This window comes from Cajanus cajan, chromosome 1, assembly GCF_000230855.2.
Source record: "Cajanus cajan strain Asha chromosome 1, NIPB_CcT2T_4, whole genome shotgun sequence".
Classification (NCBI taxonomy): Eukaryota; Viridiplantae; Streptophyta; class Magnoliopsida; order Fabales; family Fabaceae; genus Cajanus; species Cajanus cajan.
The window spans coordinates 48,995,836-49,067,924 of record NC_138517.1 but is presented as its reverse complement, the minus strand read 5'-3'; the positions used below and the strand labels follow the sequence as shown (position 1 = coordinate 49,067,924).

At 37.5% G+C, this 72,089-nt stretch overlaps 2 protein-coding genes across 5 annotated transcripts; both read right to left on the bottom strand.

Moving 5' to 3' along the window:
* Positions 1–12,506: 12,506 nt before the first annotated feature.
* Positions 12,507–44,777, bottom strand: CSTF77 (Tetratricopeptide repeat (TPR)-like superfamily protein). Of its 4 annotated transcripts, none has more exons than XM_083061039.1 (23): positions 44,582–44,777; positions 44,427–44,492; positions 44,289–44,351; positions 44,055–44,164; positions 43,149–43,249; positions 35,321–35,391; positions 35,092–35,232; positions 34,836–34,964; positions 33,618–33,664; positions 22,338–22,401; positions 21,885–22,005; positions 21,437–21,495; positions 21,038–21,106; positions 20,469–20,609; positions 19,985–20,049; positions 19,332–19,428; positions 17,375–17,434; positions 16,650–16,799; positions 15,459–15,525; positions 15,253–15,348; positions 14,651–14,743; positions 13,796–14,047; positions 12,507–13,135 (listed from the first exon to the last, which is right to left on the bottom strand). In XM_083061039.1, exons 1-23 carry the CDS (start codon positions 44,582–44,584, stop codon positions 12,972–12,974), a joined length of 2,229 nt encoding a protein of 742 aa, XP_082917165.1. In that variant the 5' UTR covers positions 44,585–44,777; the 3' UTR covers positions 12,507–12,971. The 4 variants fall into 4 exon arrangements, with proteins under 4 accessions (XP_082917165.1, XP_082917169.1, XP_082917175.1 ...); XM_083061043.1 differs by having other exon boundaries at positions 14,651–14,737; XM_083061049.1 differs by having other exon boundaries at positions 35,330–35,391; positions 44,582–44,776.
* Positions 22,408–33,610, bottom strand: LOC114915218 (uncharacterized). Its single transcript, XM_083061057.1, has 3 exons — positions 26,762–33,610; positions 26,552–26,670; positions 22,408–26,461 (listed from the first exon to the last, which is right to left on the bottom strand). Exons 1-3 carry the CDS (start codon positions 26,859–26,861, stop codon positions 26,150–26,152), a joined length of 531 nt encoding a protein of 176 aa, XP_082917183.1. The 5' UTR covers positions 26,862–33,610; the 3' UTR covers positions 22,408–26,149.
* Positions 44,778–72,089: the final 27,312 nt, after the last annotated feature.

Below are 72,089 nucleotides of genomic sequence, written 5' to 3'. Positions count from 1 at the left end.
ACCTCCGCACTTCCCAACTTTATATTTAGGTCAATTGGTGTACTTGTTCATTTGTAGGCTATCTTACCTATTTCCTTAAGCAAGTTAGTAATGTATTTTTGTTGAGATATGAAGACCCCTTTCTTGGAATGGGTCACTTCAATCCCTAAAAAATATTTTAGCTTCCCTAAGGTCTTGATTTTGAATTCCTTGGCAAGGAATTAACTCAACCTTTGTTGTTCCTTTTTATCATTCCTAGTGACAATGATATCATCCACATAGACAAATAAAATTGTTACTCCCCTTAAATTAGAATGCTTGATAAATAAAGTGTGGTCCCCTTGACTCTATTTGTATCTAAGGCTTGTCATGACTTTGGTGAATCTCCCAAACCATGCTCTAGGTGATTGTTTCAACCCATATAATGCCTTTTTTAGCTTGCAAACTATGTTGGCCTCACTCTACCCTGTATACCCGAGTGGTACATCCATGTATATTTCTTCTTCAAGATCTCCATGTAGGGATGTATTTTCTTTACATCAAATTGTTGCAAGTCCCAATCGTGGTTTGCTGCCAATTACAAAATTATCCTAACCATTCTCATTTTCGCAACTGGTGCAAAAGTCTCCAAGTAATCCACTCCATATGTTTGAGTGAACCTGTTGGCCACCAACCTCGCTTTATACCTCTCGATAGTCTCATTAGTCTGGTACTTCACCATATAAACCCATTTGCACCTAATAAGTTATTTTCCAAGTGGTAGGGTGACTAGCCCCAAGTATTTTTTTTCCAATGCCTCCATATCCAAGTCCATGGCTTGTTTCCATTTTTTTCCAATTAATGCATCAAATACAAAGAAGGGTGTAGTTGTGGTGTTTAGGCTTATGAGAAAGGTTTTTATGGGTAGGTGAGAATTTTTCAAAGGATAGATAATTTGTCAAGGGGTGAGGTTGTTGTTTGGTGTAGGTTCTAGTTCCTTTTCTAAGGGAAATTGGGAGGTCTAAGTTATGGTCCACTTGTGCAGTTGGTTTTTCAAAAGGAAATTTATCACAATCAGCAGAATTAGAATTTATACGATCAAAAGGATTTACCTCATGTAATGATGTAGGGTTGGATTCTTGGACATGAGCAGATCTTGGAATGACCTTTCCTCTTCATGTGTACACCAGATTTTTTCAAAATTTTTTATCATCGTGTGGCCTAATTGTTGGTCCTACACCAACTATTAGTCCTACTAGTGCAGGGATTTGATTCTCCTCTACTTGTTCCTCTTCAACCTTAGCTTCACAAATAATGGTAATATTTTTTTTCCAGTTTTTGGTTCAATAGTAGCTTTTTCAATTTTTGGTCTAAAGGATAGATTTGGTAGTATGAAGGACTCATCATCCTATCTTAAATTCTCCCTCTAAAGATGAGGCTAATTAAAGTAGCTCACTCATTCATTGAAAGTAACATCCCTTGTCACAGAATTTTTGGGAAGGAAGATGAAAACACTTATATTCTTTTGTGTGGTTGAGTATCCCAAGAAAACACACTTTACTACCCTTGTGAGCATGTACAAAGGAGACACACCCAAAAATTCTAGGTTTAAGGATGTTTGTAGGGGCTATATGTGGGTAGAATGAGTTTAAGACTTCCATGGGGGCTTTTTGAGGATAAAACTATAGAGGGTAATCTATTAATTAAGTAAGTGGCAGTTAGTATGGTTTCCCCCAAAAAAAAATTTGGAACATTATTTTGAAAAAAGGAGTGTTCTAGTTTGGTCTAATAAGTGCCCATTTTTCCTTTCCACAATTCCATTTTGATAGTGTGTGTGTGTACATGAGAATTCATGGATTATCCTTTGCTTTTGGCAAAAAGAATTTAGAGTATGATTGAAGTAATATTATATTTAGCATTATTAGACCTAAGTTTCTTGATATTAACCCCATATTGATTTTTGATCATTGAAACAAACTATAAGAAAATAAAGCTAACCTCAAATTTCTGTTTAAGAAGGATAAGTCACATTACCCTTGTACAATAATCTATAAAGGTTATGTTAAGTCAGACGAAGCAATTTCCAGCAATATTTTGAATGAGACAAATATAATACATGTTGTTATTTCTAACAAGTGTGTTAGTGTTTCAAAAAAACATAAGTACAGGAAAGATGAAGAATGGAGCATGTGCCACTTCCTACACCAGAACCAAGATAAAGGGTAAAAGCTTCAAGCATCAAACGGAAAGATCAAATAAAGCCAAGCCTAGCATAAGAAGAAAATTGATCAAACATCAAGACTAAGCATGATCCAAGTAAGACGAAAGTACAGAAATTAGATGAAGCCTAATGGTCTAGTATAAGAAGGAGAATGATCAAGCTTCATACGATACATCCCAAGTCAGACGAAAAGCCAACACAAGTATTAAACAAGGCCAAATCAGGAACAAGACAAAAGTGGGTTAAGCACCAGATAAAGTTCGTACAAACATCAGAGGGAAAATTCAACTGAGCCAAGCCTAGCACAAAAGGAAAAGTGATCAAGCGTCAGACAATACAGACCATAGACGAAAGCTTCAAGGATCAGACAAAACAAATCCAAATGATAGTCAAAACAAATGATAGAGGAAATTGAGAGTCAAATGATAAATGAAATAAGACATGAGCCCCAGACAATAATGAATCAAATATTAGACGAAGGTGTGTCAAGTACAACCTAGAGCACAACATAAGAAATCAGATGAAGGCTGGTCAAGAATTAGAAGAAAGTCAACAACATATCAAACGAAGGACAACATAAACTGAAAAGTATTGTAGACGAAAACAAAGTCTGTCCATCTACAATGTTGACCAGATCATAGAAAGTCAAAGCATTAAGGACTAATGTTCAGACGAAGATCAAATCTTGAGATGCACATGGAGTATTAGACGTAGATGAAGATTGCCATACAAGCATTTGAAGAATCAAGTCTCAAGGGATAAATCAGGCATAATATTTGATCATACGAAAGCTCTCAACATGATCGCGTGATTAAAGGAAAAGACAAAGAAGAAGAAAAGAAAGTAAAAAGAAAAAGCATGCATCTTTTAGTATGGTGAGGCCTCAGTGTGACTAGATTGCTAAGGCCATGGAGATGATGGCCATGGAAATGCAGCAGCAAAGTGCTCACTTTGCTCAGGTGGAGGCGGGTAGAGCTACAGTTGAGGCAGCTAGACCGGTGGTCTCTCAGGATGGGAGAGATTTAGTAGAGTTTAGGAGATGTCAACCTCCTCAGTTCAAGGGAGATTCAGATCCTGATGTGGCAGATTAGTGGTTGAGCGAGATGGAGAAGATCTTCAGTGTTCTGGGGTCTTCTGAGGTGAGGAAATTAGCCTATGCAGTTTACATGCTGGCAGACGAGCCTGATTACTGGTGGAGAGGCACCAGGCAGATGATGGAGAGTAGAGGTGTGGTTGTAGATTGGGATTGCTTCAAGAGAGTTTTCTTGGAGTAGTATTTCCTGGACAGTGTTAGATACGCTAATGAGATTGAGTTTTTGAGACTACAACAAGGGAGCCTGTCTATTTCTGAGTATGCTATGAGGTTTGAACATCTGGCTCGTTTCTACTCTCAAGCCATATCTGAGACTTGGAGATGTAAGAAGCTTGTAGAGGGTTTGAGGCATGAGCTAAAGAGGGTCATAGTACCTATGTCCATTGTGGAGTTTCTTGCCTTGGTTGAGAAGGAAAATAATGTTGAGAGACTGAAGGGTGGTAGTAGTAACAGCAAGGCTGCTAGAGTCCAAGATGGATCATCAGGATCCAGGAGGGGAGGTCAGCAAAGGGGACCCTATGATAGGCCTGTTCAATCCTAGAGAGGTGCTGTTAGTAGGGGACCTCGTCCTGCTACTCCCCAGGGTGGAGCACAGCCAGTGTAGTGTTACAGATGTAGAGGATCCCACATGGTTAGAGATTTTTCCCATCCAGGGAATGTTTGTTTCAGATGTGGCAGGCCAGGCTACCTTTCCAAAGATTGTCAGATGTCATCGACTCCATCTGGGAGTGCCCCGAGGCTATCCAGTCTTACAACTGCGGGGAGAGTGTTTGCTTTATTAGGTGCAAAGACTTCCACTTCATCAGATTTGGTGAAGGGGAAGGGGAAGGCAGTAGGTGAGGATGTCTTGTTCCTGTTTGATTATGGTGTCACACATTCATTTATATCTATTGATTGTGTGAGGAGATTGGATTTGTCGGTATCTGCATTGCATGTTGATTTATCTATCTCTACTCTGGCTTTAGTTTCTGTGGTGACGTTGAAGATGAGTGTGAGATGCCCGATAAAGGTGTTTGGTAGGAGGTTCCGAGAGAACCTGATTGTGTTGCCCATGGTGGATATCGACATGATCTTAGGGATGAATTGGTTATCTACCCATCACATCCTTATAGATTATGCTCGGAGAGAGTTGGTATTTCATCAGTTAGAGGATGAGGTGTTGGTGTCAGCGGGTCAGGCTGAGTAGTTGATGAGGGATGGAGCTGAGTGCTTCATTTTGTTTGTTGCTTTGAGTATTGAGACAGAGAGGGCCATCGCTGGGATTGAGATTGTCAATGAGTTTCCCGAGGTGTTCCCAGATGATGTGCCAGGATTGCCACCTATGCGTGATGTTGAGTTTAGCATTGATATGGTACTAGGTGCAGGATCGATATCAGTGGCTCCTTATAGGATGGCTCCAGCTGAGTTGGTAGAGCTGAAGAAATAGATTGAGGATTTGTTGGAGAAACGGATGGTGAGGCCTAGTGTTTCTCCATTGGGTGCCCCGGTACTGTTAGTAAAGAAGAAAGATGGTGGGGCCCATTTGTGTGTTGATTATTGGCAACTGAATAAGTTGACGATAAAGAATAAGTATCCACTTCCGAGGATTGATGATTTGATGGATCAGTTGAGGGGAGCTTTTGTGTTTTCAAAGATTGACTTGAGATCCGGATATCATTAGATCAGGGTAAAGGAGAGTGACATACTATTCAGGACTAGGTATGGTCACTATGAGTATGTAGTGATGCCTTTCGGTGTCGCTAATGCTCCGGAAGTGTTCATGGATTACATGAATATGATTTTCAGGTCATTCTTGGACAAGTTTGTGGTGGTCTTCATTGATGATATATTGGTATATTCTAGATATTTGGAGGATCACCGGGAGCATTTGAGGTTGGTTTTGGAGGTACTGAGGGAGAGGCAGTTGTATGCCAAGCTGTCCAAGTGTGAGTTTTGGTTGTCCGAGGTGAGGTTTTTGGGGCATGTGATATCGGCAGAGGGGATTGCAGTGGATCTAGCCAAGGTGGAGGTTGTGATTCAATGGGAGCGTTTGAGGACTGCTAAGGAGATTAGGAGTTTTGTTGGGTTAGCGGGTTACTATTGGAGATTCATAGAGGGTTTCTCTCGAATAGTAATGCCTTTGACTCAACTGACTCAAAAGGATCAACCTTTTGTTTGGACGGATGCTTGTGAGCAGAGTTTTCAAGAATTGAAGGGGCAGTTGACTACTTCTCCAGTTTTGGTGTTACTTGACATTGGTGAGTATTTTGATGTGTTCTGTGATGCTTCTCACTAGGGGTTGGGTTGTGTGTTGATGCAAGGAGGGAGAATAGTGACATATGCTTCGAGGCAACTTAAGACCCATGAGAGGAATTATCCTACTCATGATTTGGAGCTTGCAACTGTGGTGTTTGCCTTGAAGTCGTGGAAGCACTATCTGTATGGTGCGAGATTTAGTGTATTTAGTGATCATAAGAGTTTGAAGTACCTGTTTTGATCAGAACGAGTTGAATATGAGGCAGAGAAGGTGGATGGAATTCCTAAAGGACTTCGATTTCCAGTTGATGTATCATCCTGGGAAGGCAAATATGGTAGCAGATGCATTGAGTAGGAAGTCCATCCACATGTCAGCTATGATGGTTAGAGAGATAGATTTGATTGAGCAGTTAAGAGATTTAAGACTAGAGGTGGAGGTTGTTCAAGATCACATTAGTTGTGGTATGATCACCATAACTAATGAGTTCTTGAGACAGGTGGGAACTAAGTAGTTACAGGATCCAAAGTTGTTGAGGATTTTGGGATTGCTTGGTACCGAGAGGGCAGCTGGTTTTGAGCTTGGTGTTGATGGGATTCTGAGATTCAGAGGTCGGATTTGTTTACCTCAGGATTCAGAGTTGAGGAGAACTGTACTAGAGGAGGGACACATGAGCCATCTTAGCATACATCCCAGTATGACTAAGATGTATCAGGACATCAAGAAAAGTTTCTGGTGGCCTGGTATGAAGAGGGAGATAGCAGAATTTGTGGCAGCTTGTCTGACTTGTCAGAAAGAAAAGATTGAGCATCAGAGGCCCAGAGGGGTTCTACAGTTGATGGAGATTCCTGAGTGGAAGTGGGATAGTGTCACTATGGACTTTGTGGTGGGGTTGCCTAGATCATCTCAGAACACTGACTCTATCTGGGTGATTGTTGATAGGTTGACAAAGTGTGAGCACTTTCTTCCTATCAACAAGAGGTGGTCCTTAGAGAGAACTTGACCTATGAGAAGAGACTGGTAGTTGTGGTTGATCACAAGTTGAAAGAGCTTAGGGGCAAATCCATTAGCTTGGTGAAAGTTTTTTGGGATACAACTACTGGTGAGGCGACCTGTGAGGTGGAGAGCCAGTTCAAGGAACGGTATCCATTTCTCTTTTCATGTAAGCCTATTTTTGGGGATGAAAATTCTTGTTTGTTGGGAGGTATTGTAACATAGTTAGTAGACTGGAACGAGGCATTCCCAAATTGGAACGGGTCGTTCCAAACTACTAAAACAAGGGTGATTTAGTAGCCCAGAAAGGGTTGTTCCTAAACTGGAACGGGTCGTTCCAAACTACTAAATAGGCCTATAAACCCTAGTTGGGAACAAGCCGTTCTGGTTTGAGAACGGGCCGATCCAAACATGGCCATTATGGGTTAAAATTGTTAGAAAAGAATGGCTCAATCCAAGAGGGGGGTGAATTGGATTCTATGACACTTAAAAGTTTTTCAGAGTTCTAAGGATCTTTATTTCAACTTAAACTTTTCTAATTTGAATTCTCAAAGAAGTTCCTTGAAAGTCTTGCTAATGAGAATGAATCTTATATGCTTTCTTAATTAATTTTGATAAAGTTCAATGTTAAGAACACTTAATATGCAATACTTTGATTCAGATTAACACAATGTTGTGCATACAAAAATATTAATCAAGATTATCCACTTTAACACTTCAACCAAGATTTTGCTCAATGTAAAAGATAAGAGTGAGAGAGAAGAATGTATAAGTCTTTTATCCTGGTTCAGCCACTCAACATGTGACCAACATCCAGTCTTCAATCATAACCTGATCAAGATTTCTTCCATTATCTTAATGAAGAAGTTTTACAAGCATACAACACATGCATACACTCCTACATTCAAGATAACCACTTTCTTGACCCCAAGAAAGCACTTCTTGTAGAAACCCACTACAAGAATTCCTTACCACTTGAGACACCTACTCAAGATTTCCCTTACACAGTACAAAGAATTAAGGAACGAATTCACCTAGAAGCTGAACAAATCAGACTGCAAATTCCAAAAGCAAATCTTAATATTTCTCTCTCAAGAATGTAATGATGATGATGATCTCTTTCAAAGCATTCTAAAAATGTTTTACTTCTTGATTTCACAAAGAAAACACTCCAAGAAGGTCACAAAGACTTCACAATAACGTTTTTCTCTTTTTGATTCTCAATTCATTCTCTGTTCTGAAGTTTCAAAGTGTGAAAACTATTTATAAAAATTTCAGAACCAGATAATCAATTATTTTAAAAGATAATCGATTATTTTGTTCTTCATGATTTCTGGAAATCACTCAAAAATAGAATAATCGATTATTTTGCAGGATAATCGATTATTCCAGAGAGTGCTTCCTGGAATAATCGATTATTTCACAAATAATCGATTATTACAGCAAGGTTTCTTTTCACCTGTTACTGGAATAATCGATTACATTTAATGATAATCGATTATTTTGAGTCGGTTTTCAGAAACTCAATTTTATACTTCAAAAAATCTTTCCAAGTATTTAAATCATCATCATACTCACTCTCATTCAATTTAGATTAAGATTAACTCATGCACAAAGCACAAACATGCAAAATAAGCTAATCAAACCAATACAACTTATAAGAACTTATAAACTATCCCTATTACACATCATGATAGTTATATCTTCTTCTTGACTTGTTTTTGTCTTGTTGATGTCCTTGGTCAGCTATGATTCTCAAAATCCACCTTTTGTTATCATCAAAACTTTCATACTCCAAATCTGAGTTGATTCACTACTCCATGAATCTCAACAAAAAAGCAACCCCAAAACGGATCGTTCTGGATGTGAATTTTACACATGAAGAGTGAGTGCAGAATGGGCCATTCCGGATCCGAAATGGTCGTTCTAGTCACTCTAGGCTTCTATAAATAGGCCACATGCATGCAGTTGAGGAGAAAAGAAAAAGGGAACTTAGAGAGAGGTTTTAGAGAGAAAATTTAGAGAGAAGGACTCTAGGTCTGTGAGCTCCTTTCTCTCCCGAATTTCTCTGTATGATTCTTCTTTTCCTCTAGATCGCTAATCTCTTCTGTCTTCTCTTGGAATTCAGGATAGGAAGCTTGCTTTTGGAAGATTGAAGTTCCGGGTTGAGCTTTGGAAGGAAATTCTACTTCTTCTCTGTTCTTGGCTATTTTGAGCCAATTTTCAGGTGACGGAAGCTAGAATGTTTGTTGTTTAGTTGCATGTGAGTTTAGTGACTCAATTGATGCATGAAAGTTAAGGATCCATGACTGGATCGGAGAATTCGCTCATTTTTTTGGGGTTTTGGGAAAAATGGGATTTTTGGTGATTTTGATGCATCAGATGGGTGTATGTTGATTTTGAGTTTGTTTTTGTGTTGTATGGAGCCTATGCGTTGTGTTTTTGTGTTTGCATGTGGCTGGATTTGCTGATTTTCAGGTGCTGGAGGAAATTTTCAAAGTTTTGGAGACTCTTATGAGTCTCTGTCTCAAGGACGCCAGGCGCAGGTTGAGCGTGCCGGGCGTGGATGAGTTTTAGGACTCTCGGATTGGGTTTAGGCCAGGTGCAGGTTAAGCACATCGGGCGTGAAAGAGCTTAGGGCTCTCTGGTTGGATGTTAGGTTGGGCGTGAGTTGGCTGCGCCGAGCGTGAATGTGTTTATAAATGATTAATTTAAATTGATGCTTAAGCATGTTTAAAGTTGAAGTCTTATCATGTATGTATGATATATGATGCATGGTGAGGTGTGATTCATATGTATGATTGGTAATGATATATATGAATGTTTAAATATGATATGGCATGAGTATATGTTCATATGAGTATGATTATTGATCATGATGGTGGGTAGACCATGTATGATGTATGATGCATTATTGCATGTTATGCCTTATGGCATGAGTATGATTATTGATCATGATGGTGGGTAGACCATGTATGATGTGTGATGCATAATTGCATGTGATGCCTTATGGCATGAGTCTAGCCTAGGACTTGAGGAGAGGGAAAATGTTTTCGAACTGGAAGAGCTCACATAGAGTCTTTTGAGAGTGGTGCTTGGATAGGCTACTGATATATGAGAGTGGTGCTCAGGTAGGCCACTGGATTTGGGTGACAATGGTGCTCAGGTAGGCCACTGGGTTGGGTGAGTCTCATCTAAGTCCTTAGCTAGTGTTGAAGCGGAGTATGAGGTCGAGGCTTATTCCCTTAACCAAGTACTGGAGAAGGTACGTGGATCCTTGCGGGTAGTCGGTGGGCAAACTCCACAAGTGATTTGGTAATACATGTCAAGGTCGTGGTAAATCTGTACCTAGCTGTGAGTATCGCCTTTATGAGGTGTGTAAATCAAATGAGTATCACATGCTTTTATATAAGCAAAAGGCAATTGACCCTTCATAAAATGTAATTATCCCATCAATTTGTCACTTCCATTAATATTTAATAATGCAAAAATTAAAACTTAGTAACGACTTCATCAAATTTTGATTTTGAGCCACTTAATATTTATTTTTTAACAAAATTTACATATAAATACAATAATTATCTTTTATTTCTCCTCTACATTTTTGACACAATTTTCTCTTGCATTTATGACTCTCTCACTTCTATGTATAATAATTTTTACTCTCACTCACTACTAGTGGTTATATATTCTTGGCTTAATTGTGTTATTCTTTAGTATTACAATTGTGGGATTTTGGTCTCGAAATTTCTAATTGGACAATTTTAGTTCCTCTAATATTACAATTATGCATTTTAATCTCTAAAATTTTAATTAAGTAATTTTAGTCTCTTAAGTATCACAATTATTCAACATTTGACCTATTTAAATAACACATATTATAATTTTTATTTATGTATTGAATTATATATATATATATATATATATATATATATATATTATTACTAAAATTGCTAATATATGTAACTTAAATAAGTAAAAAAAAATTAATTGGAGCACTTGATAAACTAAAATCAGAAAATTGTAGTGCATAAGAAATTAACATTATTCAATTAAAAATTGAGAGATCAAAATTACACAACTATAATATTTGAAAAGTAAAATTATTTAATTAAAATTTGAGAAATTAAAATCGTACGACAAAACGAATTCTTTACATTCTCACACAATAACCACTTGTTTTTATTTATTTATATTTAAAAAATTAAGTGTCACATGGCTCTCTTTTCTCCCAGTGCTAATAAAGGGCGTAGGATGCAGTTATTTGAAGTGGAGTTTTCCACAAATTGTGCCCGCACAGACAACTATAATCTGGGGCATGTTTCATTAATAAAAAACTCCCCCATTATTTTATGGTCCCTTTTAGGTGTAAAGAAAAAGAAAGGAGATATGACTCAAATTACATTTGCATCCATCTTCTAAGGTCCATTTGATGTTTCATGTCTCAACTAAAAGAGGCTAGTAAGGCCAATCTACCAGCTGAATTAGAGGCTGGACCTAATTTCTCTATGTACTTTTTATATATCCTAATTTTTTACATCTTCTTCATTATTTCCTTAATAGAATATAATGAATTAATGGGTTAAATTACATTTTTTATATTTATAATCTTTTGTAGTTATTTAATGACTTCTATAGAACAGTAATTAGTCACAAAAAAAAAAAAAACGGTGCTTGGTGAATATATTTTCCTGACGTATGCTTTTTCATATAGTTGAAAGGGGGGTTTGTGGGGTCCAAAAATTAGAGAATAGAGATAAAATTAAAGGACATTTTGGAGAAAAAAAGTAATGGAGGTATATTACTAATGGAGTAAGGTGTATTTAGCAAAAGTCATCTGTGTTTCATAGGTAGGCCCAAATGTTACGAGGCCCAAGGTTTGGAAAGTGCATGTCCATGAAAAGAAGAGAGCAGTAGGAGAATGTTGAGTTGGCAATTCTATTTGGAGAGTGTTGAATGGAAAAGAAAGATAGGGAAATATGAGAATAGAAGTCAATTATGCATTTTGTGGTTTGCTGTTGAGAAAGAAGCTTCTTAGGAGAAAAATCTTTATTTTAATTAAATAAATATCTCATTCTCAATATTATTTTCTTAAGAGCTCTACCACCAGGTCTCACAATTTGTCTTGAAACTATTTTGTTCATGCAATGACTGGATTTTCTTATGGTTGTTTTTCAATTGTAAGGCTACCCAGTGAAGTTGGAATCATTTTAAGGCAAAAGATTAAGTGTTTGTGTTACTTCTATGATGAGTAATTTATTTTACAACTTTGATCTTTTCTGATTATCATCAATATTTATTGTGCAACAATGTTAAGAACCTTATAGTAAGATCTATTCCTTAAAAATTAGCTACTACTGCTCCTAATTCCAGTTAACATGAACCATGAAAGGCCTATCTTTGTAAATGTGTTTATACATACTCAGGTAGAACATAAAGAACAAGTATTTTTACTCGATGTTCTGAGGCCTGCTTGTGATATAAAAGGTCGACCTAGTGCTCACATGTTCATTTTTCATCTGTATTAAAAATAGTGGTGACAAAATGATAACAATAATAATTACAGTTGTGGAAAGAAAAGAAAAAGAAAACATAATTATTTAATGAGAAATAAATATAAATATTTTTATCTTTTGTTTATTTTGTACTTTAGACAAAATTATCTTATGATTTATATAAAAAGTTAAGTTTTTGTCTTGTTCATCTTCTCTTGATTTGTTTTGATTGTTTTGTACTTAAATCTAACGTCAAGCAATTGCGTTGTAAAATACTATTTTTTTTCTCACAAATCTAAAAGTCCTCTTGGTTACAAGAATTTGAAGCATTTTACTGTGCATGGAAAAGTCATTCAATTTCATCCTTTTTGGAATTGAAATATACACACTATGTTAGGTTAGACACTACAACTGGACCACAGGAACTTCAGTTTCAATTTTCAGCATCACTTCATGCTCTAAGCAAAGAAAGCAATTCAATTAAATCTCAAGATGCAAGACCGCGTGCTAATATGTTCACAAAATAAATGTTAAATTGCCAATGTTGTACAATCATTATATTGAAAACTTGATCCTTCATTAGGAAACCGGGTTTCTTGCACCTCCAATAATATAGCAAAATAAAAATACACAACATTTTTGTAAAAGATGTTACATTCCTGCATGGGAAGAATAGTTTTACAAGATCAGTCTCTACTCTAGCACTTCAGAGACAAGTATGGTTCTTCCATGAAAGTTCAAGCTCCTTTTGATGCATTAATGCTTCCAAGAGCTGATGTTACACTAGTGCAAAGATTGTAGTCCTTTTGCCTTGTCATATAATTTTAAGAAACAAGAAAATGAAGAAGGCAGGAACCTGGATATACATCATGTTCATAATTTATCTATAAGCCTACAGGCAAATGGATAATGTTATGTGTTCATGGAAAGTCTTTCAAATTTACATTGGCCTCCAAAAAGTGGTTTAACAATACTTTATCAACCAGTGCTTCCAGATAAATCGCCGGAAAATGCGCTTCCATATGAAACTGATCCTGTTTGTGAAGCACTGCTGGCTCGAGCCTTCTGATACTGACGTATCCGGAAAGCATCTCGGGGAAGTGGTTGACTTTGGACAGTTGTAGTATCATCATCCTCTTGCCCTAAACATTGTTACAATAATAGATATCAGATGGTGGGGAATTTAATTTTGAAGTCAAAACATGAAAAAGAAAGCAAATCAGTACTAGTTGGAAAACTGGTGTCTAATCTTAGAGATGTGCAATTTATAACCACCAAAACAATACTTATTTAGTTAATTCATTTGTTGTTGCTACAAGTTTACTTGTGTTGAACTAAAACTAGGCACAAAAGAAAACAATACTGCAAATATGAGCACCAATTCATGCAGAAATTATACAGATACGTTAATTTTAGACTTCTGTACAAACTTCGTTTCATAGCAATTTAGCCTTACCAGCCCAGCTTTAACAGAGAATCAATAATGCCTACTTACTATTACTAGTTTTAAAAGGTGTGGCATAAAATGAATTCTTAAAGTGGCATAGTGATAACTAAGTCATGCATGACAAACTATGGATATTATAGTTCTTACGAAAGTAAAATATGAAACTAATTCATTCAATCTTACAAAACCGACAACACGAAAATCCCTTTTAGATAATGCAGAGAATGTACCAGAAATTCCACAGCTCGGTTCAAATACTTGAGTAGAATTGCACACATATAAATTGAATTATTGGAAAGAAAAGACCAAAGAAAATATAATTATAAAATCTAGTATAAATGAACGGTGCACATACTATCTAAATCCCTCCTTTTCCCATATTGTCTATTACTGGTTGGTTTCATAGATACGCCACTTTGAACAGGGTGAGACTTGCTTGAACCAGAAAGTTCACTTGTAGCAGGAGCAGGACCTGCTGGCAACTGTGCCGGAATCCCTGCTTTACCACTTTGTACTTGTGTTGGAATCCCTGTTTTCCCACTTTGTCCTGTTGGTAAATCACTCTGCAAACAAATTGATAGCACGATATCCACGTTTGGCATTGGACCTAGAGGAATTTTGAAAACATTTTATTTTCTCAACAGCTTTCAGAGAGAAATAATTGGCAAGAAAAAATAATAGTGAAGGTAGTAACTCTGGGAAAATAGTTAAGTCATGACTTTTTCCTTAACTGTGCTATGGCACTTTGCTTCCAACATTCTATAATCCATCAAAACAGCAATATATCATTTTAAAAACCATGTTTGGCAAACCCAGAGAATGTATACAAGACTCATCTAACTTATTCAATAAAACCATACAAGTAAAAATTCAGAGCCAACTTGCAGTAGATAGCACTAGCATTGACAAACTAAGAATGAAAAGCTTCATGGTTGCAGAAATTCCAGAAACGCATTGCTTAAACTTGGAAATAACAAAATCTTTAGGGAAGCATACTGAAGAAGAAGAAGAAGAAACAAAAGAACCAACGTAGGAACAAAGAAGAAAAAAGGAGAATTACCATAAAATACCTCCCAATATTGGCTAGTCAATAAGTAGAACTCATTCTAATTGGCATTTCAATACATTTTTACATTTACATATAAAATTTCAGAAAAGAAGTACAGTATAATGGATAAGAAATAATAGTCAACAGAATTTTCGAAATTACCTTCAACTGCAGGTAGATTTGCCAAAAATGCGACCAAACCAGGTGGTGTAGCTTTAAGAATTTCATCAAATGCATTTGTTCCAGAACCTGCAACTGCCAATTAGATTAGACAAGGTCTTCACTCCAAGTGTAGTTGCACGTAAGAAAATAAACATGTTATCTTTTGTCATATTGTTCAGTGAGGAAAATGAAATAATTTGAACTATAAAACAGGAAATAATAACTCCTTCCTTAAACTTCTTATATTAAACTATCTTGGCAATAATTCGATGCTGAAAAAATGTTCTTCATTGCATTTTTGTCATGCAGTCTTTTGTGCTAAATATCAATAATTAAATATGCAACATACACATAAATAGTTAAATGGTAGAAGTTTAAAATTATGAATATTAAAAAATCCAGGTCATACTTGCTAAATTGAATTTATTTTGAACACAGAAGATCAAACCATAGTGGCCAGATTCTCTCAATATATGATATAAAAGATTGGGAGACCAAGCTCTTCCAGAGTTACAGTAGAAGAAATTATCCCACAGGAAAAGAAACACAGTAACTAACTGGAACAAAACATAATTCAATTTTGGGCAGTATGGGTTGTTTACCAGGAGTATGTTTTGGATCATATATCACCATCTTTGAAGTATCAGGATAAACAATTTTTGTTGTCGTAGTTGAAATGCTTGCCATAGATGTCTTATCTGCACTAATAAGAAACATTGAGAAATTAAGTGTTAGAATTATTGTATCATTCACCACATGATAAGAAACATTGAGAAACTAAGTGAGAGAATGAATATAATATCAGTACCTAAAAGAGTCACCCCATTAAGCGAAATAGCCTTCTCCACTTTCTTATTGAAATTTTTGGCAAGCCACTAAAGAGGCAGAAATGAAAATTGAATTACTGTATACGTCACTAATATAAGCACAAGAATTCACGAGAAAAATAGGTTAATTCTAGTCAATCTAAATTCTAAACATAATAATTGCATGGAGGCACTTTCAATAAATTATGGTTTGCCAAAAACATTGCCTTACTAAAAAGATAATAAGAATTTATGTTAAAGGAAAAGTTAAAAAATTAATATGATTGTTTGGATATGCAATTTTAGAAAAGTGAGTTATGAGCCTAACTCATCTATAGAAAGTCGGCTTGAAAGGTAAGGATTGTTCTCCATTTATATACTCTATTTTGGTCATATGACTAGTGAGATCTCTAACACACCCTCTCGTCTAGAAATGGACATATCCTGCGTGTGAAGCTTATACGATTGAACATCTATGAGTAGTTCGATAATGAGTGGAGTGGCACGATAAGTCCAATAACAATCATTAGAATAGGCTTTGAAACTATCTTAAGGATGTGAAATTTGAGTCTAACTCAACCCTACAAAATGACTTATAAAATGATTACTCCCTCCTTATATAATCTATATTGACAATATCACTTGTCGACGTGAGATCTTCAACAAATTCAAATTTCTTAAATTATAAATTCTTAGTTTGGATAGAGCAATTTAATATCCACCATATGCAAAATTGAGATATATGTGTCTGTGTGTGGGGGCAGAGGATCAAGTTACTGCAAGAGTATCAACTATCAAGTAGTTTTCAAACTTTGCACAAATTCGTAAGCTTTATCTATTCAATAAAAGTTTTAATTTGACAGTTGGATCCATAAAATTCAATATACACAATGAATTATTGAGTGAAATAATTCTATCAAGAATTATTTTTAGAATATAGATCCCCAATGATTATATATATATATATATATGTATGGTCAAGATCTGTTGATACCATATGTCAAAGTTTGTTAAATTACACCTTCAATATCATTTTGTAGAATATAATTTTAACTAATCCAACCATTGAATTATACACATTATCATGTATCCCAAATTTCACATAATATTTCTAATGTTTGCAACAACTATGACATGGACTAAGATGGAAATAAATCACCTATGAGATGTTTCTAATATTTAACGACTTGTACCTCTTGTCGAGATAAATGATCAAGATCATTAGAGGAGCACGGCCACAGATCCATAAAACTGTACCGTGATACAATGTCTTGCAGAGAACTCTCTAATACTGCCGTACCATCTTCCCCTCCAGAAAGTGCTTCTTTCCTTCGTTGCTCAACCTATATAATTTTACAAGGATAAGTGACAAGTGGATTACTGCCTTTCCATGTTCGGTCCATTCTACAATCATAAGCAACTAAAAGATTACACTTCACAAAAATATTTTTAAAAAATACATATTATGAATTGACATTATTTTAATAGAACTCTCTTGCAACCCTCAAGATCTAATTTCTACATATTATTGCTGAAAAACAAAGTCTGTCTGATTACACAATGGCAAAGAATTTAGGTTAGTTCCAGTTATTGAGTATTGATATGGAAAAATTAGAAAGAGAACAGTGAGTTGTACTCTTTCAAATAATTTCCGTCCATTTAAAAAAGCAGTCATAATGCAACAGCGCAAAAGTGGGATGTTTGACTAAAATCCTATTCAATCAATGTCAATTGTCAACTATTTGCTAATCCATGCAATCTACAAATCATCTTATCCCAATATTTTCCTTCAAGGCTTTTCTTTCAAAAGATCAGGGATCACAAAGAATATTTTGATAAGCCTAATCATCAAAATGACATTAAAGAAACAACCAGCTATTGCAAGGATGCTGTATAGAAACAAATTTGAAGCTACTACCTTGAGCATGCTAGCAAGATCCCCATAAGTTTGCTCAAACTGGGTGAACTTTTTCCAGACCTACAGATGAGAATAGTTACATGTAAATTGAATATCAGCAAACAACATCCTCTGATTGAATATGTTCAGAACTACAAGTACAATTAATGCATAATCAAACATGCTGAATACTACAGGGAAATCATTACACATATCAATCTAAGAATGTAAAATATTCACTGTTTTGTTTTTTCATCCTCTCTTTGGGTTTCAGCTTAGGGATTTCTTGAGGGAGGCTTCCTCTCCAAAACGGAAAGGGAAAAATTACTCTTTTGAACTGACTTCTTCCCTCAAAAAAGTCATGAAAAGTCAGTAACTGTGAAGCACCGACTCCAACACAGACACAACATCAACACAAACACCTAGATATAGCTAAAGTCTAAAAACATAGGACATGGGGACACGACATATATATGTATGTGTATGTATATCATAAAAAATTACTAAATTGATCAACATTTGGTAATTAAGAGGTATCAATACTATAACTTTGTCACTTTACATAAAATAATTAACTAACACTTAAAGAAAATAGGAAATTTATTTATTATAATTCTATTTTTAATTTTAAAAAGATTGGTAAGAAAAAGGTAATCATGTCTATAACCGTGTCCAAGCCATTTAAGGTTTGTTTCAACCATATCAAAGCCAAAGAAAAAAAAAAAAAAAAAAAAAAAGACACTGTAGATATGTGTCCAACACATGTCCACTGTGTGTCGGTTTGGGAGGAGTGTTGGACACCCTGACACCTCTGTTGCTAGCCATGTCGGTGCTTCCTAGGTTAGTAGTATTCAAATTGGAAAAATACACGATCTTAAGCTTTTGGAAGGCCACCCACGCTGGATTGAAACTGGGACCAGGATTTGGAGGGATCAGCGAATAAGATTGCAGTATCATGGGATCTGTGTGCAATCCTGCTCTGTTTGTTTTATCTGGGTTTGTAGATCAGGTTTTGCAACCTGATTCTCAAAAGAATTTCAAAGAAAAAAACACACTAATTCTAACCCAATTTACCTAATCTCTCTCACCCTCTGTCACATGCTTGCACAGACTTCTATGCCTCTTCACATTCCCTCTTCACACTCTCCCACTCCTTCATTCCCTGTTCTCCCTCTCGTTTCCGTTTCTGAGTCAGCCAGTCAATGAATGCTCTCTACTCTCTGTTCTGGACTTTTGGACTTTGGTATTTGGTGAGTTAGTAGTGACTGGTGGTCTTGTCTATACTCTCTGTTCCTGTGCCCCGTGTTGTGGCCTATTGTCTTTCGTCCATCAAGTTGTGTTCTGGATGGGTGTTCTCTGGCCTCTCTCAATTTCTCTGTTTTGGTTTTCATGCTCTGGGGTCTCTGGCCTATATTTCATGATTTTGTCTTGAAAGATTTGCTAGACTAGATATATTGATTCTACATTTTGGACAATTTATTGTGTTTTAGTAGTAATTATGACTTGCAGGTGGATATGATCTTATGGTTATGAATTTCAATTTAAGTTTACTAGCTTTGTTAAATGTTGTAATTGAGATGTTACTTTTTTTTATCTATTATTTTTAATGCATGTGTATATGCAAAGTATAATTGTGTTTCTGGTATGATCTTACAATCTTTATTACAATTCTATGATTTATGATCTTCCACCCACTCCCAATCCCACGTAGGATCTCCATTTCGACAACATTGATTGAAATGATTATTAAATGTAAGCAGCACAAACATGAGTTTTGTATCTAGTCTCATATAAAAGCATATATTTGTGTGCACATATTTAGCGTAATATAGATTTTTGATAAAGAGCTAAAATCTTTCATCGTGTACCTGATCTAAAAAGGAAAAAGAAAATCTTAACCTTGATGTTATTAACTAACTTCTTCTAAGGTTCCAGAAAATTCTTTTAAAAGAAAAAGAAAATAGGAAGTGAGGCCTACCTCAACTGATTCGTCAGGTGGAAGTGAACTTAATGCCCTCTCAAATAATGCACGTATATTTTGGTCATCATTCAAACGAGTCAAGAAATCAGCATATCTGAAAAATCATGAAAATATTTTTAATAGTCAATCAGTATTCTTTTTGGACGGAAAAGAATTTATCATTAAGATAATGAGGAAAATTACAATTAATGATTTGACAATATGTCCTCCAAAATTAAAAGTAAATAAATAAATCAGTATATAAACAAACTATGATGCAAAATGACAACATAAAGCACATTGCACTAAGAGGCACATGAATCTCAGTCTTCTTAATTTTGGAGTAAATAAAGCAACCAATATTAGGGTCCGTACATCAGCCAGATCAATTGCAATATAGAACAAACATAAAAATTGCTTTCGTGTGGTGAATTACAATAGTAGGTTTAATGTAATGTCAACTATGTCAATCTCTTTATGATGTAAAACTCCACACCTGGTTCTGGCCGTTCAATTTATGGGGTTTTGGGTTGCCAAGAAAGAAAGAAAGAAAATCCAGATTATTGTATTTCTGTACTAAAAAGAGGATAAAATATCAAGTAAATATAGGTGTGCATCAAGAGAACAAGGCGGCACAAAGTTATCAGAGTTAAGAGGAAGGTAGAACTCACTCGAGAATATAAACAGACTCATGCATAAAGCGTTTTAGCCCTGCTTCAAAAACATTATGAGCCATCTGCATGAATAATCCAATAAAGCAATCATATTTATTGTTATTCAAAAAGTATTGAGTCAAATTATTAGCTAAAAGTTAAAACTTTAAAGTATAGAACTCCAAGGATATCAACGTTATTAGCTAGAATGGGCAAGATTGAAATCCTTTGCATTGTTTCTATATTGTTAGATATTACTTCATTCTGAGACCCAGTTGTATCAAGAGCAAAAGGCTCTGAAATACCTAAATTTTTACACACCTACAAACACTTACACTTTTATATATGTAGAACAACATATTCTACCATTCCAAGCACCAAAAAAATTTCCAGGTTATACATCCAGCAGAATAATTATTATCAAACATGATTTTATAGGAATACATAATCCCACTACCTGACTAAAATACACACGCACACAAAAAGAGAAAATAGTAGGAACCTTGGGATCCTTGTCGAGACAAAATGCCATCATAGCATAAGCAACATAAACATGATATGTACAGCTTGGAGATTTGCGAGCATCTAAAAAGTACTTCCTAGCAGCTTCAACACCTTCAGTTCTTCTTAAAAAACGCATGAACTGAAACATGAAATAGATGTCAAATTCTTTGCAATAAAATCTATTAAACAAGCATTAAAATGAACTGCACAAATCCTTTAAGAATATTGATAAAGGAGGTTAAGGCAGAGTGAAAAAAAAATAAAAAATTAATCTATTACACCCATAACTTCTGTAATGAACAACGGTGAGGATACAAGGTATCTGTGTGGAATCCACCACAAAATGCAATAGATAAAATACATGGACAACTACAAACTTCCAGAGAATCAAAACAAGAATTTGAACAAGCAAAATATTTAAATTTCTGACAATCTCATGTCTAAAGACTTGTTCAGTGATTTTCAAAACTCAATATCAGAAGACAAATCGATGAACATATATATCCATGTACACGCATCCAACACCACTATTTAGCACTAAAAACATTAGCAAACTAATTTATGTACTTGAATATGAGAAAGTGCTGTTGCACTGACACCATCTCCCAGAAGGCTTTCATATATTTTCTTTGCAGCCTGACATAAAACAAAAAAAGAAGGATATAAATATAGTTAAAGATTTAAAAAAAAAAACAAGAATAACAAGAATCTTTGAAGCATATACTTGAGAACCAGAAAATATTTTGGAAAGGTTCTGTGAATTGCTTGAGTGAGAGTACTCAGCATCCTTGATATCTAAATACATAATAAAAAATACATTTTTCATTTACAAGGACAGAAATAAAGAATTAACTATGCCCAATGACTCTTAAATCTTAATCTTTCTAATGATGCATAAACTCCCATAATACTCGGTGACAATAATCACTGTCACTTTTTGCAACACATTTGTCCAACCTGTCATACCTGAATTGCTCCACGGGACTCCTCTAGCTCTGCATATGCATATCGTAGCATTTCTGAATCTGTTCACAAATGAAATGACAAAGACCAAAGAGGTGAGAGACAAAAATAAGCATAACAGAGAGACAAAACATGTAGATGCAGAATTAAGATAAGCCTTCAATGAGATGAAGTCTAAACCAAAGATCAAGAATTGTTAACACGAGAAGTATTCAGAATCAAAGGATATATATATATCAGAAAAAGAGCTCTGAATGTCATACATTATGTGTCTATGTAACCATATAATTTCGTACTATAGATGACAAATTTCTTTATCATATATGTGTATCACAACTTAGAAAGCAATTGTCCTACGGGCAAGAATCAAAATGTTGAGTAAAATATATGCAGGCACTAAAAACAATATCTGAAAATTCAACAGAATTAGATATGGAAAAATGCTACGAACCAGGGAGAGCCTTCAGAGCCCTTTGAAATACTTTGATTGCAGCATCTATCGAACCACCTTTTGCATGCCATGTAGCATAGTCATACCATATATCAGGATAATGGTACATATACATCAGACACTGAATACCAGTACAATGCAGTAAGATATTCCATAAACAATAGAACAAATAAATATTATCAAACATAAACACATGTTTGATGATGTTTATTATTTCCACATCTAAACAGAGAAAATATTTTTCTTAAGATGAACTGTTTGCATATCAATTCAATGAAAATGATGTCTCAGGACATAGTAATCCCTAATAGTTCTCTTCACTAATCTAATACATCTTTTAGTAAGACAAGCCAATGTAATTAAAAACAAAACTAGGTTTTCTCCATATTAATGAGAAATTGACAATATTAGATGATCAAAAATTAAAAATCAATAAAATATATTTCCTAGTACCTGCTCATAAGTAAATATAATTCGCTTGTTGGAGGAGGCAGTATCTATTCTCTGTGGATTTCCTCTGAATTGCAAAATGATTAAATTAAATAGAAAATATTAAGTAAATGTCATAACATAAATCAGGGAGAGGATATAAAGCTATGACAATCAGAGACTCTACATCCATCTAACAGACATTTCAAAATGATAAGTTTTGTCAAAGACAAACCCTTCCAAGTTCCAAAAGCTTAAGCAGTTACATGGAGTCTCAACAATGGTTTTACATCTTTATTTTATAATAAGTTCATTTAGAACCTTTGATTAAGAGAATAGAAATGATACATGTAGTTAAGGTACAAAACAATTCATAAAGCCCTGCATAATAATTTAAGCTTTTTTAAATCATTGATCTATGACATGGCATGATATTAGAGATTTGATATCCGTTGAGATTTGATCCAGATTTCCATTTGAAATTTGTTCATGATTTCCATTTGATCTCTATCATTATCATTTCATATTTCTATTTTTATTATTCTTGTTAAGTTATCATTTTATTTTAATTTAATGTCTGATATCCCTATAATCAAGGGATGTCATCATTATTGTAATTTATTTCTAATCATTACAAATAAAAGGGTCAAGGAATCATTCGAGAATTCAGATCATTCTAAGTCTGATATTCAAGTTGGTACTAGAGCTCACATCCTGTGGGCTTGATAAAACTCTTTCCCCTGTCCAAGAAGGTTGTCATTGATTTGGTTGTGCTAACAACTGCCTCCATTTGAGGTCAAACCACTGACACCAAAAATAGAAGTCGTTGATTTTGAGCAAAGCTTCCTTTCTCCACCTTGACGAAGGTCAATTGGGCTATTTGACTTTTCTTCCACTATTCATCCTCCCTTGGTACTGTTCATTCACATGTAACTTTGTCTTGATGGCAGAATCCTCACCCAAAATACTCTTGTTAGATGCTGAATACAAAGACTATCTCCAATACAGGACAACCCAACACACTTCTGCCACAATTGCTCATTTTGGTAATTAAACAATTTTCCTATCTCACTCACCTTTTGTTGGATCTTGGATCCTCGACTTTGGTGCTTCCGATCACATAGCTAGTAATCCCTCACTTGTCTTCAACTTGTCACAAACTAAATCTTCCCACCACATCACCCTAACTAATGGATCTAAAACCCCCATCATAGCTATTGGTCAAGCCACCACCACTCCTTCATTATCATTAAAATCTTTCTTTTTGCACCCAAGTCTCCTTTTAACCTTTTATCTGTTAACCAACTCATCCACACTCTTAATTATTCTATTACCATTTTTCTTACTCTTTTTGTATACAAGACTGGAGTACAAGTCAAATGATTGGCGCAGAATATGAAGCACATGGTCTCTACTACTTCCACCCACCCAAAGTTGTTGCATGCACCGCTATCGAGTCTCCTAGTCTACTCCATCATCACTAGGTCATCCCAGTTAATGACATCCCATGGTATACTCCACCACTCCTCTTGTCCTTACACACCACAACAAAATGGTGTTGCCTAATGCAAGCATTGACATATTCTTGACATTGTGCGTACCCTCTTAATTCACTCAAATGCACTTTTAAAATTTTGGGAGGATGTTGTTCTTATAGTTGGTTATCTTCTATGATGCACCGATATGATACGCGTATCGGATACGACACATCCGATACGACGATACGATTATTTTAAAATATATAGGATACGATACTTGTAAGATACGTGTCATCATATATATCAATGTTCATACAATATAATAATTGTGCCCTCTTCTTCTATTGGTAAAACCATCCTCATTCTACTTTATTTCCTGATGAGCCTTTGTTTCATATTCCTCCTCATGTTTTTTATTCTACTTGTTTTGTTCATGATCTCACTCCCGATCTTGATAAGTTGAAGGCTCGTGCAATCAAATTCACCTTCCTTGGTTATTCACGAACCTAAAAAGATTATCAATGCCACTCTCCTGCCAACCAACACTTTTTACATGTCTGTTGATGTCACTTTCTTTGAATATACTCCCTTTTTCACCTCATCCATCTCCTTTGATGTCCATATTTCCCAAATACTACCTATTCCTCCTATTATTCCTCACATAACAGTTTCCTTCCCCTCTCCTGACCCCTCCCCTTCTTACTTATCATCACCACCCTAGACCTCCACATGTAGAAGCAACTCTTAATGAAGAGGTCAATGCTTCATCTCCTGATCCAATCACCTATCCTACAGCAATCGACTCTCCCTTACCCATTGACATCCATAAAGGTAATTGTTCTACTCACACCTTCACCCCATGTATAATTTCTTAAGTTATCACTGTCTTTCTCCTTCCCACTATGCCTTTGTGTCTACTTTTTCCTATGTTTCTATTCCAAAAAATGTTCAGGAAGCACTTTCACATCCAGGTTGGCAACAAGCGATGACTAATTAGATGCAAGCTCCAAAATATGACAAGACGTGGGCTCTTGTTCCTCCACCTCTAGGAAAATCTCTAGTTGGTTGTTGTTGGTTCCTTACTATCAAAGTTGGACCTAATGGACAAATTGATTGGTTGAAAGCACAACTTGTAGCCAAAGGCTACACACAAAATTTTGACCTAGAATATAGTGATACCTTTTCTCTGGCCGCCAAGATGGTCTCTATTCTTTTTGTCCATGGCAGCTATGCAACATTCGCCTCTTTATTAGTTGGACATCAAAAATGCATTTCTACACAATGATTTAGCCGAAGAAGTCTATATGGAGCAACCTCCCAAGTTCACTGCTCAAGGAGAGTCTAGTGGCTTTGTTTGCAAGTTACGCAAAGCCTTATACGATCTCAAACAAAGTCCAAGAGCATGGTTTAGAAGATTTAATTATGTTCTCCAAAACTTTGGCATGACTTGTAGGGAGTTCGACCAAACAATTTTTTTTTACAGACTTTCCTTCACTAACCAATGCATTTATCTTGTGGTGTATGTAGATGATATTGTTATTATAGGAGATAACCACTGGGGTATCCAGGACCTTAAAAGACATTTGTTTCAACACTTTCAAACTAAGGATTTAGACCAACTTAAATATTTTCTAGGTGTTGCCATATCTCAAAGAAAATATGCCCTCGACATCTTATAAGAGATTGAGATGCTAGATTGTAAGCCCATAAACACTCCCATGGATCCAAATCAAGGTTATTAGTAAGGTTATACAGCAGATGGCAGCAAGGACCTTTAAGTGCTATATTGCCATGGCAGCCGCCATAGCAGTCTATGGCGGACAAAAAAAAAAAAAAAAAAAATATATATATATATATATATATATATATATATATATATATATATATAATATGATGCAAAAACAGAAAAATAACAAACACATATATTAAAACCAACAATATAACAATCTAAAATTCATGGCATTCATAATCTAGTGATAGTCATCATAAAAAAACATAAATTCCTAACCAACAAAAGGATTAAATAGCCATCAAAACAAAGAAACAATGTTAAAAAATAGCAAAACACAATGACAATTCCTAAAACTATTTTGTTTAATCCTCTTCATCCTCATCAATGTCTGCATTTGAATGTATGAAATTAGCTTCTTCACCATTTGAATGTATGAAATTAGCTTCTTCTCCACTAGATGATGTTGCTCATTTAAAAATCATTCAGCTTCTTCTCCATCTGAATGTATGAAATTAGCATTTGGCACTAATTCCTCCTCCTCATTGCTAGAATCTTCTAATGCCTCAACTTCTTCAACCCTTTTCCCCTTGTTCTTTGAAGCTACTCCTTTGGCTCTTTTAGAAGGATTAGTAGATGTTCCTACTTTCCCCTCTCCTTTTGTGACGCCTAGTGTATTGTCTAGGCTCACCAAGTCCCAAAGCTTGATAAACTTGTCTCCAAGTAAGGTCATCATCTCCTTCATGAACCCTCTCATCTTCACCTTCTTCCCCATCCATCTCTCCAATTAGCCACTCATTGCAATCATCAATCCCATTGAGACTAATTGGATCGATTTCATCCTTAAGGTTATACCTTTGATGGAGTGCTTGATTATACTTGACAAATACCAAGTCATGTAGTCTTTTATGCTCAAGTCTATTCCTTCTCTTAGTATGAACCTAAAACAATTAAATAAAAACTTATTACTTAAGGAATAATAAGCAAGACATTGATTGTTGACTTTAAATAGGAATTAAGAAATTAATTACTTGCTCAAAGACGCTCCAATTACGTTCACAATCTGAAGCATTACAGGTCAAGCTAAGGATCCTTATTGCAAGTTGTTGCAAATATGGAGTATCTGAACCATACATCCGCCACCATTGAGCTACAAATGCAAACAAAATATGTTAAACACAAAACTTGAGAAAATGACTTAAAGAATAAAAGTTCAAAAGTTGCAATATTTTGTCTCTTACCCAATGCAACTTCACCTCTCATTGCTATAGCAGTTGTGGGCCCAAACATACCACTCACAGCTTTATAGTGAGCCAACTCCTTATGAACAATCTTCTCCATCTCCAAATCTCCCAGCAATTGATACAATCATACAAACCCCTAATAATCTCACCATTAAACTCCATCTGTGGGTTGGCATAAAAGAACTCCGGGTTCAAAAAGTGACCAACAGCATGTAAAGGGCGATGAAGCCGAATATCCCATCTTTTATCAATGATTGCAAACACATTCTTGTATTTTCTTTCATTTTTAAAAGATTTCATAATGGTTTCCTTTGCCTTGTCCATTGCCTCATATATGTAGCCCATGGCTAGTTTTTTCTCACTATCCACAAGCCTAAGCACTTTCACAAGAGGAGCCATCACTTTCAGAATGAAAACTACATTCTTCCATAAACTAGGCATCAAGACAGTTTTAGTGGCTTCCTTTCTCTTGGCCTCCTTTGCTAGCTTGTTTTCATTCCACTCTTCTGACACAAACATCTTTTGAAGATTAGTTTTCTCTTGATGAATCCTCTTCAACGAAAGATAAGATGTTGCAAATCGAGTGATTGCATGCCTCACTAACTCCCTCCCACCAGTAAAGAACCTCAACATGCTCAAAGTGCTTGAATGGCTATAAATGAAGCCAACAAGAGAGATAGCTCGCTGAATGGTCTTCTTTATATTGGGCAGCTTATCAATGTCCTCTAACATCAAATCTATACAATGTGTAGCACAAGGAGTCCAATAAAAAAAAAATTCTTTTTTCCTCTAGAAACCTACCAGCAAGAACATAATTACTTTCGTTGTCTGTTATAACTTGGACAACCTTTTCCTCTCCAATCTCCTCCACAATAGAATCCAGCAACTCAAATATCTTTTCACCGGCCTTTACATAGTCAGATGCATCAACCGACCTTAAGAACATTGTCCCAGAAGAGGAGTTCACCAAAAAGTTGATTATGCTTCTTTGTTTCCTATCAGTCCAAGCATCTGACATTAAGGAACACCCAAAACTTTCCCATTGATCCTTTAGTGGCTTCATTAATTCATTAGTGTACTCCACCTCTTTTTGAAGGAGTGGTACTCTAATGTCATGATAGGAAGGAGCTTTCAAATGCTTCCTAAAATGCCCAATTTCATGAAGCATATCTTGAAAAATTTTCCAACTTTATCAAGTTGAAAGGAATGTCAGCTTGGTACCAAAAGCATGCTATATGTTGATACACCCTTTCTGTAGCTTTTTTATCACAAAGCTCTCTTATGTCCGCTTGCACCACCTTGTATTTCCTATTTTTTGTAGCTGTAGATTGAGATTGATTGTAAAGGTCCATAGGACCCTTCCTAATATCCTTCAATCTAAAATCACCCATTGGAGGTAGCAGAGAATCAAAACATCCAAATTCCATAAATCCTTCTTCACATTATGCTTCAATCTCTTGCATTGCCTTCTTGAATGCTTCATTTTGCCTCTGCTTCTTACCATCCATAGCTGCCCTTATCTCAACCTTGACAGCTTCAGGAGCCATCAAACAAGTTGTAAGATTGCCCGCTTTTCCAATACAAAGTTGTTTCACCCTTGTGATACCTCCTTTCATAACCTTCCGATAATAGGTACAAAGAATCTCATTTGTATCATTCTCTCTCACTGGTGTACTGTGCTTCCAAGCAACATCACTCCTCTTAGAATTACTGGAATTGGAAGACGACACTGTTTGTGGCTGGGTGTTTGATTCTGCATCTCCTGACATTGTAATAGACTATGGTGGTTGCGACGGATGCAGTGGTGGCAGCGACGGATGCAGTGGTGGCAGCGACGGAGGAGGCGTGCAGAGGGAGAAGGAGTAGAGCAGAATCGCATGTAGAGGGAAAAGGAGTGATCGCGAGCAAAGGAGCAACAGTTGTGCATGGAGGAAGAAGTAGTCACACGGAGGGGAAAAGGAAGAATCGGGCGCGCAAAGGTGGAAGAGAAGACTCATGCATGCGGAAGGGGAGGAAGTGTGTGTTGCACGCATAGTAGTCAATCCCGGATAGCGGAGCGGAGCGGTCGACCCTAAAAACGGGATAGCGGGATGACGCGGAGCGGGATAACCTCTATTTTAATATTAATTTATATATATTAAATAATTAATAATATATATATAAAAGCTAAAAACAAACTCTAACTTCATGCATTAAACATCTGCTGAAACAAATTTAATTAAAAATTAAAAAAATCTGCTGATTTAAATTTAATTAGAAATTTAAAAAAAAATTGTTGAATTAAATTTAATCAGAAATTAAAAATAAAATCTGCTAAAATAAATTTAATTAAAAATTAAAAAAAAATCGCTGAATTAAATTTAATCAGAAATTAAAAATAAAATCTGCTAAATTAAATTTATTCAGAAATTAAAAAAAATTCTGCTTAATTAAATTTAATGAGAAATTAAAAAAAAATCTGTTGAAAACATGAAATATAAAATAGACGGGGCACGAAGAGGGCACGTTTGAGCTGCTGGAGCGTCGGCGTCAGAGCTGGAGGCGCGTCGGAGTTGGACGACGTCGGAGCTGGACAAGCGACGGAGCTGGACAGCGGCGTCGGAGCTGGAGGACCGTCGGAACAGTGTCGGAGCTGGACGATTGCCTCGACAGAGAAGAAACGAACGTCCAGGGAGTGCGAGAGTAGAGAGAGAGGAGAGGGAGTGCGCGAGTGAGAAAAGGGAGACTTCCGCGAGAGGGAGGGGTAAAATTAGGGCAAATAAAGCCCAACGAAAATACAAACTTACCCTTAATGAAGGGTAGGTCAGAAAAAGCGCCGCGATTCTCGCGTTTCTGGCCGCTCTGGCCACGACACTCATCTGCGACACGACAGCATCCAAATGGTGGGGTTGGGCCGCTCTGCTCCGATGTGCCGCGATTGCGGCCGCTCCGCCCACTATTGACTACTATGGTTGCACGAAGGAGAGGCCAATGTGCATTAGGGTTTCTACAGGCTACAGCAACCCTATTTTACAAAATTAAGTTAATGGGTCGCCCAACCTAGGAAAGAACTCGGGCCCAAACCAGAAAAAATGAAAAATTGAGGCCCATAACGGTGCCATGAATGCCTTGGACCGCCATGCAGTTATCGCCGTAATGGCCGCCATATGCAAAATTCCCCTCCATACATAGGCCAAACAGCCATAAGGGATCGCGACAGCAGCTGCCATACCGTTATGGCGCTGCCATACCGTTATGGCGCTGCCATAACGGCCATTTGACAACACTAATCCAAATACCAAGCCTATGCCAGATTAGGGGGAGTCTTTCCCGAATCCAAAAAGATACCGTAGACTAGTTGGGAAATTGAATTATCTTACCATGACTAGACCTGACATATCCTATGTAGTCATTGTTAGTCAATTTCTCAATTCTCCATGCAAAAGTCACTAGGATGTTGTGGTTCAAATTTTGAGATATATAAAAGGGTCTCCTATAAAAGGGTTAGTTTATGACAATAGAGGTTACATTGATATTGTAGTATATACAGATGTAGATTGGTCTGGTTCCCTAAGTTATAGCCAATCAACCTCTAGATATTGGGTTTTAATTGGTGGAAATCTAATTTCATGGAAGAGTAAGAAACAACAAACTATGCCAAGGTCTAGTGCAGAGGCAGAACACCGTGCTATGTCTATTACTATTTGTGAGCTGATTTGGCCAAAGCAACTCCGAAGTGAACTTTAGTTTTGCAAAATTGAGTACATGAAACTTATTTGTGACAACCAAGCAACCTTGCACATAGCATCTAATCCAGTCTTCCATAAGCAAACAAAATACATTGAAATTGATAGTCATTTTATGCGGGAGAAGATAGTTTTTGAAAACGTTACCACTTCTTTTGTCAATTCTAATGATTAGCCAACAGATATTTCTACTAGGTCTCTCAGAGGGCTGAGGATATCCTACATTTGTTCCAAGCTAGAGGTTTATGATCTATATGCTCCAGCTTAAGGGGGAGTGTTGAGATTTGATCAATATTACCATCTAAGATTTGTTCCAGATTTTCATTTGATCTCTACCATTATTATTTCATATTTTTGTTTTTATTATTCTTGTTAAGTTACCGTTTTATTGTATTTAATGTCTGATTGTATAATCCCTATAATAAAGGGATCTCATCATAATTGTAATTTATTTCTAATCATTATAAATAAAGGGTTGAGGATCAACCTCCTCTAGCATTCAATCATTCTAAGTTTGATATTCAAGTATATCCAAGTAATCAAAAGTATGAAAGTTGGAGATAGTTGACATATATAGTATGGATGGAAATTGATAAAGACCATCAGGATCCATTGTGTCTTTGAGGAGAACCTCCTTGGTACCCTTTGAATTTAACCAAGTAGAAAGATAGATGAAACTCAAAAAACAGAGTTATTTTTAGCAAATTGACTAACACTTATATAACAGATTATTGAGCACAACTGGAATTTTGGAATTAATAGGAAAAAAATTAGTAATTGCAAAATGAATACTAAGGCCCAGACCATTCCCATAACAATTTGATCTGGTCCTTCAAAAGGAGTTTGTTGTTGAATGTTTTGTGAAGCATTAGTAACATGATGAGAGACACCCAATTTAAGATACCAATGTGCTTGTGCAAGAGAATCAACACCAGTGAGCGTAGCTTGAGGCCTAAGAGCAGATATTGGAGCTGGCTGTGAAGGAGGCCTAATCCAATCCAATTCATAGAGGAAGGACAAAGTGTGGCATAGCTGGAACATGAGAAAAAGGACATGAAGATTGAAATGAGTATGATGGCCACCGATTCAAGTACCACAGAGTTGGCACAAAATTACCATAGCCTGGAGTGTCATGTGGTACAATAGGAACAAAGTGCTCCTCAAACCTATGATAACAAATTGAGGCATCATGGCTATACTCATGGCAAACTTGACACTAAATAATAGAACAACCTCAACCCCAATGGCCACCAAAATGGCTACCATAACTAGATTGATTACCACAAGAAGAGAAATTGCTTCTACCAGCAAAAGAATCAAATGTAGGTTAGAAGTGTGTTTGGCGACATTAACTTGTAGCAGATTTGAAGGCAGAGGCAAAGCAGATGAACCAGACTTGGCAATGTTAACAGAGGCTTGAGTCTTCTTAAGCTTATCCAGATGAGCCTCTTGCGCCAACAAGAGAGTTTCTACATCATTGATCAAAAATGGACTAAACTTGCTAATGATTAAAGACGGTGGATTTGTACTCTTCCAACAAGCCTTTAAGTATGATATTGAGGTGCTTTTTAGGAGATATTGCATTGCCAATTGCAATGTGAGCATCAACCAAGGGTTTAATACGAGGAAAAATAATTCAAAGATCATGCTATTTTCCTACATAGTGTTGCAAAGCTCAATGAGAAATTGATGAGCATCTGTGCAAATGGAAGTTGGCATGGATTTTATCCTAAAGCTTCCACGAGGTTTTACAACCAACACATGCACAAGCATTTCACGTGAGATTGAGGATTGCATCAAGAGAAGGAGTTGATCTTCGTGTTCCCAAGCAAGGTAGGAATCAAAAATTCTACAAGCCTCATAATTGGCAATATTTAGGTATTTTCGAGGAATTTGGGGATTTACAAGGTACTGACGTAATTGATGGCCTTTAATCACTAGTTTAACTTGCTAAATCAATAGAAGATGATCTTTCAAATCAATTTTTTCAGAAATTGAATGAGAAAAATTAGCAGCCACCACATTTGATACCAGTGGGAAGGCAGAAATAGGCCCCGCATTGACCAATGGAGGTGGAGGAAGAGGATTTTGATCAAAAACCTTGGAGCTTGGATCTAGTGTTAGAATCGTGCTCATGGTACTATATTAGATTGCTGAGAAAAAGTAAGAAAAGAAGCTTCGTATTCTGAGAAAATCAATTACGCACTTATAAAAGATCAAAGATTAGCTATATATACACAAGAAACCAAAAAGGCTAGGAGTATGTTACAAAGTACAATTGTCACTTGACAAGCCTGAACTAAATAGTTGAAAATACAGTGATTATAGCGAACAAGTTACAGAGTAAAACTCTACTCTCATGCTCCCAATTCTTCATAACAATAATAAATTTAAGCACAGAGAAAGTGAGTCTTGGCATTGTCCTCACTTTAAGCCCAAAGACTCTTGTGTGAACAGTTGTGTTAAGAGAGACAAAGATCAATGATAGACCTCTACTTAACAGCTTAAGATTTGGAGAGAGTTGGTCTATGACAGAACATTCCACATAGTTGATTGATGATACACTCAAAAAGAATTCTTTTAAAATTTGGATTTTCAAATGGGTAGAGATATTAAATAGTTCTTTTAAGTTGGTGTTTTACTTTTCTCAATTTTCCTTTATAGGAATTGCATGAATTTTATGTTTGGGTCTAACTCATCCTTACAAAATTGGCTTGTAAGGTGAGGATCACTCCCCAATTATACACACTAGTATGACCATCTCACTAGTCGATGTGAGATCTCTAAAACACATCCTCACACTAAGAATTGGACTTCTGAAGTGTATATATTATAGTTTGCATGAATGGATATTGTAAGTGATTTGATGACGGCCAAATAACAAGTGGCCTGATAAACCAAACAACACTACCTAGGATAGACTTTGATACCATATAGAAATTGCAAGAATTGTGTGTTTAAGTCTAAATCATCCTTACAAAACCAGTTTGTAAGATGAGAATTGTTCTTCACTTATACACATTATTCTAACCACCTCACTAATCGATGTAAGGTGAGAATTATTCTTCACTTGTACACATATAATACAAACAATTAGCTGAAAAAGAAAAATGGCACATGCTTCTTACTTTTCAAAGGATAAAAGTCTCTTCCACGCCACCCACTGCATTTCCTCCTGTCAAAAGTAACTAAGAAATATTTATCTAAACAAAAGAAGTAACTGAAATAAAACTTATCCTGATGCTAGACATACAGAAAGCACAAAAATTACATATGGGCCTTCACCCAACACCTTATGCTTTTAGGATAGTTTATAAATGACATGATCTTATAACCAAATGGTATAGAATTTGATCCTTAGCGTCCTATTCTATGAAATAAAATTAAATTTCAGCACAAGATGGGTCTATACATTGTCCAAGATTCAAGCCAAAGGACTCTCTTATGTGAGGATAGCGTTAAAGATATAAAGTTTAAATCATCGATGTGTCTTAACCTAACAAAGTTTTTGACACAGATGTGGCAAGCATATATTATCTCATTGAGGTGAAAAAGCTTTTCTTTATGAAGATTTTGAAAAAAGAAAACAATTATGAGCTAAGCTAATTTGGATAAAGTTCTCAACAAGCCCTTCTAGGAGAAAAAAAATGAGAATTAAAGAGGAAAAAATAAATCAAACTTCTCAGATGTTAAAATCAACATATGCACCTTAATTAATAGATATATTAGATGAGGAAGCCTTTGAAAAAGTTGGGATACGCAAGTTAATTTTACGGGAGAAGTTTCACTCATTTTACCTCCTTATCCAATTTATTTTCTTCAGTTAAAACTTAAAAGTGCTTATTGATAAGTTTATCCAGATTAGCTTTGTGTGCAAAACAAAAAAAAAATGTTTTTACCAAAATGCACTTGGTTAATGTCACATGAGAAGTAATTAAAGCATAAAGCTACATATAAAATATACTGCCATCTCAAATGGTAGATGTAGAAAAAGTTAAAAGTGCTCATTCCATTTACATCAAGCATGCAGCTTAATCAGTCTAACCGGCAACTTCTTAAACTAAATAAACATCCAGCTAAATATCAAATTTACTTCAAGCTTTACTCCTGCATATGGCCAACTACTGCAGACAGGACCATGAAACCAATACCAGCATGCAACACAAGATAAAAAGAACATCAAGTTGCAATTTGATAAACATTTCAAAATGCAGAGCCCTCTTTACAATACTTTCATCACCCTATTTAGATTTTACAGAGATCCTCAATTGGATGATTTAACATCAGAAATTGTCCTGCAACAATTATTGGTTATAAGAAAAATTTGGAAAGAAAAAGAAAGTTGCCTTGTAGGATCCAGTTGGTGGTACAGCAAGCATATTCCAATCAATTTCTTCAACATACTTCTTCCTCTCCCTGTAAACTGCCCTGGCACTATTATATTTGGGCTGATATTCAGATATGAGTCCTTTAGCCTACAGAACACCTTATCATCAAATTGCATGCCTTTAGAACATTGTTATCTAATACCACAGAAGAACAACTACAGACTAATGAATACAAATTATTGAATCAAGTATCAATTCAAAAACAATATATTACCAACTGACGACTGACAGAATTTTCAAAATTTTCATAGTCCTTCCAAAGTTGTTCAATGTGATGTGTAGGAGTAACAATTGCCTTCTGATAGACTTTCCTCACAGTAGTCATCCTGTGTGATTCTTCTTGAGCATTCACAGCCTGCAATAGATTATTGAATTTAAACCCAAAAGATGAGAAATCATACCAAATTATGCACCAAGGATTGCACAGAACATGAAAGACTAACTAAACAAACCGGCAATGATTTTAGAAAGGCTATGTACTCCATCCACACAGGGCCAGATGCTATGTCTGCTCCTGTTAGCACATCATTAGAGATAAGTTTCAATATATATAATACATAGGTACATTCATTCATACACACATTTAATAGACATACATTCCTTTCCCTCCTAATTTTGAATAACTTCAAATGATAATAACAATGGAGAGGAAATTATTTTAATTCAGTGAATTCTCACAAATTATTGGTTTGTGGGGTTTTTTTTTTTTTTTTTTGGGGTGGGTGGTGGAGGAGTATGCTAGCTTTCGAGATGTACAAACATATGTCTTAAGAAAGTATGAGTCTAACTCAACCTTACAAAACCGGCTTGTAAGGAGAGAATTGCTCCCCACTTATGAACACTAGTATTGTCATACCAATAGTCAATATAGGATCTCCAACACACCCCTCACACCAAGGACTAGACATCTCGAGGGTAAAGTTTGTAGAATTGGACATTTGCTGATGATTTGATAACGACCTGATAGTGAGTGACCTAAACCTAACAAAAAGAATCGCTAAAATAAGTTCTAATATCATCTTAAGAAAGAGGATTATGAGCCTAATTAAACCTTAAAAAATCGGCTTATAAGGTAAGGATTGTTCCCTACTTATAAACACTAATATGGTCATACCACTAGTCAATATGGGATCTCCAACAATAAGTGATTCCAATTCATAATAAATAAAGTGAGAGAATTGATAAGTGTGCTTTATTGAGAATCAAAAGATTACAAAAAAGGCACAAGAGCTTCTGCTTACATTCAATATTTATGAAGTGTTGCAGAAGCTCACAACTGAAAATATAACAACCTAACTAAGACTCTAACTAACTGCTCTGATACAGCAATCTAACTGACTGAACTAATACAAGAGAACAAATATTGGGTCCATTTGTTTAAACTTAAAAAGAAGTATTTCTTAGGAAATGTTTTAAAAAAAAAAATCTTTAAAAAGCCGGTAATACTGTAAGAGTTGCTTCTTAAAACAAGAAGAAAACTGCTTATTTAAAAAAATAATAAAATAAATAAATAAATAAAGTTTAGACAAACACGTTAAAAATGTAGAAGAGTGATTATTTTATTGAAAAAGCACTTTTTCAGGGAAATATTTTTTAAACAAACAGACCCATAATCTTACAAATCAGTTGCTTAAGCATTAACTAAGACACATAAAATTATTTATAAAAAAAATGTTGGCCGGAACTAGTCTAAAGAATTTTAAATAACTAGAGATCCACTAAATGCTGGATAACTCAATCACATAAGTGGTCTACAATTATAATATGTCTAAGAAAAATTATACAATTACCCTAACCCAAAGTACAATCAGCTTCTTCCCTCATGATAAATGTGGGAAATCAAATAGTATTTTAGGAAAGAATAAATTAGGAAATTTGTATATTTCCTTGTAATCTGTACAGATTTGAATAATTAGGAACAATCCCATAAATCAAGGGATTCTAGAATAAAAGAGTTACTATATTTCCTAAAATAGCATAGCTCTCCTGTATATATCTTGTATGATCTCTTTGTATTATGAGGTAGAAATCAATTTTCATTTAACCTAATTTTCCAGATGGTATCAGAGCCTCCAACCTAGGAAGCTTTGTCTGCACACTGTAAACCCTAAGATGGCAGCCTACATTGCTACTGCATCTTTCCCTATACGCTCATTGCACATTTTTTTTTCCTACTGTTTTCTCTGTGCCTTAATCGCACAACCTTTCCTTTTATTCTTCACCACCCAGCCACCTTGTTATAATGTCAAGGGAAGAGGAAGTTGTGAACCCAGCCCCAGAAATAGGGAATACCCAATCCCATCATCCTGGAGAACTGCAGAATATTCACTCAGCATATAGACTAAATGGAAGAAATTATTTGAAGTGGGCCCAACGTGTTCGTACAGCGTTGAAGGGAAAAGGGAAGTTGAGTCACATGACGGAGTCTGGACCTAAACAGGAGGATCCCAAGTTTACTACATGGGATGAGGAAGATTCAATGATCATGGTGTGGCTGTGGAACTCAATGATTCCAGAAATTAGTGACACCTGCATGTTCCTTAACTCAGAAAAAGAGATTTGGGATAAAGTAGAGCAAACCTACTCTAAAGCCAAAGATGTTGCTCAAGTATATGAAGTAAAGGTGAAAACTTTGGCAGAAAAACAAGGGAACAAGACTATTACAGAATATGCCAATCAGTTGAAATCATTATGGATGGTGCTAGACCATTATAGAGTCATAAAAGCCAAATGTATTGAAGATTCAACACTTCTCAAGGACTATATCGAGCAAGACAGAGTTAATGATTTCATTGTTGGTTTGAATCCTGAATTTTATCAAGTTAGGATTCAAATATTGGGGAAGCAAAAGGTATCATGCTTCAATGAAGTGGTGGCTATTGTGAGAAGTGAAGAAAGTAGAAGGAGTCTCATGTTAGAGAGTCCAGCAGTAGAGAACTCAACAATGGTGGCTGACCATAAAGGAGATCAGACTTTGGCCATGATAGCCGAACAGAAGAAAGGAGGATTAGCAAATGTGGAGAAGAAAGGTGATGGTCTCTACAATAAGCCCCGTCATACTTGAGAGAAGTGTTGGAAGTTGCACGGGAAGCCTTTAAATCAAGACCGAGAAGGGGGATACAGAGGAGGCTCCTCAATGAAGGGAGGACAAGTTTATGTTGTTGCTGGAACAAATGAAGAAAAAAAACCAGAAGCTACTACTCATCTTAACCAAGAGGAGATAGAAAGGATGAGAACCCTTCTTAGTAAGCTGGAAAAACATAAATGTGTGTGTTCTTTGGCATACTTAGATAAGTTTCCACTTTCTTTTGGATTAAATGTCTCAGATACACCCTTTAATCATTATTGGATATTGGACTCTGGAACCACAAACCACATGACACCATTAGCCCAACACTACTCCACATATTTCCCATGTCCCAGCAACCAGAAAATTGTCACAGAAGATGGAACCCTTATAACTGTAGCTGGTCAAGGAAATATACAAATCAATCCTTTAATAATCTTAAAAGATGTTCTCCATGTCCCAAAGTTGTCCACCAACCTAGTCTCTATACAAAACTTATAAAGGATTTGTCATGTAATGTTTTTTACAACGATCATTGTGTATTTCAGGACAAGGATTTGGGGAGGACGATTGGACGTGCTAGAGAATGGAATGCCTTTACTATCTTAAAGGTCCAAGTCTTTCCAGCAAGAACAAGATCTCTCACTCCTTCATATCTGAATCTATGATGCCCAACAAAGAAAAAATCATGCTTTATCATTGTTGGCTGGGATATCCTTCTTTTGGAGTTATCAAAATTATGTTTCCTTCTCTATTTACCAAGTTAGATGTTGAGAGTCTTCATTGTGACTTGTGAGGTGTGTGAACTTGCTAAGCACAAGCGTGTATCTTTTCCAATAAGTAATAAAATTAGCAATTTTCCCTTTTATCTCGTTCACACTGATGTATGGGGTCTTCTAATGTTCCAAATGTGTCTAGTGCTTGATGGTTTGTCACCTTTATAGATGATTGTACAAGGGTCACTTAGGTCTTCCTACTTAAACAAAAATCTGAAGTCAGTTTTGTCTTCCTAAACTTCCACTCCTTGATAAAAAATCAGTTTGGTGTTAATATTAAGAGACTTAGGTCAGATAATGCCAAAGATTACTTCAATCATGTCCTTAATTCTTTTTGTCAAATAGAAGGTATAATTCATGAGCTTTCTTGTGTCAAAACACCACAGTAGAATGGAGTCGCAGAGAGGAAAAATGGGCATATATTAAATCAAACTCGGGCATTGTTGTTCCAAAATAGTGTCCCAAAAAATTTATGGGGGGAAGTTGTTCTTACAGCAACACACCTTATCAATAGACTACCCTCTAGTGTCTTAGGATCAAAAAGCCTTATGGAAGCTTTGTCATCTTTCTATCCAAACCTCTCCATTACATATAATCTTAAACCAAGAGTTTTTTGGTGCACCTCATATGGCCATATTCATAGTACAGACAGGGGGAAACTTGATCCTAGAGCCTTAAAGTGTGTCTTTGTTGGTTACTCATCCACTCAGAAAGGGTATAAATGTTACCACCTCCCATCCAAAAAAATTTGTGTCTGGGGATGTTACCTTCAATGAACAAGAGGGCTATTTCAATCAACCTTATCTTCAGGGGGAGAGTTTCCAGGAAGACAAAGAAAGTAATTATGGTTTTCCCACTCTTCCAGACTTGATAGACTTGACAATTGAACCTAAACCAAATCAAATTGAAGTTGTACCAAGTGAAACAAGTCAAGGAAGTGAAGTTGGACAATGAATTGGTCAAGAAAAGGAAGTTGGTCAAGAAAGTGAAATTAATTGTGAAGATGATCAAGGATATGTTGAAGATAAGAGATTTGGTAAGAAGCTGGTGTACTCAAGGAAGACTAAGGCCATTCCAGGATCAAGCCATGTTCAAGAATCCAACTCGACTCCACAAAAAAAGGTCATAATTTTTTCTCCAACTATGCAGGTTGAAATTGAAACCCAAAATGATCTTGACCTCCTAATTGCCATTAGAAAAGGGACAAGAAAATGCACCAAACAGCCACTCTACCCTCTCTCAAATTACTTGTCTTTTAAAAATTTCTCTCCTGCCCAGAAAACCTTCCTAGTAAACCTAAACAGTACACTTGTACCTAATACCCTATCTGAGGCATTGTTTGACAGAAAATGGAGGCAAGCCATGGATGTAGAGATGGAAGCATTGGAGAAGAACAACACTTGGGAGTTAGTCACCTTACCAATAGGAAAGAGACCGGTTGGACGTAAGTGGATCTATATAGTGAAATACTGGCTGATGGATCAATTGAGAGATATAAGGCAAGACTAGTTGCCAAACAGTTCACCCAAACCTATGGAGTTGATTATTTGGAGACCTTTGCTCCGGTTGCTAAAATGAACTAAGTTAGGGTGATATTGTCTCTTGCTACCAATTATGGTTAGAACTTGGAACAATTTGATGTTAAGAATGTTTTCCTACATGGAGACCTCGAAGAAGAAATTTATATGGAGATACCTTCGGGATATGGTAGAGATGTTGCTGCCAACACTGTTTGCAAGTTGAAAAAGGCATTATATGGGCTAAAACAGTCCCCCCGTGCATGGTTTGGTAGGTTTACTAAAGTTATGATAGGTTTGGGTTACAAACAAAGACAAGGGGACCACACTTTGTTCTTTAAACATTCCAAGTCAGGGGGAGTAACAATGTTATTGGTGTATGTGGATGACATAATATTAACTGGAGATGATAAAGAAGAGCAGCAATTGTTGAGCCAATGCTTGGGCAAGGAATTTGAGATCAAGATCTTGGGAAAACTGAAATATTTTTTGGGAATTGAAGTTGCCCACTCCAAGAAAGGGATATTTATATCCCAGCAGAAATATATCACTGATTTGCTCAAGAAAACTAGCAAGACAGCTTGCAAACCTGCTAGTACCCCATTAGAACCAAACCTAAAGCTTGGAAATGTAAAAGATGTTGCTGTTGACAAAGAGATGTACCAGGGATTAGTGCGCAGACTTAAATATTTGTCTCATACCAAGCCAGATATTGCCTATGCAGTGTGTTTAATTAGCCAATTTATGCATAGCCCAAAGGAGACCCATTTACAAGCTGCCCACAGAATTTTACAGTACCTTAAAGGAACTCCAGGAAGAAGAATTCTATTCAAAAGGAATGGTAATGTGAAGCTTGAAGCCTATACAGATGCTGATTATGCAGGGTCAATTGTGGATAGGAGGTCAACTATAGGATATTGCACCTTTCTTGGAGGAAATCTTGTAACTTGGAGAAGCAAAAAACAGGGTGTAGTGGCTCGGTCCAGTGCTGAAGCGGAATTCAAAGCCATGGCACAAGGCATATGTGAGTTGCTATGGCTTAAAATCATCTTAGAAGACTTGAGGATAAAATAGGAAGGCCCTATGAAGCTCTATTGTGATAATAAGTCAGCAATCAGCATAGCCCACAACCTAGTGCAGCATGATAGAAGAAAGCATATTGAAGTAGACAGACACTTCATCAAAGAAAAGCTTGATAATGGCTTGATATGCACTCCATATGTGTCCTCTCAAGACCAAATTGTAGACATTCTTACCAAGGGACTGGGCAGCCACAATTTTGAGAAAATTGTATCCAAGCTGGGAATGGAAAACACCTATTCACCAACTTGAGGGGGAGTGTGGGAAATCAAATAGTATTTTAGGAAAGAATAAATTAGGAAATCTGTATATTTCCTTGTAATCTGTACAGATTTGAATAATTAGGAACAATCCCATAAATCAAGGGATTCTAGAATAAAATAGAGTTATTATATTTCCTAAAATAGCATAAGTCTCCTATATATATCTTGTATGATCTCTTTGTATTATGAGGTAGAAATCAGTTTTCATTTAACCTAATTTTCCAAAATAAACATTCAAATTGTCAAGAGATTCTATCTATAGCTAGTAAAATTCAAAACTTATGCAATTCCCCAATAGCCAGCCTAAATCAGACTAGTTATACTTTAATCTGTCTCCTTAAAATGTGTACTTTCTTTTACATTGAAATTGAACTATTTAATAAATAGGATTCCAAACAGTGTCCCCATCCAGTAGAAAAAGATAAAAGCCACTGAGATTTTTATCAATACATTATTCATTCAAAAATAGCAATAAAGCCTTATCCAACAAGGTGGGATAGGCTACATGGATTAGTCAGTGCCATTAAACTGTCTTGAACCAATTGATTCCTATATTATACATTTGAGTCCCCATTCTTAAAAAACAGATAACCATTCTGAGGGGTAGTCACATGTCTTCATTTTGAGAGTTTATGACACATCTTATGAGTTTATATATCAAATCAATATTTTTTTCTTGTAAATTACCTATTCAATCAAAACAGATTTAGTTTCCTTATTTATTTCAACTAATATTTAAATATCTTTAATCAACATGAAATATAATGAGATATTTGCAAAATTGCAAATCATAATAAAAACAATATTTCAACAGTAAAACTGTAAAACAATCTTTCTATAAATATTTTGTAAATTTATATTTTCACATTGTCCTGTATTTATAAATATCTATGCAATGTACAGATACTTGCTAGTTATCCCAAACGCATATGTCATTGTTTGAAAGCACATAAATGGTTTTATATCTAACACTCCTCACACAAGAGCCCCTTGAGCTTGAAGTGTGGACAATCAACAGCCCAACCCTGTGATGAAATCTAATTAATATTAAGAAGAATGAGATAACAAGGATCGAACTCTAGACCACATGGGCATAGAAGCTCTGATACCATGAATTAAGCATGGACAATGCATAAGCTGACTCTACCTTGTGCTGCTTGAATCAAACATTTATTTAGAAGAATGAGAGAAACAAGGATTGAACTGTAGACCACATGGTCATAGAAGCTCTAATATATAGGGTGATGATGGATAAATGATTTTATATCTAACAAGCACCATCAAAAAGCATATTTCCAGTAAAACCACATAAAGCAATATATTTTTATTGGTGTCTCCTAATTTTTTGTAGGTCTTTTCTCTACCAATTCAGTTAGTCTATCTTTTGACCCACTTTTCATAGTGGGATCTCTATCAATCTTCTTTTCACAAAACTCTCTATTGCTTTCTTCTCATGTTCTCACATGACAAAATCACCTTCCATGAGTTTCCATCATCTTCTAAATAGGTGCTACTCCAATCCAATGACAACTAAGACCATGCAAACAGGAAAAAGGAAAACAACTTACCAACATAGTTAAGCATAAAATCAAAAGCTTTTCTTGTCTCCTCTTGACCCTCTATGCCCTTCCTGTCATTGACCTTTCTAATGAAACGAATGTAACATCGCCTATAAACCAAAGATAAGAAATGAGATGAAAGATTGAAACAAAAACTAAAAACATCATTTGCATGGACCACAAGACAGACCAAATAAGCAGGTTACTTCATTCATTTTCACAAGTCTGGATACAAATCCAATATCAAACATAAATAAGATAGAGAAGATGAAACACATAATACAAGACATAACAGCCATTCATATCGGGAAAAAAGAAACAACTAAAATATAAAGAACTTCAAAACACCTGCCACAGAAATTGAGAATTTTTCAAGATCTCCTATGATTTAATTATTTCTGAGTGTCATACTTATATGTTAACTGTCCAATACTTTAAAGAAGTTACCCTTTCCTTGCAAGGCTATCTATGAATAAAAATTGGAACGGGTCCTCTAATGTAAGCATACCAATTAAACCTTAAAGATACCCAGCTGAAATAAGTTACTCATTTTGGTTAATCAAACAGAAATGCAGATACACAGCAAGCAGTAGGCTTGTAGTCCATCCTCTTCCGAGAAACCTCTCCACCTCTACCCCCAGCCCAAAGTTCCATGTTAAATCTACATATCCATCCTACTTGGTGAGTGGTGACCAACCAAAAGGGAAGTAGCTAGTAGCTACATACTAATTCTTAGTAGCACAGGCTTGAATTACTAAATAGACTGATAATTTAACTCCCATGCCACTCTACAAATTATTGATTAAATGAGCCAAAAAAACATAAGGGTTCATAACAATACATCCAAAAGGGAGAGTAAAAATAATAAAACTCCTAATACACAATGCCATTAATAAGATTGAGCAAACAACATACCATAGAGGAATCTGAAGGCAATTCAACAAACACCGACTGAAAATCTGTTTGACCGCATCATCATTATTTACAACCATATGTGCCTCCACATATTGCCTCCAAAACTTGGCCTGAAAACCAACAAAAATCAGCCCCATAGCAGATGAAGCAAGATGATTTCAATCACAAAACACAGTCAAAAACACACATTGCTCTCAATAACAACCAACCAAAGCACTCAACAAGAACACTCACAGCAGTAGGAAACAATAGCAGAAGCTGCTCGAATATGGGTGTGGCCTCAGTAACAGGCAAACTCTGAACAGCACAGAAACAACAAGAGTGAACAAAAGGGTACGCAAAAAAAATCGAACTTGGGAAGTGGGTCCGAACCTGTGCCTCGTTTGCCAAGATTTCCGCGGTTTCAACGTTGTACTTGTCAGCGCCACTAGTTTTTTCCTGAGAAAATAAAATAAAATTTAAAAAAAAAAAAAAGCCAAATTTTTATGCACATCAACAACGTACGAGGAAGGAGTGATGGTGAGTACCATGTTGGATGATGGAAAAAAAAGACGCAAGAAACAGTTACGCTTTCATGAAGCTAAATTTGAGAAGAAGAAGCAAGAGTTTCGATTGCAGAAGACAAAATATAATTGAAGATCGTTTCTATGGGAATGGTCAGAGAAATTTTGCCTTCCCAGAAGAATTGTATTAGCGGTGGCACTGAGGAGGAGCTCCATTTTTTATTTATTTATTTATTTTTATGCAAGAGGAGGAGCTTGATTAATCAAGTAAGTTTCTTTTATATTTTTATTTTTAGGAGAAATAGCATTTTAATCTTGGATAAATAATTTTAATACAGAATTAATTAATTATATAAATTAAAAATATTTTATTATACGGTTATAACTAGTATTTTAATTTATATGTATATATGATATAATATGAATGATTATTTTTATATAATTATAAATAATAATATTTTTAATATATACATTATATTATAATTAAAATTTAGAATACATAAATATTTTAAATATCTTTTATATTTAGATTTACATTATATATATTATTATTTTATTCTTTATATTTTATAGGCTAAATATTTATTATGTATAAGTTATATTTAAAATTTATACTATTTTACCTTGTAAACAATATTATTTTTAATTATTAATAATTTAGTTTAAAAATATTAAAATTTAATTTATAAATAAAAATTCTTAAAAACAACTTTTCATTGAAGAAAAGTGTCTACAAATTTTTTTTTCAAAGAAATAGATATAGAAATGGATAACTAAAATTTATAATATATTATAAATTGAATTATACTTTGATCTTTTATTTTATTTTTTAAAATTTATTTTAGTTTTTTGTTTTTTAAATGTTTATTTTGGTTATTTATCTTTTACATATGGATCGTTTTGACTTTTTTAAACAATGTTCATTTTCAATTTTAGAATAAGATTTTAAATCAATTTTGAATTGGTTTAAAATGTGAAACTTGTAATATTATATATTTATTTTATTTTATTTTTTTGTTACATTGAGGAAAAAAGACAAAGATTCCTTACGTGCTCCCAAAGATGCAAGTTTGTCTGCAAAATCATTGATATTGTGATTAATATGATAAAATGCAACTTCCCAAGAAAGATGGAGTAGATCCTTAATTGCATATAACATGTCCTTATGGCAATGCATATCTACTTTATCATTATGTAAATTGTTAACCATATTAAAAACATATAAACAATTCGCCTCTCATTGGACCTGTGTATAGCCCTAAACCCAAGCATGTTGGAGGTCATCCTTTAATGCCAAAATTTTAGTATATAAGGAGTCACCCAAATCATAGTGATTAGAGAAACCAAATAGCCAATCCCCTTATGTACCTCTAATTACACCACCTCCACCCATAGCATTATGGGCTAGCCAAGAGCCATCAACATTTAACTTTATACATGACTGATTTGGTAGCTTCCATGCCTCAGCAGGTGGTATAGTCTTGAACAATACAATTCTAGCTCAATATTTGTATGACGGATCATGGGGAAAATGTATTGGATATTCCACTTATTCTTTGCAAAGATGAAATTGTTATGTCATTTCCACAAGCACTAAATAATTGAAAGAATGGGAGAAGATGGCTTGTACAGTAAAATAGTTGTAATCCATTGTTGGATATCCTGACAAGTCTAGATACTAGGAAAAAGAAGAATATAATTTTCTCAATAGCAACCATGCACCAAATTCCCTTCCAAATAGGATAGGGAGCATCAATTTGGAAAAAGTACCAGTTATAAGCTGAGGCAGTTGTATAGGTCCCCTTGGTTATTATCGTACCAAACAATAACATCATTCCCAATGGGCTGTGAAGGGATAGGCTCATCAATAATTAAATTACGCACTCTATTAGGAAGTGATGTAACAAGAAGTTGTAAATTCATCATTCCACAACTTTGCTGCAATAAGATTGGTATCATGGATTTGAACAAACAAAATCTTATGGTAGAAAGCTCTTGTTCCTAACCAATTAGAATACCAAAAACTAGATTGCTCTGTACCAAGACGATGTCCAAACCCATATTGAAGTTCATTAGTAGCCTTGACAATACTCCTCCAAGTATAAGATGCTTTATGAGTGAATGAGGGAGTAAGGATGGCCTTATTTTGTAGATACTTGTGAGATAGAACCTAAACCCATGTTTTATCTTTATTATAGAAGAAGTCCCAAATCAGCTTGCCCCATAAAGATATTTTGATGCACATATATCACGCACTTGCCCAACCCACCAGTATTCTTTGGTTTGATAATGTCCTTCCAACTAACTAAATTCCAAGGTTATGATGAAGCTTTACTAGGCCACAACATAGATCTACATAGTTGATCAATGGTATTACAGACCCCTGATGGTATCAAAAAGGTTGCATAATGTACGTAGGAATGGAAGCAAGCATTGACTTAGTAAGACAAAGATGGCTTGCTCGATTTAAAAGCTAGTTCTTCCAAGAAGTAAGTTGTCTCTAAATTTTCTCAACCACATGCCAAAAATCAATTTTTGTTACACGACCTATAAGAGGGCGATAACCAAGGTAAGTGCCAATATTAAGGGCATGTCTAATGCTAAGAATATCAACAAGGATGTCTCTCCTCTCTTCATTGACACCCTTGGAGAAAATAAATCTAGATTTGGCAAGATTAACTTTGAGTTCATATTCCCCACAAAAGACCCATCCTCCAATAATAAGCCATGAATTTTATTCTTCTTGCACCTAGTAAGAGTGTGTGTATGAAAAAAACTTAGTATTTTTGTCAAAATATATTTTAGGAAGTTTTAGATATTATTCCTACTGTATTTTAATTCTTTATATTTGTTGTATCTTACTATTAATACTAAGTATGTATATTTAGAAACAATCCCACAATTATAGGGATTTGTTCCCTAGAATAACAATCCCACAATCACATGGATTTGTCCCTTAGAATAGGTTGCTCCTATTACCTAAAATAGCCAATAGGCTTATGTATAAATCTGATATATCTCATGATTAAAATAATATATGAAAACATATGATTTCTTCTAAATTTGATATGGTATCAGAGCTCCTGATCCTTGGGAGCATCTGACCATATGATCCAATCGCAGCCTTCATTGTTGTGCAACCTTAGAATTTCATTGCAGCCTTCATTACTACATGATCCCAAATGCTCATCACAACCTTTATTGTTGAGCGCTTCCCAACTATTTCATGCTTTAAATCAGTCTACTTCTCTGTACCTTAATTGCACATATTTATAAAGGTTGAAATTATAAATTTAGTCGTAGAAAATGGAGACAACTAGTTCAAGAATACAAGTGAACTGTAGAATGTCCACTCTGCTTATCAATTGAATGGAAAAAAAAATTATCTCAAATGGTCTCAACTTATTAAGACCATCATAAAAAGGAAAGGAAAGGTCAGCCATCTGATTGATGATGCCTCTATTGAAGGAGATTCCAAATTCAAGTCATGGAATGAAGAAGACTCCATGATCATGGCATGGCTATGAAACTCAATGGTTCCAAAAATTAGCAATACATGCATGTTCCTCAATTCTGCAAAGGAAATATGGATTATAGTAAAGGAAACCTACTATAAAGCAAAGGATGCTACCCAAATTTATGAGGTAAAGTAAGAACTATGGTAGCCAAACAAGGCACTAAAACTGTCCCAAAATATGTTAATCAACTCGAATCATTATGGATGGAAGTGAACCATTATATGGTCATAAAGGCCAAGTGTTCTAAGAATTCAGCAATTCTAAGGGAATACATTGAGCAAGACTAGGTGTATGACTTCTTGGTAGTTCTAAACCAAGAATATGATCAAGTTAGGATCCAAATATTGGGAAAGGAAAAGGTTTATAGACTCAATGAAGTGGTGGCAATTATTCAGAGTGAAGAGAGTAGAAAGAGCCTAATGTTAGAGGCCTCAACTGCTGATAGTTCAACTATGATTGTTGAAAGAGCAATAATCATCGTTGTGGAACAAAAGAAAGTAGGTCTTCTTCCAAATAAGGAGAAGAAAAATGAAGGAGTATGGTGCACCTATTGCAACAAGCCATGGCACATGAGGGAAAAATGTTAGAAGTTGCATGAAAAACCTCAAAGCAAAGATTAGGGACACAAAGGAGGCCCCCAAGGAGAAGGGGCAGGTTCATGTTGTTGTTGGTCCTAAAAGTCAAGAAGGATCCATCCAACTCAACCATGAGGAGGTAGAGAGGGTAAAATCTTTTCTTAGTAAATTGAAGAAACCCACAAGTCTGTGTTTATTGACATACTCTATTAAGTTCCCATTTTCTTTTGGATTTAATTTCTTAAATACATCATTTAACCATTATTGGATTCTAGATTCTAGAGCCACAAACCATATGACACCAATCCCTAGACACTTCTCCACATATTTCCCACGCCCCAGAAACAAGAAAATTTTCACAATTGATGGAATCCTTATAAATGTAGTTGGTGATGGACTCCTTCCTTCCATGGTGTGTTCAATGACATCCAAGGAGGAGCTCCCTCTTTCTCCACGGACTAGGATGAAGAATGATGGCTGGATGTTTCCTCAAGAGTGGTGAAAAGACAAAAATGGGTGAAAAGGAAAGGGAAGTGGACAAATAAGGGAGAAGGGGGATAAATGGTGTTTTTGGTGCTCTTGGCTAGCTCTCTCCACCAAGGGTTGGTGGAGGCCACCCAAGAGAACCTAAGGTCACTCTAGGGTAGAGAGAAGAAGAGTGTGGTCGTGAGGACCAAATTGACTAAGGAAACTTTTAAGGAAAAAAATGCTCTCTCAAAATACATATATTCCAAAGCGGTAACAAGGAGGAGGCTTAGAGTATTTATAGAGAGAAGAGAGTGATGGACCACGGGCCAATGGCCTAATCACTAAAGTTATGACCAATAGCATACAAGAAGAGTTGGACAACTTGAAGACTAGTGGGCTCTCTAAGCCCAAGGTACTCTTCATTTGGACTACTTTATTATGAAGAGGAGACATAGTTCTAATTGTATATAGTTTGTACATAGATACCTTGTATAGGCTTATTTTTGCCTTTGTATTTGTGAGGCACTTTATTTCATTTTGTAGATCATTGTATATTGTTTTTAGGGTAGGTTACTTGGAGACTTTTACTCCATTTAACCTAATTTTGAAGTACACTTATTTTCTAGTTTTTCAGTAGTAGAAGTGGGGTGGCATTTAGCAATGCTTGAGGGTGTGACTAGTAATTGGGCCAGAATTAGGCCTAGGCAAAATTTTACATATTGGACTCATTTTGCTCCTAATTTTTCATAGATTTGATTTAGTTAGGTCACATCATTTTTGGATGAACCTAACTAAACCAAATCAAACATTTTTGAAATAATCAAAGTGAGCAAAATGGACCTTTGGCCTCCTAGCTTGCCTAGTCTCCTTTCCTTGGCTGAATTTCTTCCCTACCTTCAAAGCTTTGAGAAGCTTGTGCTACAAGCTTCTCTTTAGCTTGCTTCCCAAGCAAGTTAAGTGAGAAGCTTGCTCCACAAGCTTCTTAACTAGCTTGGACGATCAAGCAACCCAACCATGGTTCCTAGTGAACCATGGTTAAGGTTAGTTTGCTCCCTAAGCTATTTACTTCTATATATTTGTAACTCCAACTCTTTCTCTCTCTTTTAACATATATAAGAATAATAATTCAGAAATTCTCTCTCATTCAAGAGTCCCAAAAACCATGGAGAATCTTCCTTCTCCTAGAAGCTTCACAAAGGAACTTCTCCTTTGTTCTTGGTTCCTCAAGTTTCTCTCCTTCTAGAGAAACCGAACCTATTTGAGTTGCATCTTCAAGCTTTGAAGCTTGAATCTCCTTCATTCCTCCATTGATGTGAAGAACCTCAAGAGAATAAGGGATTTGGACTGTTCAACTTGGAGAAAACAACAATCTTCTTCAAGATGATCCATTAGAGAGCATCTAGGGTTTCTAGGGGACTTGACCAAAAATTTTAAGGCTTCCTCACCCTAAATGCAGCCCAAATGTAATGGACTCTCATCTCTCTTAAAAGAATAAAATACCCTTAGGTCTAGAAAAGAAAAAGAATGGACTTTGACCTCACAAGTCAAGGTCTAAGTCCCAAAATAAATCCTAATACTAATTGTGCCTCATAATACAAAGGCTAAATAAAAATATAAAATAAAATCCTAATATCTAATGTGCCCCAAAATACAAAGGCAAACATGGAAAAGAAAGCAAATAACTAGATAGGCTTAAGGAAAGGCTCAAAATTCACACACATGATGATCATGGCTTTAGGCATGGTGTGCTCTCCATCTTCCTCCACTCTCCTTGCCATAGACCTTGTGATTGACCCTATATGATGCTTCAAGGATGGTCCTCCATTAGCTGGTCAGGAGATGTCTAAAAACTTACAAAGAACCTTTTTATGTAATGTTATATTTCATAACAACTCATTTATATTGTAGGACAAAAAATTGGGGAGGATGATCGAACATGTTAGAGAATGGAATGGCCTTTACTCCATGGAAGATCCAAATTTGCCTAATGAAAGCCACTTTTTTTATATCCAAGTCCTCTATGACCAACATAGAAAAAATTTAGTTGTTTCATTGTCGTTTTGGACATCCTTAATTTCAGGTCATAAAGTCATTGTTCCCTTCCTTGTTTAAAAATTTAAATATGGAGAATCTTCATTGTGAGGTGTGTGAGCTTGTCAAACATTAGAGTGTACCTTTTCCTATTAGCAATAAAGTGAGCACTTCTCCATTTTATCTTATTCATACAGATGTGTAGGGCCCCTCTAATGTTCCTAATATCTTAGGTGCTAAATGGTTTGTTGATGGAATCATACTTGGGAATGCAAGAGGTGACACACTCAAAGATCCAAGAGGAGTTGGCTAGACATGAAGGTTTGGGCCAGTCAGGACCCAATGGGCCTGATGGGCCTGGGAAGGCCCAAGTTGAACTTTTCATGGGCCATATTTTGTTATAGATATTTTCATATGTTTTGTATACATTATATTAGTATAGGTTTCACATATTTTGGTCTTGTATTTTGGACCACATAGAGTAACATTTTTGGGCCATAGGCTTATTGGGCTTAGTTTTGGGCTTCATGGGCCTTTGGGCTTTTGGTACCCAATATTGGGTTCATTCTTCTTCTTGTAATTTTTCCTATTCATTGTATTCATTAGACCAATGTATTTCGGTCATTAGATTAGGATTATATGAAGAATACATTAATATGAGAAATAGGCTACATTTAAGCATCATTTAGAAGTAATTTGAATTGAATTTGAGTCACATGGATGGCATGGGGTGGATCCGGCCATGTGAGCTTCAAATTCAATCCAAATCACTCTTAAATGACACTTAGATGAGGGTAGCATCCGTGTGATCATGTGAGGTGGCCAAAGTTTGAATTTCAAATTCAAATTTGAAATTCAAACTTGGCGCCACTTTGGTTCACTAAAGGTGCCGCCAAGTTACCCTAATTTTTCCTATAAATGTAACTTTTCTCACCTTGTAACACACTTTTGAATATATGAGAATTTCTGAACATTACCTTCAGCTAATTCCCTAAAGAGTCACCGAAATATCCAAGAGAGAAAACCTAAGAGAATGCCTTCAAAAACCTTAGGAAAACCTAGTTTCCTTCACTTTGAAGTGTGCAATCCCTTGAGTTCTTGAGCTTGGATGCTTCCTTCTTCCATTTCAGCAAGTGTTCTTCATCCTCACGAGTTCTTCAAGTGTGTTTCTATCTCCATTGAAGAAGATCCGAGCCTAGGAGGAGTTTAGGAGGAGTTTGTGTTTCACTACTTCTACTCACCTCCATCATTTGTAACCTGAAGTTAGATGAAAACACATAAAAGGGGGGTTGAATATGTGTGTGTGAACAAAGGAATTTTAAAAACGTTTTCGCAGAGAAGCTTTTTTTCGTCCAGGAAAAAATATTTTGATTGCTTAGAAAAACTGTGCAGAGTTAGTTTAACAAAAGATTTTGCGTCTGAAGATGTAACGTCTACATAAGAAAAATACTTCTTAAAATGAAACTGTTTCTTAAGATATTAAATAAGTTTATTTTTCGTCCAAAAATAGTTTTAGTACCAAATGTGCAATGGATGAAATCCTCAATATGATATATCAACTAAATGAAAGTGCGTATGAGAGTTTATCGTTTGCACAGGGAAAATACTTCTTAAACGAAAACTACTCTTTAAGATAATAAATTAAACAAGTGTGGTTTTCGTCTAAAGATAGTTGTAATGAACAATAAGCATTGGACGAAGTTTTCAGTATGATAAATCAACTAAATGAAACTGCCTCTAAAACATAAAAAAGTAGTGCAAAGATTTTTATACTGGTTCGCTCAAACTGAGCTACGTCCAGTCTCCTTCAATTGAAGGGTTCCACTAGATTTTCAATGAAGTACAAGTATTATTACCACTTCTGGTTTGCCAAGTATTATCGACCACTTCTAGTCTGCCAACTTCATTCATCAGTGCTAGTATTCTTTGATCAGTCTCTTCAGACTCGTAGTGAGTATTCTCGACCACTCCTGGTCTTGAGTATTCTCAACCACTCCTAGTTGGCTAACTTCACTCATTAGCTCTAGTATTCTTTGTTCAGCTTCTTTAGGCTCTTAGTGAGTATTCTCGACCACTCTTGGTCTCGAGTATTCTCAATCACTCCTGATTGGCTAACTTCACTCATTAGCTCTAGTATTCTTTGTTCAGTCTCTTCAAGCTCTTAGTGGGTATTCTCAACCACTCCTGGTCCCAAGTATTCTCAACCACTCCTGGTTGGCTTTTAGTACTAGTATTCTTTGTTCAGCCTCTTTAGGCTCTCAATGAGGATTGTCGACCAGTCCTGGCCTGCTAACTTCACTCATTAGCGCTAGTATTCTTTATTCAGCCTCTTTAGGCTTGTAGTGAGGATTCTTTGACAAGCCTCTCCAGGATTTTACAAGTATTCTTTCCCTAGCCCTCTTCAGGCTTTACAGATGATAGATAGATGATTCGGTTTGAGTGTTTGGTTTACTCTCACAAAGAGGATACAATTGCTACACTCACTAAGGTGCATGTTCCTAAGTTACACTTAGAACTCCTTAGTCTACAGAGATAAATACACTATGGTACATTTGACTCTATAAGCTCTGTCTCTGGTTTCATTACTTCATGGGCTTGATACCATTCTTTGTCAACGCCAACCTTTCTAGGTTTGAAGTTGTGTCATATATATAGTCTTGTAAAATTTGCCCATTGCAAGTGTCCATTGAAGTAGAATGTAGTCGTTTATGACTAGTTCGATCTTTCATTTAATGCACAATATTTTGCATTAAATATCGCTTCTTGTTTATAGACACTGCGTGAAGTCTCCTATGTTTGTTGGCAACAGTGTCTAACTTTAGCTGAGACCTAGAAACTTTTTATCCTTTTTTGGTTGCGTAGCTCTTGTCTTTATCTTAAAAAGTGATGTACTTTTTTTGACACTCCAAAACATTCTTTTAGTAACACTATACCACCATATATAACCAAAACTAACACATATCAAAGATATGACACAACAGAAACCTAGAAGGGTCACTCCCCACAAAGTATCCAAAAGATTTGACCGACTTTGATACCATAAATGTGTAACGACTTGTAACATCCCAAATTTTCTACTAATACAATGGTTAATTATTATTTATTGTTATATTTATGAAGATAATTTTCTTATAATTATTTTAATTAATTAAATGGGTTTTATAGAATATTTTAGAGATTTTTAATAATAAATATTTACGAAAATTATTTTTTAATATTTTGAATTTTAGTAGCCAAGAACAGGTCGTTCCAAAACTGGAACGACCGTTCCAAACTACAAAAATAGCCTATAACCCTAGTTGGAAATAGACCGTTCTGGTTTAAGAACGGGTCGTTCCAAACATGGACGTTATGGGTTAAACTCAACCCCAGAACGGGCTGTTCTGGTTTAGGAATGGGCCATTTCGGATGTGACTTTTACACATGATGAATGGGTCCAAAACAGGCCGTTCCGGATTTGAAACGGGCCATTTTGGCCACACTTGACGTTTATAAATAGAACGCTCTGGCACTCCCAAAAACACATTTTTCATTTCTGACTTCTTTTTTTCTACATTCTTTGAAGACCAAGGGGAACCCAGAGGAGGAGACCAGGAAGATCCTGCTTCAGTTTCAGCTCCTGCTTATCGAGGTAAGGGGGGAGTGAGAAACCTCGCTTTGGGTGTGGGAATACATGTTGGGTAATGTGATTGGCCCCCAACCCTATGTTTTTTGTATTTGTGGTATGCTCATGTATGAGGGATTTTCCCCAATTGTATCTGTTTCGCCTATTGTTTTTCCTTATATGTAATTAATTGTATGATCTGAGATCTCTATGGGTTCCTATGGGAAACCCTAAGGGAATGCATTGGTGATTGTAAGAGGAGATGGTTTGAAGAGGTAATTGTATGAGTTAATTGTACTTTTTTAAATGTTTATTGTATGAATTAGAGTGCTCTATGGGTTTCTGTGGGAACCCTATGGGAAACAGACAAAATATGAATGTTTTCTGTTTTGCTTTCTAATTGTTCTGATGTATTCCTTATTGAATGAGATGTATGAATATGTGTTTAATTTCACAAATAAACAAGTTTTTATATGATTTTGAGTGCTCTGCAGAGACTATGTGAACATGATGAGATAATGTGAAAAGTGTTAATGAGACATGATGATGTGATATGATAATGAGACATGATAATGTAATATGAGAATGCATAGAGTCTTGATTGACATGCATTATTTGCATAAATGTTTTTAAGGGTACGATATGGAATACACCGCTAAGGAAGGCCCCCTAGTGTAAAAGCTTTGGGGATTGGTCCTTGGGGATAACTTGGTTTGTAAGTCCCAGTCTCGCCCATTGTATGCATGGGATGTATCTTGCGCGGCTTAGCTATCCCGACGAGACCCTAGTAATATGTCCTTCTAGTGAGAGTGCGTAGAAGGTGTGACTCGGCATGTACTCCTAGACTACTCTTTGTGTATTGCTAGCGGCAATATGCCATGTGATGTTTTACTGGCGCCTCATGCATGATAATATGTAGTCCGTGTCCATAAATGTGCATTTTAATGTTACATGATAAATTGATATTTTTATGTCTTGGATGAGTGAGATGTAATATTGTTGTTAATATATCTATGCTACACCTGTCTTGTTTGTGTTTGGCTATCCGGTGTGTATTTCTACACTGTGAGCCAGAGTGAGATGTTTCTTACTCCTTTTTCTTTTTGTTGTTTTCCTTTGACCGTTATACAGGTATTATCGACATGAGGCTGAGGATGTAGGTGATGAAGCTTAGGCTTTAGAGTTGGGCTTTGCTCTGATAGGACATGTGACATCGGGGCATAGATAGGATTAGATTAGGATGTTTCACTTATTAATATATTTTGGAAATTTTAGTTTTATTTCTTTGTAATTTTTGCTGATTTTTTAAAGTTATGGATGTGGTACTCTCTATCTGAACACGTTTGATATTTTAATTATGAAATGTTATGTTATTCAAATTTTATTATTATGTGTTATGGTATGCGGGGTAGAGGGTGTCACATTTAGTGGTATCAGAGCAGGTCGATCCAATCGGCCGTGAGTTATGAGTCTATTATGCTTGTTTGGTAGATGAATGATGGAATGAATTGATTGTGAAACTTATGCTAGTGTGATGATTGATTATGTCTGTTGTTTATTTAATTGTGTGTACTATTTTCTTAGATTATGGTTGGTATAAATGATCGTACGATTGTTGATGCCCTTCAAGCGTTAGCACAAGCTATGAGTAACAACAATAGGGTTGAAGTCGCTCCTAACTGGTTGGAGCAATTTCAGCGAAATCATCCACCTACTTTCAAAGGAGGATATGACCCAGATGCTGCGATGAATTGGCTAATGGAGATTGAGAAGATTTTTAATGCCATAGAGTGTCCTCTCGCTCAGAAGGTGAGGTTGGCTACCTTCATGTTGACTGTTGATGCCCATTTTTGGTGGGAAGGAGCACTTCAGAGGATGATTGATGGAGAAGTGCACTTGAATTGGGACAACTTCAAGAGGGTCTTCCTTGAGAAGTATTTCCCGGATGATGTGAGGAGTTAGAAGGAAGTGGAATTCCTCGAGCTGAAGCAAGGAAATGATATAGTGGTAGTGTATGCTGCAAAATTTGATGCTTTGGTTCGCTATTGTACTCACTACCATGGTGAGGGTGGTGAAAGAGCTAAGTGCATTAAGTTCGTGAATGGCCTTCGTCTTGAGGTAAAGACAGTAGTCAATTATCAAGAGATTTATCACTACCCAACGCTTGTCAACAAGAGTAGAATCTATGACCGTGACAACCGTGCACATGCTGCTTTCTACAAGGGAGTTGGAGGTCCTATGCGTGCTTCGAATTCTGGTGCTTCGGGTAGGAGTAAACCTTACTATGCTCTTGCCAAGTTTCAAGGAAATCATGCTAGAAGTAGATCTGTTGCTAGAAACTCTTTCGTGAGTGGTGCTGCTAGTGTAGGAGGCTTTGTTTCTACACCTATTAGTTGATGCAAGAAATGTGGGCAACATGGGCATGAGCACTATAACTTTCTTGACAAGGAGATAACATGCTTCAACTACAGTGGTAAGGGTCATATTAGTACTCAGTGTCCACAACCGCCAAGGCAACGCATGATGGGAACAGGAGCTAGTTCTTAACCTAAGCATCCGAAGACTACTGGAAGAGTATTTGCTCTTAGTGGTGTCGAAGCTGCTCAGTCAAATAATCTAATACAAGGTATTTGTTTCATAGCTGAGAATCTTTTTGTTGTACTGTTCGATTCTGGTGCAACTCATTCTTTCATTTCTCTTGCCTGTGTCCAAAAATTGAAATTTCCAGTGTCTTATTTGAGATATGATCTAGTTGTAGAAACCCCAACAGATGGTCCCATAACTACCTCTAGTATTTGTCTTAAATGTCCAATTGTTATTTCTGAAAGGCAGTTTCTGGTTGACCTTATTTGTTTGCCTCTTAGTCAAATAGATATCATTCTTGGAATGGACTGGTTATCTTCCAATCACGTCCTACTAATAAATTGCTTTGAAAAATCCATATCCTTTGGTGAGAGTAAGTGTGGGGAGTTTTTAAGTGCTAATAAAATGAAAAATTGTTTAAAGGAAAATGAAAAGGTTTACATGATTCTTGCCTGTTTGACGCTTGAGAAATGCGATGAGCTTAGTGAGATTCCCTTAGTGAGTGAGTTTCCTGAAGTTTTCCCTAAGGACATGTCTAGCTTACCACTTGAGAGAGAGATTGAGTTTTCCATAGACTTAGTACCTGGCACTGCATCCATATCTATAGCACCTTATAGAATGTCCCCTAAGGAGTTAGCTGAACTCAAGAAACAAATAGAAGAGCTTCAGGAGAAACAATTCATTAGGCCTAGTGTCTCACCTTGGGGAGCACCTATTTTATTGGTTAAGAAGAAAGATGGGAGCATGAGGTTGTGCGTAGACTATAGGCAATTGAATAAAGTGACCATTAAGAATAAGTATCCCTTTCCTAGAATATATGACCTTATGGACCAACTAGTTGGGGCTTGTGTGTTCAGTAAGATAGATTTGAGATCAGGTTACCATCAAATTCGGGTGAAATCTGAGGATATCCCAAAGACTGCTTTTAGGACTCGTTATGGGCACTATGAATATTTAGTTATGTCTTTTGGTGTGACTAATGCGCCTGGAGTATTCATGGATTATATGAATAGGATATTTCACCAATATCTTGATAGGTTTATAGTAGTCTTCATATATGACATCCTTGTATATTGTAAGACTAGGGAGGAGCATGTTGAGCACCTTAGGATTGTCCTTCAATGTCGCCACCCGCCGAAACGGACATTGGCATTCGCAACGATGGTTGGACTCTTTTTAATGTTTTGGAAAAATGGTGGATTGTTAGAACGACTTATTCTCAAACTGAGATCTCATCGAGCTAACAATTTTATTGAATGAGTCACCAATCCATGTTAATCTCAAGCGAGACCCTCCATGGATTAGTGGTTTTCGCAAACGAAGGGTTCTTGGAGTCGCCACCAATGTTTTACTCAAAACATTGGAAAAAGAGATAAGGCAATTGATTTCAAAAATCAACTTTGGCCATTACAACCAGAGACGGGTAAGGTAGTCGGTTACGTGCGAGGAAGGTGTTAACACCCCACAACGCCCCTTTCGGGTTCCCTATGACGGATTATTTTATTAATAATAGTGTAAAATTACTAAATTACCCCTATTTATTATAAACGGCTATGAATAAGATATCTACATGATGAATAAATTAAACATGCGATGCAACAATCAGAAAGCAGTAAAAGGAAGGATTTTGAAGAAGAAACCTTTGAAGCGTGCTTTTATATATTCAAATGTTAGGAGGCTTTTTGGCGCTCCCTCCCACTACACGCTCGCTCGCTCCTTCCCTAAAAATTAATCTTTACTATGGAAATCAAAAAGATTTCCCTTCGACTAGTTCGAATTCTCAAGCTAAATGCTCAGAACTCAAGAACTTCGTCGGATCGGCTCTCGGAGAGAATTCTAGGGCAGAACACTGCTCAAAAACCCCAGAATGCTCAACAAGAAGGTCCAAATGTGTGCCAAAAGTGTGGAATGACGTCCAAATGACGTCCTATATATAGGAGTGAGGCGCAGTACGGCCTCTGACATCAATACGGCCCGTACTGAAGATTTGAACTACAGTACGGCCGTATTGAATTTAGTACGGCCGTACTGAAGTTTCAAAAACTTCAGTACGGCCGTATTGGTTTGAGTACGGCCGTACTGAAGTTCAAAAACTTCAGTATGGCCGTATTGGTTTCAGTACGGCCGTATTGTAGTTCAAATTGTTCAGTACGGCCGTACTGAACTTCTAGGAGGCCATATTGAGCTTCAATCCTCCCACATCTTTATTTTAAGCTACTCTAAGACTTCTAAACCTACGAATAATCATCCTAGGGTCTTCCAGGAGTCCTTCCGGCTGATTTTCCTTCGGTCTTTGAGAGTCTTCGAGTCTTATTTCTGACCCGGACAATTTTAGGGGTCTACAGCTGCCCCCCCTTTACTTAGTCAAACGACCTTTTGGTGTACCGGTTGACAAGTAAAGGAGTTGACCCAATTGTCCGGGGAATGAGCCATCCTTCTGACTTGTAGTGTCTTCCGGTGGAAAATTGTTGAGTAGCCTCTCCAGGTTGAGTATTAGTCGTCGCCTCTCCAGGCTCGTGCATACCTCGGTGTTTCTGACAACCTCGGTAGCCGAGTACCACCTCTCCAAGCTTAGCTTCACTCGTCGCTCGAGCTGGAAGCTGCATACCTCCGTGTTTCTGACGACGGGGTAGCGTGAGTACCGCCTCTCCAGGCTCTACCTTGGTGTTTCTGACAACCTCGGTAGCTGAGTTTGCCCTCTCCAGGGTCTGCGGTTTGCCCTCCCCAGGGTTGCATACCTCCGTGTTTCTGATCACTTTGGTAGCGTGAGTTTGCCCTCTCCAGGGTTAGCTTCACTCGTCGCTCGAGCTGGAAGCTGCATACCTCCGTGTTTCTGACGACGGGGTAGCGTGAGTACCGCCTCTCCAGGCTCTACCTTGGTGTTTCTGACAACCTCGGTAGCTGAGTTTGCCCTCTCCAGGGTCTGCGGTTTGCCCTCCCCAGGGTTGCATACCTCCGTGTTTCTGATCACTTTGGTAGCGTGAGTTTGCCCTCTCCAGGGTCTGCGGTTTGCCCTCCCCAGGGTTGCGTACCTCCGTGCTTCTGGTCACTTTGGTAGCGTGAGTTTGCCCTCTCCAGGGTCTGCGGTTTGCCCTCCCTAGGGTCTGCCTCCGTGTTTCTGACGACGTTGGCAGTGTGAGTTTGCCCTCTCCAGGGATATGTGATGATTTTGTCTCCACAGTCCACGATGCTGCTTCGACGGTTTGTTTTTGATTTTGGTGCCGCTGAGGGCTGGATAACGCAGGGATCCGTCTAGGGGATGTGCAGTTACTCATAGGTTCTTGTGTCCCAACTTTCCATTGCGTAGTTGGTGCCCACTGGGGAATTTCTGATTCCTTGGGGTGCAGACACAAAGATGCTCTTTCTGAGATGAGCGGTGCCTTATGATTGGCTGACGTCCTTTCGACGTTGGTGGAGTATCCCGGTTATCCTTATTCGGGAGTCCCTTTTTGATTTTCTGATTTTATTGCCTCTGCGTAGGCTGTTATCCGCTAGGAGATTCTGTCGTTGATTTTGATTAGCCTCTTTTGTTAGGCAGATCATCTTGGCGTTCGGTGTATGGTTGAATACCAAATTCCGCTTGGGGAATGGGTATTGATCTTTTGGATTTTCCTTTTTTGGAGGAGTGCCTCTGAGTAGGCGAATGTGAATTGAGGATTTTATGTATCCCAGAGTATTATTTAGAAAGACTTTGCAGGCTTAGCTTCACTCTTCGCTTGAGTTGGAAAGCTATCTTCCACTGAGGAAGTCAGAGTCCTTTGACTCGGATATTCTGTTTGGATGATCATGCTTCCATTGGGGAATTTTGCTAATCTTGCTTTGATAGCTCTTACTGGGGATTCGACCCAAGAGTGCGAGCTGAGAAGTCTCTGGGGAGTATTATTTCGGCAAGCCTCTCCAGGCTTAGTTATTTTGTACAATTTGTTGGATTTTCTGTATTTTGCCTTTTTTGTTGATTTCGGCTTTTCTTGTATTTTTGCCTTTTTTGTTGATTTCGGCTTTTTCTGTATTTTTGCCTTTTTTGTTGATTTTGGCTTTTTCTGTTGGCTGCTGTCATACACAACAAATTTTTCCTATTTTTCTATTTTTATGCGACTGCCTCATGATAAGGTCTTTGAATGTGCAACTAATGTGTGTGTGATGCACAAATGCAAGTTTAATCATTTTGTTAATGTTTTTAGAAAAATGAATGGCTCTCCCTATCCTCCTCTTCTTGGAGGAATTTCTGTCGTCGACGCGAGGGAATATTTTTGTGAGCCTTTTACGCAGGAGATTACGGATTTTATAGGAACCCCTCCAACTTTCTTTATTGACCGATTATTAAAGGAATTTCGTACAATTTTTTAGAAACACCAATTTAGAGGCATAATCACATGGTCAAGAGAGAAGAGAAATGAATAGATATTTTATTGATATTCACAAATGGTTTTACAGAAAGATATACAAATGGAATTTCTGAAGAATGGCTGGCCAGGGTAGGCTATATACATCAGGCTTAACAATTATATCTGTAATTGTTGCTCTTACGTTCCCCTAATTGCTTCGGGTGAGATGCCTGAGCCAGGAGTGTAGATACTGCAAGACGCTTGCTTCTAGAAGATAATCACTTGAACCGCCTTTCGGTTTTCGATTCAAGTGATCGTTGCTTGCTTTGTTTTTGTGTCTTATTCTTTTGCCCCTAATTTTTGCCTAGGACGTATCCTAGCGGGGATAAATTCGCCTTTGTTTTGCCTAGTACCCTTGTACTCGCGGGCTTTTTATTTTGCCCTAACTTTTGCCTAGGACGCCCTTTTCGGGTTTTCATCCTAGCGGGCCTATGCAAGCAACGTCTTCAAGCATAGTACTTCTTTACCACGTCAGCGTTGACTGGGTATCGAAGTTCTTCTCCATCCATGTGCGTGAGGATCAATGCTCCTCCTGAGAAGGCTCGCTTCACCACGTATGGTCCTTCGTAATTCGGGGCCCACTTTCCGATTTTGTCCTTTTGAGCTGGTAGCAACTTCTTCATTACCAACTCTCCCTCATGGTAGACTCGAGGGTGGACTTTCTTGTCAAAAGCCTTTTTGATCTTCCTCTGATAAGCTTGACCATGGCATATGGCGTTCAGCCGTTTCTCTTCGATAAGATTCAATTGGTCGTATCGGCTTTGAACCCATTCTGCCTCGGAAAGTTTTGCTTCCATGATTACCCTTAGAGAAGGTATTTCGACTTCGACGGGTAGAACTGCCTCCATCCCATAGACGAGGGAGAATGGCGTAGCTCCTGTAGATGTGCGTACTGAAGTCCTATAACCGTGAAGAGCGAAGGGTAACATCTCATGCCAGTCTTTAAATGAGACAACCATCTTTTGCACTATTTTCTTAATGTTTTTATTGGCTGCCTCGACTGCCCCATTCATCTTTGGCCGTGTAGACCCCTAAAATTGTCCGGGTCGGAAATAAGACTCGAAGACTATCAAAGATCAATGAAAAGTCAGCCAGAAGGACTCCCAGAAGACCATAGGATGACTATCTGTAGGTTTAGAGGTCTTAGAGTAGCTAAAAATAAGAAAGTGAGAGGAGTGGAGCTCAATACGGCCTCTTTGGAGCTCAGTACGGCCCGTATTGCATTTTTGAACTGCAATACGGCCGTACTGAAACCAATACGGCCGTATTGATGTTTTTGAAATTCAATACGGCCGTATTGAATTCAATACGGCCGTATTGAAGTTCAAAACTTCAATACGGGCCGTATTGACACCAGGGGCCGTACTGCGCCTCACCTCTATAAATAAGACGTCATTTGGACGTCATTTGACACTTTTTTCACACTTCTTGGACTCTCTCCTTGAGTATTCTGGGGTTTTTGAGCAGTGTTCTGCCCTAGGAATCTCTCCGAGAGCCGATCCGACGAAGTTCTTGAGTTCTGAGCATTTAGCTTGAGAATTCGAACTAGTCGAAGGGAAATCTTTTTGATTTCCATAGTAAAGATTAATTTTTAGGGAAGGAGCGAGCGAGCGTGCAGTGGGAGGGAGCGCCAAAAAGCCTCCTAACATCTGTTTAGATATATAAAAGCACGCTTCAAGAGGTTTTTCTTAAAATCCCTTCTTTTATTGCTTTCTGATTGTCGCGTATTTAATATTGTCATCATGTAGATATTTAATTTATAATCGTTTCTAATAAATAGGGGTAATTTAGTAATTTTACACTGTTATTTATAAAATAATCCGTCATAGGGAACCCTAATGGGGCGTTGTGGGGTGCTAACACCTTCCCCGCACGTAACCGACTCCCTTACCCAACTCTGGTTGTAATGGCCAAGGTTGATTTATAAAATCAATTGCCTTAAATCTTTTTCCAATGTTTTGAGTAAAACATTGGTGGCGACTCCAAGAACCCTACCTTTTGCGAAAATCACTAATCCATGGAGGGTCTCGCTTGAGATTAACATGGATTGGTGAATCATTTAATAAAATTGTTAGCTCGACAAGGTCTCAGTTTGAGAATAAGTCGTTCTAGCAATCCACCATTTTCAAAACTTAAAAAGAGTCCGACCATCGTCGCGAATGCCAAGGTCCGTTTCGGTGGGTGGCGACAGATGGCGACTCCACTGGGGAAGCCTCAAGAGTCAGTCCCATTTAGTGATGGATTATTTCTAAAATAATAGTTTAAAATTACTTCATTACCCCTTACTTGTATGATAACATGCTTTATCTATTTGGCTTTAATAACTGTTGTATTTTTAAATTCTCGCAATTGTTTGAAATACAAACTGCACACGAACCTTTGCACACAACAGTTCCCTCTATACCCGGGGGCATGAGTGGTAAGCCATAGGGAGTGGATGTTAGTACGGCCGGTTGTCGAATGGGTCTATAGGTGCCCGTAGACCGTTGTCGGAAAGCATCACTCAAGGTGATAACCATGAACTTGAGTCCGACAGTTCGTTGGAGCTTTCCATCGACTTACGACAAGAGGAATTGGGTCCCTATAATGGGGGCACCTTGGGGGCCTCAGACCGGTGAGAACAGTTAGAACCACCTTGAATATGCACTTTTCTGCAGGATACCCCTACCTCGTGATTCGCTCGTGACTGTTCGTGGATGAGTGAATTGTTTGTGTATAGGTTTATGTGATATTGTTTGTGCATTAATAAAACCTCGTGATAAGGTCTAAAGAATAATCCTCATGCATGAAAATACCATGACATGAGAGGAAAGACCATGTGTGAAAATATAATAAAAGTAAGGAGCATGTGCATCATTACCAATAAGACATCATGCATCCTCATAAACCATGCATTTTAGGTTCACCAATACCTCTTGACATGAGTGAAAGAGACCCACGACTATTGAGTTTCTCCGTTGGGGAGGGATCATAAGTCAAGGAGGGTGGTAACACTCCGTTTTAAAAAGGCAGCGCCTTAAAAATGGAGGGTTATCAAGCTCATGTCAAGAGCGTATTCATTCCATAAAATAAACTAATTAAGCATTCATTTTAGAAAGTGGCTGGTCATCTCTCTGTCCTCACACGCGCGCAGAAAATCAAGAAGATGGAAGCGCTGGAGGACCAAAATAAGAAGCTTACAGCCGAGCTCTCGCAGCTCAAAGAACAAATGGCGCAAATGATGGAGCTCATGCGTCATCATAATGTACATGGGTCTCACCACAGTGACCATGAGTCCCATCATCATGAGGAGGAGGAGCACGAGGAAGAACCTCCACGAGCTGTACCCCTTGGGGCGGGGATCATGATTAAAGATCCCGAGGTTTCAAAGGAACAATTCCATGCTCTTGAGGATCGGCTAAGAGTTATGGAGGGGCATGATTTTGACATCAAAGATGCCGCCGACATGTGCTTGGTGAGGGACATCCAATTCCCTCCCAAATTTAAAGTGCCAGATTTCCCAAAATATGTGGGATCGACTTGCCCCAAAAGTCATCTCACCATGTATTGCCGAAAAATGGCTGCATATGCCACCAATGAAAAGCTCTTAATTCATTGCTTTCAAGAGAGCTTAGCTGAAACTGCACTCAATTGGTATATGCAGCTGGATGGAAATCAAGTGTGCACATGGAGGCAGTTGGCCGACGCCTTTCTCAAGCGCTATAAGTATAACATCGACCTAACACCCGATAGGTCCGATCTCCAGGCCTTGAGTAAGAAAAATGATGAATCCTTTAAAGCGTACGCCCAACGATGGAGGGAGTTGGCGGCACAAATAGAGCCCCCGCTGTCGGATAAGGAGACGGTGTCCCTATTCATAAACTCGTTGACCGGTCCCTATTATGACAAGATGATAGGGAACACGACAACACTCTTCTCGGACATCATCACCATTGGCGAAAGAGTGGAACAAGGGCTGAAAAGTGGGAAGCTAGCTGGGCTTTCCCAATCATTTGAAGCCAAGAAGACCTACGGGAAGAAGAAGGAGGGAGGAGTCAATGCCGTAAATATTTCTTCATCTTCTTCCACTTCGAAGTCAGGAAAGTCGCAATACAACCCTGTGAAGAAGTTTGATAAACTTCCGACCACATATAGCGACCTCCTGCCGAAGCTAGTGGAAGCACGTCTTCTAGCTTATGTTCCACCAAAGAAAATGGATCCACCCTACCCCGATTGGTACAATCCACAAGATAAATGTCTATACCATTCGGGGGCACCGGGGCACTCAACGGAGAACTGCAGAGTTCTCAAATATAAAGTCCAAGAACTTATCGATGCTGGGTGGGTCACCTTTGATTCAACGGCGCCCGACGTGAGCAAGAACCCTCTGCCAAAGCAGGAATAGAGAGAAGGGCAAGCCACGATAGGGCCCCTCCACATTTTTTTCTTTTTCTAGGGACTCATGATCAGTACCCGAGATCATGAGATCCTTTTCATGTAAATAAGGGTTTTTTGTACAGTTTTAATACATATCAATAAAGAGGCATTTTTCACATATCATTCTCTCTTTTGTTCTTTTCTCTCTTTCTCTTATTAATATTAATAATTCTAAACCAAAAACAGAACCAATAAAACAATTATGTCTGTGATTGTTCGCTCCGACCGGGATCCGAAAGTTGAGGATGAATGGGTTGAGTTGGACAGTGATGAGGAGACCATCTCTCCGGATCTGCAAAGACTGCTAGAACGAGAAGCTCGCCTACTCCAACCGTATCAAGAGAAATTGGAGACCGTAAATTTGGGGCAGGGCCAAAAAATAAAAGAGGTCAACATTGGGACCCATATCAGTGATGAAATAAGAGCACAATTGATCCAATTGTTAGGGGAATATAAAGACATATTTGCATGGTCGTACCGTGATATGCCCGGTTTGGACACTAACATCGTCGAGCACAAGCTGCCATTGAAAGAAGGGTTTCGACCCGTCAAACAAAAGCTCCGACGAATCAAGCCCGAGTGGTCTTTAAAGATCAAGGAGGAGGTCGAAAAGCAATTAGACGCGGGATTCTTGGTCGTATCTCAGTATCCCGAATGGCTGGCTAACATCGTGCCAGTCATTAAAAAGAATGGAAAGGTTAGAGTTTGTGTTGACTATAGGGATCTGAATCGTGCCAGTCCAAAGGACGATTTTCCCTTACCACATATTGATACACTAGTGGATCATACAGCCACGAACACACTCTACTCCTTTATGGATGGGTACTCTGGGTATAACCAAATCAAGATGAATGTGGAAGACCGCGAGAAAACTTCATTCATTACACCCTGGGGCACTTTTTGCTACAGGGTGATGCCTTTTGGACTCAAAAATGCGGGTGCCACCTACCAACGAGCGATGGTGACGTTATTCCACGACATGATCCACAAAGAAATCGAAGTATACGTGGATGACATGATCGCAAAGTCAAAAGACGAAATGGACCATATCCAATATTTGAGAAAATTATTCAACCGACTTCGCAAGTATCAGCTTAAGCTAAATCCGGCTAAGTGTACTTTCGGAGTTCGGTCGGGTAAGCTTCTCGGGTTCATTGTCAGTGAAAAAGGCATAGAGGTGGATCCCGATAAAGTGAAGGCAATAATGGAAATGCCTCCTCCTAAGACCGAAAAAGAGATAAGAGGATTCCTCGGCAGGGTGAACTATGTCGCAAGGTTCATCGCACAGTTGACCGACACATGTAGACCAATATTCAGACTGTTGCGCAAGAATCATTCCGAATCTTGGAATGAGGATTGTCAACAAGCTTTCGACAAGATCAAACAGTGCTTGGCCAATCCACCAGTATTGGTGCCGCCTGTCGAGGGAAGACCATTAATCCTCTATTTAACCGTGCTTGATGTGTCCATGAGATGTGTGCTAGGACAACAAGATGAAACGGGAAAGAAAGAACGAGCCATCTACTACCTGAGCAAGAAATTTCTTGACTACGAAACCCGCTACAACGCCATTAGAAAAGACATGTTGTGCGTTAGCATGCGCAACACAACGGCTCAGGCAGTATATGATTAGGCATACTACTTGGTTGGTTTCCAAAATGGATCCAATTAAGTACGTGTTCGAAAAACCAATAATCACTGGGAAGATTGCCCGATGGCAAATACAGTTATCAGAATTCGACGTCATACATGTCACACAAAAGGCCATCAAGGGTAGTACCCTAGCTGATTACCTAGCACACGGGCCGACCAATGATTACCAATCCCTTCAGGATGATTTCCCCAATGAGGATATAATGAATCTACAACATGAAGAGCCTAAAGGCGATGCATGGACCATGTATTTTGATGGAGCCTCCAACATGCTTGGACGAGGGATTGGCACAGTGCTAATCTCTCCACAAGGAAAATACATTCCCATAACGGCAAGACTCAACTTCGATTGTACAAACAACATGGCTGAGTACGAGGCTTGCGCGTTGGGAATCCAAGCAGCCATCAACAATGGTATCCTAAAGCTCAAAGTGTTTGGTGATTCGGCCCTAGTCATCTACCAACTACGAGGTGATTGGGAAGTCCGAAATCCTAAATTGATACCATACGTTGAGCACATCAAAGATTTGACACATCTCTTCCAAAGTGTCATCTTTGAATACATTCCGAGGGAGGAGAATCAGTTTGCTGACGCTCTTGCTACACTCTCTTCGATGTTCGCCTTGGATAAGGAGCATGAAATGCCCATCATCAATATCCGGCGGCACGATAAGCAAGTGTTCTGCCTACTGATAGATGAAGCTGTCAATGATTGTCCGTGGTTCCATGACATCAAGCAATATTTAACAAAAGGGGAATATCCCGATGCGGCCAGCGATAATGACAAGAAGCATATCCGAAGAAGGGCCATGGGATTTGTGCTAGTTGGTGAAACCCTCTACAAGAAAAACTATGACTCGGTCTTGTTGAGATGTATAGACCAAGTCGAAGCTCAAAATATGATCAAAGAAATACATGAGGGGGTTTTCGGTACCCATATCCCCGGACCTGCAATGGCTAAAAAGATCCTCAGGGAAGGGTACTACTGGTCGACCATGGAAAGGGATTGTTACCAATACGTGCGGAAATGCCATAAGTGTCAAGCATACGCCGACAACATTCAAGTCCCACCTACTCCACTCAACGTACTGGCTTCACCTTGGCCATTCGCAATGTGGGGCATGGATGTTATTGGACCTATCGAACCAAAAGCATCCAATGGACATAGGTTCATCCTTGTGGCCATTGACTATTTTACCAAATGGGTAGAAGCGGCATCGTATGCTCACGTGACCCGAAAGGTGGTAACGACCTTCATCAAGAAGAATATCATATGCAGATACGGCATTCCCGATAAAATCATCACTGATAATGGATCTAATTTGAACAACAAAATGGTGGAAGAACTGTGCCAAGAATTCAAGATCCAACACCACAACTCTTCCCCATATCGGCCAAAGATGAATGGGGCAGTCGAGGCAGCCAATAAAAATATCAAGAAAATTGTGCAAAAGATGGTTGTCTCATTCAAAGACTGGCACGAGATGCTACCCTTCGCTCTTCATGGTTACAGGACTTCAGTACGCACGTCTACAGGAGCTACTCCATTCTCCCTCGTCTATGGGATGGAGGCAGTTCTACCCGTCGAAGTCGAAATACCTTCTCTAAGGGTAATCATGGAAGCAAAACTTTCCGAGGCAGAGTGGGTTCAAAGCCGATACGACCAGTTGAATCTTATTGAAGAAAAACGGCTGAACGCCATATGCCATGGTCAAGCCTATCAGAGGAAGATCAAAAAGGCTTTTGACAAGAAAGTCCACCCTCGAGTCTACCATGAGGGAGAGCTGGTAATGAAGAAATTACTACCAACTCAAAAGGACAAAATCGGAAAGTGGGCCCCAAATTACGAAGGACCATACGTGGTAAAGCGAGCTTTCTCAGGAGGAGCATTGATCCTCACAGACATGGATGGAGAAGAACTTCGATACCCAGTCAACGCTGACGTGGTAAAGAAGTACTATGCTTGAAGACGTTGCTTGCATAGGCCCGCTAGGATGAAAACCCAAAAAGGGCGTCCTAGGCAAAAGTTAGGGCAAAATAAAAAGCCCGCCGGTACAAGGGTACTAGGCAAAACAAAGGCGAATTTATCCCCGCTAGGATACGTCCTAGGCAAAAATTAGGGGCAAAAGAATAAGATACGAAAACAAAGCAAGCAACGATCACTTGAATCGAAAACCGAAAGGCGGTTCAAGTGATTATCTTCTAGAAGCAAGCGTCTTGCAGTATCTACACTCCTGGCTCAGGCATATCACCCGAAGCAATTAGGGGAACGTAAGAGCAACAATTACAGATATAATTGTTAAGCCTGATGTATATAGCCTACCCTGGCCAACCATTCTTCAGAAATTCCTTTTGTATATCTTTCTGTAAATACATTTGCAAATATCAATGAAATATCTATTCATTTCTTTTCTCTCTTGACCATGCGATTATGCCTCTAAATTGGTGTTTCATAAAAATTGTACGAAATTCCTTTAATAATCGGTCAATAAAGAAAATTGGAGGGGTTCCTATAAAATCCGTAATCTCCTGCATAAAAGGCTCACAAAAATATTCCCTCACGTCGACGACAGAAATTCCTCCAAGAAGAGGAGGATAGGGAGAGCCATTCATTTTTCTAAAAAAAAAAAAAAAAAACATTAATAAAAATGATAAAACGTGCATTTGTGCATTACACACACGTTAGTTGCACATTCAAAGACCTTATCATGAGGTAGTTGCATAAAAACAGAAAAATTGCTTGTGTATGACAGCAGTCAACAGAAAAAGTCAAAATTCGACAAAAAAGGCAAAAGATTTAGAAAATCAACCGCATCACACAGAATAATTGAGCCTGGAGAGGCTTGCCGAAATAATACTCCCCAGAGACTTCTCAGCTCACTCTCATGGATCAAAATCCCCAGTAAGAGCTATCAAAGCAAGACCAGTAAAATTCCCCAATGGAAGCATGGTCGCCCAAACACGAAATATCCGAGCCAAAGGACTCAGACTTCCTCAGTGGAAGGTAGCTTTCCAACTCAAGCGATGAGTGAAGCTAAGCCTGCAGAGGCTTCCTAAATAATACTCTGGGATACGTCAAATCCTCAATCCACATTCGCCTACTCAGAGGCACTCCTTCAAAAAGAGGAAAAATCGAAAAAATCAATAATCATTCCCCAAGCGGAATCCGGCTTTCAGCCAATCACTGAACATCAAGATGATACGCCTAACAGAAGAGGCTAATCAAAATCAACGACAAAATCCCCCAGCGGATAACAGCCTACACAGAGGCAACAAAATCAGAAAATCAAAAAGAGTCACCCGAATAAGGATAACCGGGATACTCCACCAACGTCGAAAGGACGTCAGCCAGATCATAAGGCACCGCTCACATCAGAAAGAGCATCTTTGTGTCTACATCCCCAAGGAATCAGAAATTCCCCAGTGGGTACCAACTACGCAATGGAAAGTTGGGACACAAGAACTTATGAAATAACTGCACATCCCCTAGATGGATCCCTGCGTTATCCAGCCCTCAGCGGCATCAAAATCAAAAACAGTCGTCGAAGCAGCATCGTGGACTGTGGAGACAAAACTATCACAAATCCCTGGAGAGGGCAAACTCACGTTACCAAAGTGACCAGAAGCACCGAGGTACGCAGCTTCCGGCTCGGGCGTCGAGTGAAGCTGACCCTGGAGAGGGCAAACTCATGCTACCGAGGTCGTCAGAAACGCCGAGGTATGCAACGAGCCTGGAGAGGCGACGACTAATACTCACCATACCCCGTCGTCAGAAACACGGAGGTATGCAACTTCCAGCTCGGGCGTCGAGTGAAGTTGACCCTAGAGAGGGCAAACTCACATTACCAAAGTGACCAGAAGCACCGAGGTACGCAGCTTCCGGCTCGGGCATTGAGTGAAGCTGACCCTGGAGAGGGCAAACTCATGCTACCGAGGTTGTCAGAAACACCGAGGTATGCAACGAGCCTGGAGAGGCGACGACTAATACTCACACTACCCCGTCGTCAGAAACACGGAGGTAGGCAACTTCCAGCTCGGGCGTCGAGTGAAGTTGAGCCTGGAGAGGCGGGTACTCAGCTACCAAGGTTGTCAGAAACACCGAGGTATGCAACGAGCCTGGAGAGGCGACGACCAATACTCAACCTGGAGAGGCTACTCAACAATTTTCCACCGGAAGACACTACAAGTCAGAAGGGTGGCTTATTCCCCGGACAATTGGGTCAACTCCTTTACTTGTCAACCGGTACACTAAAAAGCCGCTTGACTAAGAAAAGGGGGGGCAGCTGTAGACCCCTAAAA

What these genes read in the sequence shown, in the direction of transcription:
- LOC114915218 (XM_083061057.1), bottom strand. Translation starts at nt 26,861, where the DNA reads ATGGAGAAGATTGTTCATAAGGAGTTGGCTCACTATAAAGCTGTGAGT. An exon ending in GAGAGGTGAAGTTGCATTGG is followed by an intron (nt 26,671 to 26,761) that starts GTAAGAGACAAA and finishes TTGCATTTGTAG; the next exon opens with CTCAATGGTGGCGGATGTAT. An exon ending in ATTGGAGCGTCTTTGAGCAA is followed by an intron (nt 26,462 to 26,551) that starts GTAATTAATTTC and finishes TAATTGTTTTAG; the next exon opens with GTTCATACTAAGAGAAGGAA.
- CSTF77 (XM_083061039.1), bottom strand. An exon ending in AATCATTGCCGGTTTGTTTA is followed by an intron (nt 35,233 to 35,320) that starts GTTAGTCTTTCA and finishes AATCTATTGCAG; the next exon opens with GCTGTGAATGCTCAAGAAGA. An exon ending in ATCATTTATCTCGACAAGAG is followed by an intron (nt 15,526 to 16,649) that starts GTACAAGTCGTT and finishes CTGCCTCTTTAG; the next exon opens with TGGCTTGCCAAAAATTTCAA.